The sequence below is a fragment of the Salmo salar genome, unplaced genomic scaffold, assembly GCF_965601325.2.
Source record: "Salmo salar unplaced genomic scaffold, fSalSal1 ptg000432l, whole genome shotgun sequence".
Taxonomy (NCBI): Eukaryota; Metazoa; Chordata; class Actinopteri; order Salmoniformes; family Salmonidae; genus Salmo; species Salmo salar.
In genome coordinates this window covers 2,111,712-2,183,800 of record NW_027675387.1, presented here as the reverse complement: position 1 = coordinate 2,183,800, position 72,089 = coordinate 2,111,712, and the positions used below count along the sequence as shown (strand labels likewise).

Sequence of the window (72,089 nt, the reverse complement as noted above, 5' to 3'; positions counted from 1 at the left end):
AATATCCCACCATGTCGAACGAACAAATTAAAAACTGTTGATAAAAACGTGGTTAATGTAGTTAATTACGACATTTCTGCGCTGAACTAGGTTGAATATTTGGTTAATGAAAACTACAACTCCCTTCAGCCCAGTGTCCCACATAGTTCTTGACTTGATTTCTCTCGTGAATGATTTGATTTCTCTCTGGAGAAACGGCGCGTTGGGATCACAGAAATAACGAACTAAATGGAATTCAAGTCATTGAACCCACATCGGTCAATTAGTTGTTGAATAACCGGAGAAAAAAATACGAAATTTCGGTTAATCGCTCAGCACTTGCCCTCTCTCCAGTGCTTAATTTTAGCCGGATCCTACTGGAACAGGATCTGGCACCTCTCCGTCTTGGAACAGTTTCGTTTTGTCCGGATCCGGTACCTCTTCTGGCATGAAAAATAATTGTCACTTTTTGCAATGTAAAGATTCTAATAAATGTGATCAAAGTTCTTTGGAGTTGCCTCTTCTTTAATCCCCCCCCCCATCTCTCACTACAATGAGATTCACTTTCTATTATCTCTCTGTCCCGCTCTCTACTCCGATAGACATGAGCCTGCAACTCTCATCTCTCCAGCATTGCAATTCATAATGTCCTTATAGAGCCGCGCAAAGGGTTGAAATACATTTGACAAAGTTATGGTTACTGCTGTCTGTTGAGAAATAAATTAAATAGGCCTAGGCTATTGATGGATTCAATGTCGTTTTCATTGATCTCAGATTCTCAGTTTGTCCGTGTCTAAATTGCCTGTCATTTCGATCATTTTGTGCTTTCAAGACAACTTGGAACTCGAAAAAAAATAAGCCGAATCATGATGTCAGTGATCGTCAGGTCGGAAAGTCGGAGCTCTAGAAGAGGCCAGAGTTCCCCATGTGGAATTTCAAATTGGATGACCATCCAAAACAATTTTTTCCAGTCTGAGCTCGTTATTTCCCCAATTTCGCAGTTGTCTTGAACGCACGGAAGTCTGAAGTCGTAGATTGCCCAACTCCGAGTTCCCAGTTGTTTTGAACGCAGCATTAAAAAAGATCGTGCCAAAATCTCCAATCGTAAAATGACGTAGAATTGCATTAAATGCGTTTATAAAAAGGCCAAACATTTTCTGGACACTAGGCCACAAACCTTTTTTCCCCATGTGGGCAACTTCTGTAAATGCCTCTACTTACTGCTCTATGCCACTACGCAAATGTGATGATATGCATGCAATGCAGGTCACCCCCCTCTCGTGCTCACTTGTTCCGGCAACTCCTGATTTACAAATTAGGCACTGTCTAGCTCTTTTTTTCTCCCTCAGTCAGTCTTTTTCCAGTAACTCCACAGTCAACAACTCCACAGTCAACAACGTCTAGCCTAGGGGTGTCAAATTCGATTCACAAGTGTCTGCGGGTTTTTGGTTTTTCCTTTCAATAAAGACCTAGACAACCAGGTGAGGGGAGTTCCTAACTAATTAGTGACCTTAATTAATCTATCAAGTACAAGGGTGGAGGGATAACCTGCAGACTCTTGGCCCTCTGTGGAATGAGTTTGACACGTGACTAACCCTTACCTAGCTCTCTCTCTCTCTCTCTCTGTGGCTTGTATTCTTTCCCCTGGCTTCCTTGTTTGGGCACTCTCTCCCTCCCCTACTCGCTCTCTCCTCTTCCCCCTTTCTCTCCTTTCTCCCCCTCTCTACTCTGTTCCTCTCTCAATCTTCCACCCCTGGCAGTGCACTCTTAATCCCCCCGCCAGAGTCCATGCCCTTGTAGAGCAGAGAGCATACGCTGGCGACCGTCAGCCCAGCTCCAGTTGATGAGGTAGCAGCATATCGCTTAGGGGCCCTGGCATGGGTCACATCCTGCCACGGCCCTGCCGCAGCCTTCAGGGAGGCACCATCCTAGTCAACTCCCCCCTCCACTATCACTGCACTTCATGTGTAAGCACTGAGCATTCATGGCTGCTTCACCCAATCATAATAACTTATCACAATAAAATAACAACAGCTTGCAGTCAACGGTAGATCCACCTAGCCAGGTAAACACTTCTTTAATCACTAGATTGTAATACTGGGGTGGTGAACTATTAATGACTTACCACATAATTGTTAACAATATATAAATGAACGTCATATAAATGCACACACTCAATCTCATAGCAATATAACAAGGTCATTCTTCTTTCCGATTTGGATAATCTGGCAACGTCAAAGCATTCCCCCTAGCATGTCCATGTTTGTCTTGTCTTATAATGCATTTGTATGGTATGGAGTCCACATACCTACAAATCCAGAAGGCTAAATTAAAATGGCGTGCTGACTGTTAATGGAGTGGGACAAACATATGACTTCACTGTCTGTTGTGGCTTCAAGCTCATGTAATGAATAATACAACAGTCTCCACCTGTATCAGTGCAGTCAATGGGCCTGACAGTTGCTATTTATATGTATATTTTCAGCACAGTGTCTTCCCTCCACGATCACACTCAGTCAACTTGTCCTTGAATTACACAGACAAGATAGCAAAACAATACCCAGAGAAAAGACAGTTTATTATCCTCTTTTAAAAGCTAATCAGCATGTAGTGACATAGCCTGATGCAAAATAGAAATTCCAGGAGAAAAACTCTCCATGTAACTAAATTATGCTCTGAATGAAAGTAAGCTCACCCATGCGGTTAATTTGACTAATTTTCTGAAATGACTTTTGTTTCTCATGAGGCGATGTAGCTAGCTAATGAGTTTGTCGGTCCACTCCAGCTGAATAATATGTATAGAGATCCTATTAAATAACTATTCTAGTATTCTAATTCATAATTCTATGGTCATATGACCCACAATGAGAGACAACTGGGGAATGCAGCTGATCGGTAGATTACTACGCTGACATCACAATGTCAGACCTGGGAAGCACTGCTCCCATTGCCTTCCCATGCCCTCCGCCCATTTTCTCGGTCAGTCACAGCACCCCACCCACCCTTTTCCCCACCCCCTCCCACTTAATGACCCCATACCTCATTATGATCTGCAAAGTCCCTTGGTGTCCTCTCACCATATTTATTTTTAATTGAACCTTTATTTAACTAGGTAAGTCAGTTGAGAGCAAATTCTTATTTACAATGACGGCCTACCAAAAGGCAAAAGGCCTCCTGCAGAGACGTGGGCCTGGGATTAAAAATAAAAAATAAAAACAATATAAATATAGGACAAAACACACATCAAAACAAGAGAGACAACACAACATATGGTCCCCCACAGCACACCCTATCTCTTTAAAGGTACGGCACTCTGGTAAGAATGTACTGTATTTTCAACCACATGGCTGTCAGGTAGAGTCATAGCATCTGTACTGAGAGTGGTGTTATTGATATTTTTGCTACGAGTGCTTTACTATGTAGATTCTCCTCTTGTCATTTGTGAATTATTCCATCCTGTCTCAGAAGCACTCTGATGTAGCCAATGGTAATGTGCAGTTTGAACCATAACAACGTTTTAGTAAAGGGATGAAGGATGGCACTGGAGAAATGAAACCACTTTCAAAATTATAGACAGAGTTATGAATGCAAGGACTGACCTTCCACGGTATCAAAGTTATAGTTTTAACCATGTTTTGAGGCTATACAGTGTTTGTTTACATTCACATTGTTTACAAACAATGGAGTTAAACAAGATTATATTTTGCATTCTGATGGGGTACAACAGTTAAACTAAGGTCATAAATAGATGTATTGAAAAGTTGTTGACAAGCAGCCAGCAGCCAGTCCTCCAGACTGCTGCCTGAGCACCTTTGTCTGCTCACACAAGCTGTGCTCTGCTTTGATACCAACACAGAAATATATAGAAAGTCACTGATTTAATATTTCATATTTGTAACGAACATCTAACAACAGATGTCTGTTTGTATGTGGTCTGACAGAGGTTTGAGGACAGTGAAGGTCAAATGCGTAAGCATCATAAATGATTGCACTCTGAAGCAACAAATCTATAAATTAAACTGTTGACAGGATTATATCTTTGCCCCTTGGTGGAGTCAATCAAACTAAAAGACGTCAAGAAAAGTCAAGAAAGTCCACAGCCCACTTGCCTGACTCCTGCTATTCAGAAGAGTACAATTTTTTATTAAGGGTCTGGAAAAATACACAACACTATTTACATAGATAGAGAGGCTCCTCAATGGGAGCAGCACTTGTGAATACAATGAATTCAACTGAAATACAATGAACTCTTATGACTCAGAGCAATGGATTTGAAATATTCTTTCAAAATAAAATATCAAAGAAATGAATGACGTCCAGAGTTACAAAATTCCTGTAGTTGTCATTCAAGACTATGTGATAACTTGTTGATCTCAGGAGGTTTTGAATGTTATATGATCACATATGACTCAGGCATTTGAGTCACCTGGTTCAAAGGGACAGTTCACCATCCTCTGATTGGCAATCAGTGTGTGGTGTAAACCTTTGTTGATTCCGTATTGAATAGCAGTGATTGAATCAACGTGAATAGCTTGAAACATTCCTGACTAAGACCTTTGTATAGACAGACATAGCTATCCTGATTTGTGCTGCAGCGAAAATAGAGAGGATGCATAGTACAGTAATGCATAGTACAGCAACGTGAAAGTGCAACCATACAGCTGAAGAGTAAAGGCTGGTAACAGTGCACCAACTCGTCTCTTTCTCCTGCTTTAAAAACCTTTTACTGCAGAGGACTACATCAGTGTCACACAGAGTGTTTCTTGGTAGTCAAACAAATCTACTTTGAAACAAAAGTACTCCACTCGTAGGAGTGGTTTGTTCATAACCATCCTCCTTTTTGAGGCCACTAGGTCATTTGACTGCAGGAAAGGGCTACAGCTGGAATCCTTAATTGGTGAAACTGCCACATCCGTTTGGGATTACAACAACAAAGAAGTTACTGCATACAAACCAACACTGTTTTTCCCTCTGACATTATTGCATGCGTGATAGAACAGCACAATATGTACTGCAATTTTCTGACGTCGCTGCCGGAGTCTCCTCTCCTCTGTTTCAACAACAAAACAAAAACAATAACAAAGAAGACACACACACACACACACACACACACACACACACACACACACACACACTCACACACACACACACACACACACACACACACACACACACACACACACACACACACACACACACACACACACACACACACACACACACACACACACACACACACACACACACACACGTGAAATGCTAAATGTAATGTAATGGCTGCTGGCAGATGGGTGTTTTTATCTGTACACGTACCTGTACATCATGTCCTGTCCTGTAGTGTGATACCCAACACAACACACAGGTTCCAGTCTGGAATCACAAGCACTAAGGACAATCAGTGGTTGTGACAGGGTGACATAGAGCCACAATGACGTTACCAGTCTTATGTAACATCAGGCACTAAGAGCATGACAGTTCAGAGACATCAACAGCATTACAGTGCCAGGCAATCCATCCCTCTGTCCTTGCATCAGTCATTGCGTTATGCCAGCCCGCCCACTTGTTTCAGAAACATGAATGAATGATACCGATGAGACCATCTGAGAGACAATCTGCTAACTCGTTAGCCCTGACACAGTTCCTATTAACAATGGCTGTTGTATATGCTTTAATTACACTGATGAGGTACATGATACTGTTCAGCCAGTATCAATCCCTAGATCTACAGCAATATAAGTACACGACAACATACTGTACGTTGTACGCTCACCTCTTTGCTACAAAGCACTGCAGCTTTTTTTCTGTTTGTCAATGAAAGCCTCTCATTTTACATTTAATCGATACTATAGCAAAATAATTTTGCACGGACAAAAAGGAGGATGGCTATGAACAAACTACTCCACTCCAACGAGTGGCCATAAGAATGAGATCGCACACTGATGCATGTCAGAAGGTGCTTTCAACTGGGATGTGGTAGTAGCCCTGTCCTGCAGTCAAATTATCTAGTGGCCTCACGGGTGGAGTGATATTCTTATTTTTCATAATTTAATCATTTATAAACATTATTCGATTTTTTTTAATGCAGAAAATCCGGTGTTTCTATGTCTAACAGTTTTGTTATATTCAGTATTCTATGACGTATATAAAGTGTAATATTGGGATGCAAACTCAGAATTGAATACATCAGATAATGACCAGATCTCCCAGTGGAAGAAAGTCACATAATACTACAATTTCTTTCCCCAACACCAGCAAATTCTTTAGTTGCAAGGCTGGACTTTTCCTAATGTTGTTGAGAGACAAGAAGCATGGCAAAGGGACAGACTAATAGTTTACTCAACTTTACACTACTAGGCTACCTGTTCTCTCTCCCTCTGTCAACAGCCAAGTGGAATTCACATGATTTCACAAAGCTGGAACTCAGTCAGCTGTATAAGGAAATAAGCAAACAGGAAACCGCTCACCCAGAGGCGGCGCTCCTAGTGGCCGGAGACTTTAATGCAGGGAAACTTAAATCAGTTCTACCAAATTTATATCAACATGTTAAATGTGCATCCAGAGGGAAAAAAATTCTAGATCACCTGTACTCCACAGACAGAGACGCATACAAAGCTCTCCCTTGCCCTCCATTTGGTAAATCCGACCATAATTCTATCCTCCTGATTCCTGCTTACAAGCAAAAATTAAAGCAGGAAGCACCAGTGACTCGGTCAATAAAAAAGTGGTCAGATGAAGCAGATGCTAAACTACAGGACTGTTTTGCTATCACAGACTGGAACATGTTCCGGGATTCTAACGATGGCATTGAGGAGTACACCACATCAGTCACTGGCTTTATCAATAAGTGCATCAAGGACGTCGTCCCCACAGTAACTGTATGTACATACCCCAACCAGAAGCCATGGATTACAGGCAACATTCGCACTGAGCTAAAGGGTAGAGCTGCCGCTTTCAAGGTGCGGGACTCTAACCCGGAAGCCCATAAGAAATCCTGCTATGCCCTGTGACAAACCATCAAACAGGCAAAGTGTCAATACAGGGCTAAGATTGAATCATATTACACTGGCTCCGATGCTCGTCTTATGTGGCAGGGCTTGCAAACTATTACAGACTACAAAGGGAAGCACAGCCGCGAGCTGCCCAGTGACACGAGCCTACCAGATGAGCTAAATCACTTCTATGCTCACTTCGAGGCAAGCAACACTGAGGCATGCATGAGAGCATCAGCTGTTCCGGACGACTGTGTGATCATGCTCTCCGTAGCCGACGTGAGTAAGACCTTTAAACAGGTCAACATACACAAGGCTAGCCTCCCGGGTGGCGCAGTGGTCTAAGGTGCTAGCTGTGCCACCAGAGATTCGAGGTTTGAGCCTAGGCTCTGTCGCAGCCGGCAGCGACCGGGAGGCCCATGGGGCAGTGCACAATTGGCCCAGCATCGTCCGGGTTAGGGAGGGTTTGGCCGGCAGGGATATCCTTGTCTCATCGCGCACTAGCGACTCCTGTGGCGGGCCGGGCGCAGTGCACACTGACCAGGTCGCCAGGTGTACGGTGTTTCCTCCGACACATTGGTGCTGCTGGCTTCCGGGTTGGATGGGCATTGTGTCAAGAAGCAGCGCGTCTAGGTTGGGTTGTGTTTTGGAGGACGCATGGCTCTCGACCTTCGCCTCTCCAGAGTCCGTACGGGAGTTGCAGCAAAGAGACAAGACTGTCACTACTACCAATTGGATACCATGAAATTGGGAAGAAAAAAAAGGGGTAAAAAATAATAAAAAATAACATACACAAGGCTGCGGGGCCAGATGGATTACCAGGATGTGTGCTCCTGGCATGTGCTGACCAACTGGCAGGTGTCTTCACTGACATTTTCAACATGTCCCTGATTGAGTCTGTAATACCAACAACTTTCAAAAAGACCACCATAGTCCCAGTGCCCAAGAACACAAAGGCAACCTGTCTAAATGACTCACGCACTCACGTCTGTAGCTGTGAAGTGCTTTGAAAGGTTGGTAATGGCTCACATCAACACCATTATCCCAGAAATCCTAGACCCACTCCAATTTGCATACCGCCCAAACAGATCCACAGATGATGCAATCTCTATTGCACTCCACACTGCCCTTTCCCACCTGGATAAAAGGAACACTTATGTGAGAATGCTGTTCATTGACTACAGCTCAGCGTTCAACACCATAGTACCCTCAAAGTTCATCACTAAGCTAAGGATCCTGGGACTAAACACCTCCCTCTGCAACTGGATCCTGGACTTCCTGACAGGCCAGGTGGTGAGGGTAGGTAGCAACACATCTGCCACGCTGGTCCTCAACACTGGAGCTCCCCAGGGGTGTGTGCTCAGTCCCCTCCTGTACTCCTTGTTCACCCATGACTGCATGGCCAGGCACGACTCCAACCTAATCATTAACCTGTTAGGGCTAGGGGGCAGTATTGACACGGCTGGATAAAAAACATACCCGATTTAATCTGGTTACCACTCCTACCCAGTAACTAGAATATGCATATACTTATTACATATGGATATAAAACACCCTAAAGTTTCTAAAACTGTTTGAATGGTGTCTGTGAGTATAACAGAACTCAAATGGCAGGTCAAAACCTGAGAGATTCCTTTACAGGAAGTGGCCTGTCTGACCATTTCTTGAACTTCTTTTCCATCTCTATCTTTTACTAAGGATCTCTGCTCTAACGTGACACTTCCTACGTCGTCCATAGGCGCTTAGAGCCCGGGAAAAAACAGAATGTCGTCATCCCAGCCCCAGGCTGAAACACATTATCGCCTTTCTCAAGTGGCCGATCAAGGGACTCTGGGCTTAGGCGCGTGACCCGACCGCCCCCGCCTTTGTGATTTTTTTCCTCTGTTTGCCGAAAAGGAGATTCCCTGTCGGAATATTATCGCTTTTCTGCGAGAAAAATGGCGTAAAAATTGATTTTAAACAGCGGTTGACATGCTTCGAAGTACGGTAATGGAATATTTAGAATTTTTTTGTCACGAATTGCGCCATGCGCACGACCCTTCTTTACCATTTCGGATAGTGTCTGGAACGCACGAACAAAACGCCGCTATTCGGATATAACGATGGATTATTTTGGACCAAACCAACATTTGTTATTGAAGTAGCAGTCCTGGGAGTGCATTCTGACGAAGACAACAAAAGGTAATCAAACTTTTATAATAGTAAATATGATTATGGTGAGTGCTAAACTTGCCGGGTGTCTAAATAGCTAGCCCGTGATGCCTGGGCTATGTACTTAGAATATTGCAAAATGTGCTTTCACCAAAAAGCTATTTTAAAATCGGACATATCGAGTGCATAGAGGAGGTCTGTATCTATAATTCTTAAAATAATTGTTATGCTTTTTGTGAACGTTTATCGTGAGTAATTTAGTAAAATGTTAGCGAATTCCCCGGAAGTTTGCGGGGGGTATGCTAGTTCTGAACGTCACATGCTAATGTAAAAAGCTGGTTTTTGATATAAATATGAACTTGATTGAACAAAACATGCATGTATTGTATAACATAATGTCCTAGGGTTGTCATCTGATGAAGATCATCGAAGGTGAGTGCTGCATTTAGCTGTCTTCTGGGTTTTGGTGACATTATATGCTAGCTTGAAAAATGGGTGTCTGATTATTTCTGGCTTGGTACTCTGCTGACATAATCTAATGTTTTGCTTTCGTTGTAAAGCCTTTTTGAAATCGGACAGTGTGGTTAGATTAACGAGAGTCTTGTCTTTAAATAGCTGTAAAATAGTCATATGTTTGAGAAATTGAAGTAATAGGATTTTTAAGGTTTTGAAAATCGCGCCACAGGCTTCAAGTGGCTGTTACGTAGGTGGGACGAATTCGTCCCGCCTAGCCCATAGAGGTTAAGTTTGCAGTCGACACAACAGTGGTAGGCCTGATCACCGACAACGACGAGACAGCCTATAGGGAGGAGGTCAGAGACCTAGCCAGGTGGTGCCAGAATAACAACCTATCCCTCAACGTAACCAAGACTAAGGAGATGATTGTGGACCACAGGAAAAGGAGGACCGAGCACGCCCCCATTCTCATCAACGGGGCTGTAGTGGAGCAGGTTGAGAGCTTCAAGTTCCTTGGTGTCCACATCAACAACAAACTAGAATGATCCAAACACACCATGACAGTCGTGAAGAGGGCACGACAAAGCCTATTCCCCCTCAGGAAACTAAAAAGATTTGATATGGGTCCTGAGATTCTCAAAAGGTTCTACAGCTGCAACATCGATAGCATCCTGACTGGTTGCATCACTGCCTGGTATGGCAACTACTCGGCCTCTGACCGCAAGGCACTACAGAGGGTAGTGCATACGGCCCAGTACATCACTGGGGCTAAGCTGCCTGCCATCCAGGACCTCTACACCAGGCAATGTCAGAGGAAGGGCCTAAAAATTGTCAAAGACCCCAGCAACCCCAGTCATAGACTGTTCTCTCTACTACCGCATGGCAAGCGGTACCGGAGTGCCAAGTCTAGGACAAAAAGGCTTCTCAACAGTTTTTACCCCCAAGCCATAAGACTCCTGAACAGGTAATCAAATGGCTACCCGGACTATCTGCATTGTGTCCCACCCACCACCCGCCAACCCCTCTTTTACGCTACTGCTACTCTCTGTTCATCATATATGCATAGTCACTTTAACCATATCTACATGTACATACTACCTCAATCAGCCTGACTAACCGGTGTCTGTATGTAGCCTCGCTACTTTTATAGCCTCGCTACTGTATATAGCCTGTCTTTTTACTGTTGTTTTATTTCTTTACTTACCTGTTGCTCACCTAATACCTTTTATGCACTATTGGTTAGAGCCTGTAAGTAAGCATTTCACTGTAAGGTCTACACCTGCTGTATTCAGCGCACATGACAAATCAACTTTGGTGAAAATTTCCTAGAGATGAACGTACTTTGGTGCAAAAAGTGCAAATCAATCCCAGAACAACGCAAAGGACCTTGTGAAGATGGTGGAGGAAACAGGTACAAAAGTATCTATATCCACAGTAAAACGAGTCCTATATCAACATAAGGCCACTCAGAAAGGAAGAAGCCACTGCTCCAAAACCACCATAAAAAAAGCCAGACTACAGTTTGCAACTGCACATGGGGACAATGTCCTCTGATCTGATGAAACAAAAATAGAACTGTTGGCCATAATGACCATCGTTCTGTTTGGAGGAAAAAGGGGGAGGCTTGCAAGCCGAAGAATACCATCCCAACTGTGAAGCACGGGGGTGGCAGCATCATGTTGTGGGGGTGCTTTGCTGCAGGAGGGACTGGTGCACTTCACAAAATAGATGGCATCATGAGGTAGGAAAATTATGTGGACATATTGAAGCAACATCTCAAGACATCAGTCAGGAAGTTAAAGCTTGGTCTCAAATGGGTCTTCCAAATGGACAATGACCCCAAACATACTTCCAATGTTGTGGCAAAATGGCTTAAGGACAAACAAAGTTAATGTATTGGAGTGGCGATCACAAAGCCCTGACCTCAATCCTATAGAAAATGTGTGGGCAGAACTGAAAAAGTGTGTGCGAGCAAGGTCTACAAACCTGACTCAGTTACACCAACTCTGTCAGGAGGAATGGGGCAAAATTCACCCAACTTATTGTGGGAAGCTTGAGGAAGGCTACCCAAAACCTTTGACCCAAGTTAAACAATTTAAAGGCAATGCTACCAAATACTAATTGAGTGTATGTAAACTTCTGACCCACTGGGAATGCGATGAAAGAAATAAAAGCTGAAATAAATTATTCTCCCTACTATCTTTCTGACATTTCACAGTCTTAACATAAAGTGGTGATCCTAACTGACCTAAGACAGGGAACTTTTACTAGAATTAAATGTCAGGAATTGTGAAAAACTGAGTTTAAATGTATTTGGGTAAGGTGTATGTAAACCTCCGACTTCAACGGTATATCTCCCTGACTAACTTCAAGCATCAGCTATCTGAGCAGCTTACCGATCATTGCAGCTGTACATAGCCCATCTGTAAATAGCCCATCCAACTACCTACAAATCAAATCAAATCAAATGTATTTATATAGCCCTTCGTACATCAGCTGAAATCTCAAAGTGCTGTACAGAAACCCAGCCTAAAACCCCAAACAGCAAGCAATGCATGTGAAAGAAGCACGGTGGCTAGGAAAAACTCCCTAGGAAAAACTCCCTAGAAAGGCCAAAAACCTAGGAAGAAACCTAGAGAGGAACCAGAATATGAGGGGTGGCCAGTCCTCTTCTGGCTGTGCCGGGTGGATATTATAACAGAACATGGTCAAGATGTTAAAATGTTAATAAATGACCAGCATGGTCAGATAATAATAATCATTGTAGTTGTCGAGGGTGCAACAAGTACGTCCGGTGAACAGGTCAGGGTTCCGTAGCCGCAGGCAGAACAGTTGAAACTGGAGCAGCAGCATGGCCAGGTGGACTGGGGACAGCAAGGAGTCATCATGCCAGGTAGTCCTGAGGCATGGTCCTAGGGCTCAGGTCCTCCGAGAGAAAGAAAGAAAGAGAGAAAGAGAGAATTAGAGAGAGCATATTTACATTCACACAGGACACCGGATAAGACAAGAGAAATACTCCAGATGTAACAGACTGACCCTAGCCCCCCGACACATAAACTACTGCAGCATAAATACTGGAGGCTGAGACAGGAGGGATCAGAAGACACTGTGGCCCCATCCGATGATGCCCCCGGACAGGGCCAAACAGGCAGGATATAACCCCACCCACTTTGCCAAAGCACAGCCCCCACACCACTAGAGGGATGTCTACAACCACCAACTCACCGAAGACAAGGCCGAGTATAGCCCACAAAGATCTCCGCCATGGCACAACCCAAGGGGGGGGGCGCCAACCCATCCCCATATTGTTTTATTTACTTTTTTTGTTCTTTTGCACACCAGTATTTCTACTTGCACATCATCATCTGCACATCTATCACTCCAGTGTTAATAACACTGGATTTTTTTATTGTGTTATTGACTGTACTTCTGTTTATTCCATGTGTAACTCTGTGTTGTTGTTTGTGTCGAACTGCTTTGCTTTATCTTGGCCAGGTCGCAGTTGTAAATGAGAACTTGTTCTCAACTAGCCTACCTGGTTAAATAAAGGACTTGTTCTCAACTGGCCTACCTGGTTAAATAAAGGACTTGTTCTCAACTGGCCTACCTGGTTAAATAAAGGACTTGTTCTCAACTGGCCCACCTGGTTAAATAAAGGACTTGTTCTCAACTGGCCTACCTGGTTAAATAAAGGACTTGTTCTCAACTGGCCTACCTGGTTAAATAAAGGACTTGTTCTCAACTGGCCCACCTGGTTAAATAAAGGACTTGTTCTCAACTGGCCTACCTGGTTAAATAAAGGACTTGTTCTCAACTGGCCCACCTGGTTAAATAAAGGACTTGTTCTCAACTGGCCTACCTGGTTAAATAAAGGACTTGTTCTCAACTGGCCCACCTGGTTAAATAAAGGACTTGTTCTCAACTGGCCTACCTGGTTAAATAAAGGACTTGTTCTCAACTGGCCCACCTGGTTAAATAAAGGACTTGTTCTCAACTGGCCTACCTGGTTAAATAAAGGACTTGTTCTCAACTGGCCCACCTGGTTAAATAAAGGACTTGTTCTCAACTGGCCACCTGGTTAAATAAAGGTGAAATAAATGTTTTTGTTTATAAAAAAAAAATGTCTGACATCAATGTGTGAGCAACTACAATAATTGAATATGGTCAATTTCAAACATTTGTATATAACATAAACATACTGTTGACATGTAGGCTATGGTGTAATGGAATGGTTTGCCTTGTGTGGTAGGTTTTGTGGGTTTTGACACTCTTATGTAGGTGTTATAACCAGCCATAAAATAACTCAATATATGTCACAACAGGTCCAAATATGTGTCATAACAGTGTTATGACCATATTATAACAGGCTATGACAAGTTATGTCAGCTGTTATGACATATTATGACATGGTTATGACTGTGTCATAATGTTTTATGACGCTGGATGTCAAGTACAGTGTTACCAAAGTGAGTCGTAAACAGCAAATGTGAGTCAACAACAAACAACAACAACTATGACGGTATCACATTTTTTAAATAACACACTCTGATGCGGCATTTATATGCACCTCATTTACTTTCAATAAACCAAATTGACGCACAAATTATAGATGTGCTGTGTCCTGTTCTGATTTCATAATTCATACCCTATGAAATGATTTATCCCTCAGATGGTCTTCTCTGATACTAGTTGGCTGTGGCTGAGCTCCAGATGGGGTCAGGGTTAGGGTTTGGACACGATTCCAATAATGGGTTGGCATGAACAGAGATTTTGCAATCTCTCCGATTTTCGGGAATCAGAACTGAAGCTGTGTCCAGCAAAATTCCCAGCGGTGGGCAGACAGGGGGTGAGTTCTCTCCTCAGCAGATATAAGGCCTTGGTCCTATAACTTCTCACGGAGTACATCGTCTTTACAGAGGAGACACAGCTCAACATACAAACTGATAAACAGATATTTCCATCAAAATGTGGTATGTTATACTTTTCATATTCTTTCTTCAACAAAACCCTAGTCGCCTGGCAATTGTTGTCATTGCAGTACCAATCCAAATGAATCTCTGAAATGTCTTTGGACAATGGATCTTTGTAAAATGGCACGGAAACACAGCTACTTAAATCTTTCAAAAAACATTCAAATTGCTCTAGCTAGAGACCTTTTCTAAATATAGGTTAACAAGCAAGCCCAGAGACTTCCTAAGTAAAGGAACCGTTAGTTGTGGTACTAGTGAGTGTTTGGGCGCTGTCTGTCAGTTGGCTCTGTGTGTGTGTACTGTACTTATGTGTTCCTTCTGTCCGCAGGTCATCCCTGGTAGTGCTCCTCGCGGCCTCCTGTGTCTGTCTGGAACAGGACAAAATCAAAATCAAAATCAAAATCAAAACCAAATCAATTGATGAGATGTCAGACAATTCAGGTAGCTATCTGTCTAACTGACACATAACCAACTCCCTGCCTTATGCCAATACGGGCTTACTTTTTCTGATTTAGATTGAAATGTCAACAAAGTGAGAGGGATGAAACGTTTTCAAACAAAAACATGTACATTTTAAAGATCATTGACAACCTTTCTTGTCCCATGTCTATGTTAAGGTGGGTGTTAGTGACACCATTGATGCAGAATATCGCCCAAAAATATTGGACTTACACATTACACGTGTGTTTTCACACGTGCAATTTGTCTATTTCCGAAACATATTATATTTGCTGGCCCATTGTGACTGGTTCGTGTAAGGATATCACTCACATTTCAATTACACTGTCACTCTCATCGGATGTTCTGAAGCCAATCTTCACTATGGATCCCCTCACGCAACTCTGAGCTGAGCAGACACAAGCTGTTCCTATTCAGCCTGTTGGAGAATACAGTAGCTGTGGCCAAAATGAGGATGTCACCATCACTTTCAAGTGAGAACCTTGTTAAGTCTCACGGCTCACAGCTATTATCCCGATTATCTTAAAAATCGATTCAGCAGCGACACACATGAGATGACAGGGATCAAAGAGAAGGCAAGCAGGGAGGAAAGGAAGGAGAGATCCTCAGTCTCAGCTTCCTCCAAGCTGGATGGTAAAATATGTCATTAGGAAAATCTACAGAGCATGAAAGCCTTGAAAAGTAAAATTCCTCAAAATCCACCTCTCATCAAACGTTTCAGGAAAATGTTTGAGAAGAGAAATGACACTAATTCCATCCTCATCTAGGTTTCTGCGTATTGTGACCTCCAAGGTAATTCTGTGAAAGCTAGCCTTGTCTGGCTCAAGTCATGACAACACTTATTTTTTTTAGATAATAGTAGATGATTAATGAATTTACTGAACTTTTGTCAGGTCAAAGCTAAAAGGTTCCAGAAAGCTACTACCAAATGCTATGTGTATTCAAGTGAATAGTGTTGATTTTAGCAAACTCAAACTCAAACTAAAACCAAGGCTGGAATTGTATTGAGGCACATTTCATTTTTCTGCAATAATCTTTTATGGTTGTGTTTGAGTTGCACAGCAGTAAGTGCTAGGTGGTGCTGAGTTGGGGATGTTTTAACCATATAGAGATTGTATAGAAATAATGTTGTTGTGTTTCTTGCCCAGACCTGCGCTTCAGGCGTATGGTTGGGGGCACCCTGGCCCCTCATGTCCCCTGGCAGGCCATGGTCTATCTGAGTAAAAACGTCATGAACGGGGGCTTCGCTGGGGGAGCTCTAATCTCTGACCGCTGGGTCCTGACCGCTGGCAGGAACTTGTTTGTCAGGAAGAGTAGGCAGGACACCCAGGGGAAAGAACCAATCATCCCCAAGGTGTACCTAGGCATCACGCGATACTCCCAAGCCAATGACTCCAAAGAAGTTGCTGTAGAAAAGGTGAGCTAGTATACCCATTACCATCTCTTTCAAACAATATACAGACAATTCAGTATTTACAGCAAGCAGAACTGCACTGGGCTCTCTCACCTACATCATCATTTTCAGTCTTATAGGTAGTTAGAGCACAAATACAGTAGATCGTCAAAAAAAAGGTCCTATGAATTATTCCCTTCCCCTTCTAGGTGGTTCTGCACCCAGGCTTCCAGAGCGTGTCAGACTGGGACAACAACCTGGCTCTGATTCAGCTGAAGGAGCCATTCACCTTGAGCGAGGCTGTGATGCCCATCCCTCTGCCTGAGAGGGGTGAGGACCTGGCTGAGGCAGCCCAGGAGAAAGGCATCATCACAGGCTGGGGTTGGGGGGTCCACTTCACCCCCGCTGAGTCACTGAAACACCTGGTATTGCCTGTGGCATCGCATAGCTTCTGTAAGGCAGAGTACAACCGTGGTGGCAGCACTCCAACCATAGACGACAACATGTTCTGTACTGGAGCCAGCAAGTACCAGGAGAATGTGTGCTTTGGGGATGCAGGCGGTGCCCTGGCAGTCCAGGACCCCAAAGACGGCAGAGTGTATGCTGCAGGGATCCTGTCCTTCGATAAGGCCTGTGCCGTGAGGAAATACGCTGTCTACATGAAGCTCTCTGCCTACATGCCTTGGATCAACAGTGTCCTCAGGGGTGACAGTGAGAAATCAGCCAGTCTCCGCTCCAGTGTAATGTCTGAGATGTTTTCGAGGCAGTTGTAGCCTCCACTCAGCACAGTTTCAGATATGAGAGCCGGGGCTCATAATCTCCATTATGCCTTTGCTAACAAAGTAATTTTCTGACTTGATCTTGTAAAACTCTCTCAAGTTTCGACTTTCATTGAGTGTGTGCCCCCGCCTGATTGAGTGTGTCTTCCGATGTTGATTTCAAAGGATTTTCAATAAATTAATCTCTCCTAAGAAGTTTGGTTTCCGATGTTTCACCTTATAACTTTTATTCACATTTTCTTCAACTCATTTTAGAATGCTGGGAAACATGTTTTAGATCATCTCTACAAGCTGGAACCTTAGAGCATGTTAGAGCCATTAAAACAAGTAGCCTACAGCTAGGACATGAGACGATTTTGAAGTTCATTTAAGTAATGGAATTATTAAGGAAAATTGTTATCTGGCCAAGGAGGATATTGTGTTGAGACCAGCAAGGGTTTTTTAGTAGATTTGTCATGAAAATCATTCAAGAAGGAAATAACTTGTTCTAAAATAGAGCTACATAAACGAGGGTCTAGAATCCCTCCCAGCAGGGGAATGGAGGTCATGTCACTCCTGGTTAGTGACTAATTTAAATACAGAAGACAAAAGGCTTGTCATCACAGCTCAACACTAGTTAACCTGTTGGGTCTAGGGGGCAGCATTTGCACGTCTGGATAAAAAAAATCTACCCGATTTAATCTGGTTACTAATCCTACCCAGTAACTAGAATATGCATATACTTATTATATATGGATAGAAAACACTCTAAAGTTTCCAAAACTGTTTGAATGGTGTCTGTGAGTATAACAGAACTCATTTGGCAGGCAAAACCCTGAGACATTTTCTGACAGGAAGTGGATACCTGATGTGTTGTATTGAGTTTAAACCTATCCCATTGAAAAACACAGGGGTTTAGGAATATTTTGGCACTTCCTATTGCTTCCACTAGATGTCACCAGCCTTTACAAAGTGTTTTGAGTCTTCTGGAGGGAGATCTGACCGAACAAGAGCCATGGAACGGTGATGTCCCATTAGACACCTGGCGCGCTACTTCATGTTGGGTACCCTCGTTCCAATACGTTATAAAAGGCTATGCATTCGTCCACCTTGAATATTATTCATGTTCTGGTTAAAAAAGGCCCTAATGATTTATGCTATACAACGTTTGACATGTTTGAACGAACGGAAATATATTTTTTCCCCTCGTTCATGACGAGAAGTCCGGCTGGCTTACATCATGTGCTAACGAGACGGAGATTTTTGGACATAAATGATGAGCTTTTTTGAACAAAACTACATTCGTTATGGACCTGTGATACCTGGAAGTGACATCTGATGAAGAGAATCAAAGGTAATGGATTATTTACATAGTATTTTCGATTTTAGATCTCCCCAACATGACGTCTAGTCTGTATCGCAACGCGTATTTTTCTGGGCACAGTGCTCAGATTATTGCAAAGTGTGATTTCCCAGTAAGGTTATTTTTAAATCTGGCAAGTTGATTGCGTTCAAAAGATGTAAATCTATAATTCTTTAAATGACAATATAATATTTTACCAATGTTTTCTAATTTTAATTATTTAATTTGTGACGCTGACTTGACTGCCGGTTATTGGAGGGAAACGATTTCCTCAACATCAATGCCATAGTAAAACGCTGTTTTTGTATATAAATATGAACTTGATAGAACTAAAAATGCATGCATTGTCTAACATAATGTCCTAGGAGTGTCATCTGATGGAGATTGTAAAAGGTTAGTGTATCATTTTAGCTGGTTTTATGGTTTTGGTGACCCTGTCTTTGACTTGACAAAACATTACACACAACTCTTGTAAATGTACTGTCCTAACATACTCTAAATTTATGCTTTCGCCGTAAAACCTTTTTGAAATCGTAAAACGTGGTTAGATTAAGGAGATGTTTATCTTTCAAATGGTGTAACATAGTTGTATTTTTGAAAAATTTGAATTTTGACATTTATTTGGATTCAAATTTGCCGCTCTTGAAATGCACCTGCTGTTGATGGAGTGCACCACGGGTGGCACGCTAGCGTCCCACCTAGCCCCAAGAGGTTAATAGCTCTCTTGCTTTGGAGCAGCCTGCTGTACCACAATTTGTTCAGTTTCAACAAGAGATATCTCAGAAATGGTGCCGAAGAGTATGGCTGATGTTTTACATGCCCGTAATCAATTGTGCTATTTTGTTAATTTTTTTGTGTTGTTTGTAACTTATTTTTTAACTTATTTTGTACATAATGTTGCTGCTACCGTCTCTTACGACCGAAAATAACTTCTGGACATCAGAACTGGGATTACTCACCACGGACTGGTAGAAGATTTTTCCTTTAATCTCTATGTACTAGGGGCTATGTGGGACGCATGCGTCCCACCCCTGGTACACCCTATCAACAACAGGTGAAATATCAAGAGTGCCAAATTTGAAAACAATTAAATGTCATAATTCAAATTTCTCAAAAATACAACTATCTTACACCCTTTGAAAGATAAACATCTCCTTAATCTAACCACGTTGTCCGATTTCAAAAAGGCTTTACGGCGAAAGCATAAAGTTAGATTATGTTAGGAGAGTACATTGACAATAGCTGTGTGTAATGTTTTGTCAATTCAAAGACAGGCATCACCAAAAGCAGAAAACCAGCTAAAATTATGCACTAACCTTTGACAATCTCCATCAGATGACACTCCTAGGACATTATGTTAGACAATACATGCATTTTTAGTTCTATCAAGTTCATATTTATATCCAAAAACAGCGTTTTACTATGGCGTTGATGTTGAGGAAATCGTTTCCCTCCAATAACCGCCAGTCAAATCAGCACGACAAATTAAATAATTACTATTCGAAAACATTGGTAAAATATTATATTGTCATTCAAAGAATTATAGATTTACATCTCTTGAACGCAACCGGATTGCCAGATTTAAAAATAACCTTACTGGGAAATCACACTTTGCAATAATCTGAGCACTGCGCCCATAAAAATACGCTTTGCGATACAGACTAACCGCCATGTTGGAGAGATCTAAAATCGAAAATACTATGTAAATAATCCATTACCTTTGATTCTCTTCATCAGATGTCACTTCCAGGAATCCCAGGTCCATAACAAATGTAGTTTTGTTCGAAAAAGCTAATAATTTATGTCCAAAAAGCTCTGTGTTGTTAGCACATGATCTATGCCAGCCGAACTTCTCATCATGAACGAGGGGAAAAAAAATATTTATGTTCGTTCAAACATGTCAAACGTTGTATAGCATAAATCATTAGTGCCTTTTTCAACCAGAACATGAATAATATTCAAGGCGGACATTTGCATTCTCTTTTCAAACGTTTCGGAACGAGAGTACCCAACATGAACTCGCGCGCCAGAGTCTAATCGGCCACCACCGTTCCAAGGCTCTTGTTCGTTCAGTTCTCACAGTATAAGACTCAAACCACTTTCTAAAGACTGGTGACATCTAGTGGAAGCCATAGGAAGTGCTCAACAATTAATAAGCCCCTGTGTGTTTCAATGGCATAGGCTTAAAGGTAATTCAACACATCAGGTATCCACTTCCTGTCAGAATTTGTCTCAGGGTTTTGACTGCCATATGAGTTCTGTTATCCTTACAGACACCATTCAAACAGTTTTAGAAAATTCAGAGTGTTTTCTATCCAAACCTGAACAATAATATGCATATTCTAGCTTCTGAGTTGGTGTAGGAGGCAGTTAAAAATGGGCACATATTTTTTTCAAAATTCTCAATACTGCCCCCTAGCCCCAAGAGGTTGTTCCTTTTTCCCCCACGCTGTTTGTGGGGTGTTGCCTCTTTGTGTTTTGAGCAGTTAACGTATCTGCATTTTCTTGGTTTTGTGTACGTGTTTATTTCAGTGTGAAGAATAAACATGTGTTCGCTCCCAGCTGCGCTTTGGTCCTCTTCCTCATCACCCGACGACGATCGTTACACAGAGATGTTAAAAATCTGTTTAAAAAATCGTCAAAGAGTAATTATTTTAACCTAAAGCATTTAATAAAGACACTTATAGTACAATATTATGGGGAATAGGAATGAGAGGGCTACGTACACCATTTTAGGAAGGGATCACAGCAGTGATTGAATGAGGGTATGAGGCATGAGTTGAGGTGTTCAGAGGCTTGACCAGTGCAGGACAGGATTTGACTGGGAAGACAATAACACAAAAACACTACACAGTGAGACAAAAGAGCTAAGAATGAGTCATAGATGTGTAATAATGTGATTGTGTTTGTGATTGACTCTACACAAAGTAATGAGAGAAAATTGACAGGGGTTTCCTCACAGTGCTTGGAGAGGAAACATTCAATGTGCCAGTGGATGAGTGGGCCACATGAGACATGGCTTCCAGTTCATGTGAGGAGGTAGTTGACAATGGTAGTGGAGTGGTCATCGCTTGTTAAATCATGGAACAGGAGGGAATTCAGTTGGAAATACAAATAGCAGATACGTTCCCTTGAAGCTGAGCCATCGTAGGTTTGAACAACAAGTTTGTCCATGAAGATAAACACGGAATTCAAATCTCACCCACTTGGCAAATCAAAGTAGCCCAAGAAACTTTTTCTGTATAAAGCCCTGATCATCCACATACAGTACCTGACGATAACTGAGAACGGCAAGCAGACTGGTGGCAACCATAGGTCCCAGAGTGGGGGGGGGGGGGCAATTTTTTTGCCCTGGGACCCAGAGTTTATCCTTATCTGTTGACCTAACCAGGAAAACTCTGGACCCTATGAGGTATGACAATGATGAATCAGTTGTAAAAGGTTTTGTAAGGGCTCTGATGGAACCAGTTTTAACTAAATCAGGGCACATGGTTTTAATAGCTCTTAGGGCTCGCGGACCGCTACCGGGACACCTACGACAACATCCGGTGAAATTGCAGAGCACCAAATTCAAAATAGAAATATCGTAATATTAAACATTCATGAAAATACAAGTGTCATACATCATTTAAAAGCTTAGAATCTTGGCAATCGAACTGCGTTGTCAGATTTCAAAAAGGCTTTACGGTGAAAGCATAGCATTCGATTATCTGAGGACAGCACCCCACAATAACATATTTTCCAAACAAGCACAGGCGTCACAGAATCCCAAATAGCGATAAAATAAATCACTTACCTTTGAAGATCTTCCTCTGTTTGCAATCCCGAGGGTCCCAGCTACACAATGAATGGTCGAGTCCTTCTTTATATCCCAAATCAGTCTGTTTAGCAGGCGCCATGACTTCAGAAATCCACTCCTTCAACATGCAGACACCAGCACACCACTGAAGCCATTAAGAACTATATTCAAAAACACACCTGGTAAACTGTTCAATCACCAGGCACACGACTCAACATAGTTCAATGACAGAGACTGTGGACTTAGAATAAAAAATAAAAATTGTGAAAATTAATAAAATAAAGTTGCAGCTGTCTTTGATATGCTCAAAATTAACTAACTGCTATCTTGAAATGTAGAGAAAGTGTTTTAAAATAGGCATCCAATCATTTGAAAATTAGTCGAAAGGCTAAGTGATTCTCTTCCTGAGAAGAAGCTGACAGCCTTCAAACAGAGCAAAAAAAGTGGTCCCAAAAAATATGTCAAAATGAATTTAAAAAATGATACAGCTGTCTTTAATAAGATCAAACTGAACTAACTGCTATCTTGAAATGTTGAAAAAGTGTTTTTAAATAGGCATCCTATCATTTGAAAATTAGTTGAAAGGCTAAGTGATTCTCCTCCTGAGAAGAAGTTGACAGCCTTCAAACATAGTGCAAAAAAAGTGGGCGTGAACATAGAATATTTTTGGGTCCAAAAAAATAATATACAGCTGTCTTTAATAAGATCAAACTGAACTAACTGCTATCTAGAAATGTTGAAAAAGTGTTTTTAAATAGCTCAGTCATATCACTCAATATGAGTCAAAATCTGTCACATCCAGGAGTGCTCATTATGTCAAAAATGAAAAAAATAACAACTCACAGCTGTGTTAATAGACCCAACTCAAACATCTGCTATCTTGAAATGTCCAAAAAAGGTATTTAAATGGGTCTACCAGACATCTTCTGGAGAGAAGAAGGCTCGATCTTTTCTCAAGAAGAACAATCTTCATACCATAAGACAGTTCTTCTTGAGAGAAGATAAGGTCAGGGACTCCTGTCTTACTCTCCGTCATGTTGAAATAGGTTCTCCTGTCTTACTTTCTGTCATGTTGAGATGGGTTTCCCTGTCTTACTTTCTGTCATGTTGAGATGGGTTAGTTCTTCTTGAGAGAACTAACCCAAAATTTGTCTAACTAACCCAAAATTAGTTAGGTGTGTCCATCCAGGGGAACGTCCCTGGTGGTGTGTCCTTCCAGGGGAACGTCCCCGGAGGTGTGTCCTTCCAGGGGAACGTCCCCGGTGGTGTGTCCTTCCAGGGGAACGTCCCCGGTGGTGTGTCCTTCCAGTTGAATCAGTGCCAGTAGCTCTTCTTTAAAGTAATTTCCATGAAAATAACAGACATAAACACACATCTGTGCTACATGGGTGTTGTCAGTTCTCTCATCAATAGCCAGGGGAAAATGCTCAGCCTGACTGAGCCCCTCCAGAACAATCCTATACACGTCATCCGCCAGAGCACAGACACGGCGTCCGGCTGATGTCACAGACAGGGGCACCTGTTTGACAGACGCAATTAGGCTATCCATAGACTTGTCTGTAGCCAATTCCTCCAAAACTGTCACCATGCATTTTTTAAACAGCTCTGCGTCTGTGAAGGGCATGTTGTGTTTGGTTAGAACCCAGGATGCTTTTAGGAAAGCACTTGTGACCTTCTGTTGTTGGATCAGGCCATGAAGGAGGATTCTACTGCCGTGTTTGTAGCTTGTAGTTAATGCTTCAGTGATTCTGCTTCAGGCCTCTGTCTGGGGCGGGAAGGCTACTTTGAAAGTACCATGTTTAGATTCATAATGCCGTCTGAGATTGAATTCTTTGCAAACAAGACACACTCTGGCTTGGCATTGGAGAAATATGGTAAGATGAATGGATCTCTCTGTCCGTTCTTCCCTGAAACTTTGATTTTCATTATCCACCTTTCTTTTGTTACTTTTTGAGAGCGACATGTTCTCTTGCTATCAAGCTCATTGTTCTGAATGAATGTTGACATTAATAAAGTAGTGTAGACTACAGTAGGCTACGTAGACCTGTTTTTCCCCACCAATCAACGCACAGAGAAATAAACAAAAAGTTATAATTGAATAGAGATATTGGTGATTTTATGATTTTATCAGATCTAAATTATTTTATTGTCACTGAATGTACTATGTACTAATCAAATGTGTTAAACATGTTGTTAAATTTGTAGTGTAGGCCTATTAATTGTGCTAATATTATACGCTAATTATGTTCTGGCCCGCCCACTTTAACTCAGAAAAAAATTCTCCCGATGTCACGTCCTGACCATAGAAAGCTGTTATTTTCTATGGGAGAGTAGGTCAGGGCGTGACAGGGGGGTTTTCTAGTTTAGTTTTTCTATGTTGTTTTCTAGTTTTGTATTTCTATGTTGGGTTTTGTTTGGGATGATCTCCAATTAGAGGCAGCTGGTCATCGTTGTCTCTAATTGGAGATCATACTTAAGTAGGTGTTTTTCCCACCTTTGTTTGTGGGAGATTGTTTTTGAGTAGTGTATGTTTCACCTCTACATCACTTTTTTTTTGTTGTTCTTTAGTTTATGTGTATGTATTGAATAGTTTCACAGTTCAATAAAATATGTGGAACGATAATCACGCTGCACTTTGGTCCGCTCCTCTCCATGACAACCGTGACACCCGAAGCCAAATCTAGTTGACAAACCCTGTTTTATAGTATGTCATGGCCTTTACTGGCCAACTGCTGTTATGTTTATGATATACTATGGTGTTGTGTCACTAGACTTTGACCAGATATTATCGCATCCAAAGATCAACTGTACCTAGAACATAGATACAGAGCCACTTGTTATCAGGAAGGTGCTCTCTCAGAACAACGGAAAATATCTCAATGACTTGACATGTTCTGGTTGTGAATTCAGGCTACAAGGTAAGAATCTTCCCAGGGATTATTGTAAAGTGTGTAGAGAAATTAAATGTATGGTGTTATTTTAGTATAGTGACTGACAGTAAAACACTCAGATCTAAAAGTCCATTTCACCTGGGACAGTTATGTGACAGTTCAATCATACAAAATGGCGCTAACTGGGCGTAGGCAAGTCAAATTCAATAACATATTGTTCATATATTCGTTTATTGTGGTTATTTTATAATTTGTATATTTTTATGTATAAGTTGTAAATCGTCTTTCAAAATATCGTAAAATTTGTTTTCTAAACTATAATGAGCTCCTCTTTCCTGTGTAATTTGGTTTGAAACCACTGAACATACTTTTCTTAACATTGTTATTATGAACTGAATTCAGTAACAGCATAATAATATCATACCTGTTGAACAAAGCAACACACTAGAATGAGAGATATTATTAAAAGAGAAAGTGACACATTATTATTATTATTATTATTATTAATATTATTGTTGTTAAATTGTTTTATTATTATTAGTTCCACTACATGGAGAAAGGGTGAAAAATATTAAATCACCTGACTGTTTGGATGTGTCTTTCTATGTCTGTTAGTAAATGTTTTATTTCTAAGAGATAATGAATAAAAGAGAACAATTGACCTTCAATAATTAGTTGGCCCTGTGTTAACCACAACCAACATGCTGGATCTCTGTTTAGTTGTTACTGTGTTAACCACAACCAACATGCTGGATCTCTGTTTAGTTGTTACTGTGTTAACCACAACCAACATGCTGGATCTCTGTTTAGTTGTCACTGTGTTAACCACAACCAACATGCTGGATCTCTGTTTAGTTGTTACTGTGTTAACCACAACCAACATGCTGGATCTCTGTTTAGTTGTCACTGTGTTAACCACAACCAACATGCTGGATCTCTGTTTACAGGGGTCAGTGCTCTAAAATGAGTCTCTCTGTGGAGAGAGAGGAGGGGGGCCCTGCCTCTAAAATTAGTCTCTCTGGGGAGAGAGAGGAGGGGGGCCCTGCCTCTAAAATTAGTCTCTCTGGGGAACATGACAACAAAGCTAAGAGGTAAGATGACTATGTTGTTTAAGGACTGTTTCTAAAACATTATTTCCACCATTTTTTCACATTTGTTATTTTTCATGGGATATGATTGCTTACGGGAACCGTCATGTGTCTGTAAAATATTGTTGTTGTAAGATTTTAATTCAGAGATTTTTGTGTATTAATTTTTGTTTTGCAAAACGCAATATAGCTGGAATGAAATGTTTGTATCCTGTATATCTTTACCAGTATACACACTCATCTCTATAGAATTTTAGCATGACACAATCATTTAGCCTACTCTTAATTATTGCCTAATATGTTGGCAGGCATAACTTTATTGTTCTTACTAATTCTGATCGGTGTTACAAGCTGAATTTGGACAATATATCCGTTATATCAACCCAGTCTTCACTCCTGTTTAAACCAAAAAGGGTTCTATCTTTCTTAATATACGGAACCACTAAAGTTCTACATAGAACCCTTTATAGGAGGTTAGCCTGTCTGAGTATACAGTATATATAGAATATATATATATAACCCTTTATAGGAGGTTAGGAAGTGTCTGAGTATACAGTATATATAGAATATATATATAACCCTTTATAGGAGGTTAGCCTGTCTGAGTATACAGTATATATAGAACCCTTTATAGGAGGTTAGCCTGTCTGAGTATACAGTATATATAGAATATATATAGAACCCTTTATAGGAGGTTAGGAAGTGTCTGGGTATACAGTATATATAATATATATAGAACCCTTTATAGGAGGTTAGGAAGTGTCTGAGTATACAGTATATATAATATATATATAGAACCCTTTATAGGAGGTTAGCCTGTCTGAGTATACAGTATATATAGAATATATAGAACTATATAGGGCTCTTTGATCAGAACTCTAGAGGTTCTTCTTCGCTGAATTGATCTTCATTATATCCAAACACACTGGTGGTCAGGGAGGCTTCTCTTTGTTTGAACGATGGCCCACGTCAACTCTGGCTGACTTTTTTACAATATGATATATTACAACACTTTACAATACAATACATTATAATACAATACATTATAATACAATACATTATAATACAATACATTATAATACAATACATTATAATACAATACATTATAATTAAATACATTATAATACAATACATTATAATACAATACATTATAATACAATACAATACATTACAATACAATACAATATATTATAATTAAATACATTATAATACAATACATTATAATACAATACATTATAATACAATACATTATAATACAATAAAGACAGACAACAACTGACTTTTTTACATTACTATACATTACTATACAATACTATACATTACTATACAATACTATACAATACTATACATTACTATACAATACTATACAATACATACATTACTATACATTACTATACAATACTATACAATACTATACATTACTATACATTACTATACAATACTATACAATACTATACATTGCTATACAATACTATACAATACTATACATTACTATACATTACTAAACAATACTATACAACACTATACATTACTATACATTACTATACAATACTATACATTACTACACAATACTATACAATACTATACAATACTATACAATACTATACATTACTATACAATACAATACATTACTACACAATACTATACAATACTATACAATACTGTACATTACTATACATTACTATACAATACTATACAATACTATACTTTACTATACAATACTATACATTACTATACATTACTATACAATACTATACATTACTATACAATACTATACATTACTATACATTACTATACATTACTATACATTACTATACAATACTATGCAATACTATACAATACTATACAATACTATACATTACTATACAATACTACACAATACAATACAATACATTACAATATATTACAATACAATACAATACTATACATTACTATACAATACTATACAATACTATACACTACTATACAATACTATACTATACAATACTATACAATACTATACAATACTATACAAAACTATACATTACTATACAATACTATACATTACTATACATTACTATACAATACTATACAATACTATACAATACTACACATCACTATACATTACTATACATTACTATACAATACTATACATTGCTACACAATACTATGCAATACTATTCATTACTACACAATACTACACATTACTATACAATACTATACAATACTATACGATTCTATACATTACTACACAATACTATACAATACTATACATTACTATACAATACATTGCTATACAATACTATACATTACTACACAATACTACACATTACTATACAAGACTATACAATACTATACAATACTATACGTTACTATACATCACTATACAATACTATACATCACTACACAATACTATACAATACTATACATTACTACACAATACTACACATTACTATACAATTCTATACAATACTATACACTACTATACATTACTATACAATACTATACATTACTACACAATACTATACAATGTTATACAATACTATGCAATACTATACATTACTATACAATACTATACATTACTACACAATACTATACAATACGATACAATACTATACAATACTATACATTACTATACATTACTATACAATACTATACAATACTATACAATACAATACATTACAATATATTACAATACAATACAATACTATACATTACTATACATTACTATACAATACTATACATTACTATACAATACTATACAATACAATAGAATACAATACAATACATTACATTATATTACAACACAATACAATACAATACATTACAATATATTACAACACAATACAATACAATATATTACAACACAATACAATACAATACATTACAAAACATTGCAATACCACTTTGTCCCCCCCATATACCTATAAGAGTAAATTGTCTTCATTGTCAGCACCTCTAAAACCAATCTCAAAATATTGTTTTAAAAAATGAATAATTTAGTTTTTCATAATAATAATAAAAAATGAATATTACTAATGTAACCCACTGCAAAGACTGGGTTTAGTTGATTGTGTGGCACTGCTCATGTCCGCGTTCTGGAACTGTCCCCGTCCCTGTACAAAACTGCCCGCGTCCACGTCCGGTGCGGTGCCAAGCATATTGTCCCGGTTACGCGCAGAGTGGCTGAGGTGATCTTGGATACCAACGATGGAGTTCGCTACAGTGTTGAGATGTCAAAGTTTATTGTTCAATTTGCTTTCTGCTTTACGGTCAGGGACAGTATGAGTGTCGCCAGATCCTTTTCACTCTCTGTCCTTGTTTCATTTTGTGGTTCACCGGATTCGTCATCATCATCGAGACGAGGTTACAGACGAACGACCTGCTAGCTAGCCAAGCTAGTCGGTACAGCTAGGAAAGCTAGCTAGCTACTCTATCAGCAGCATCCTAGTTATCCTGGCTAGTCGATAAAGCTCGGTAAGCTAGCTAGCTACTCTACCAGCAGCATCCTAGTTATCCTAGCTAGTCGGTACAGCTAGGTAAGCTAGCTAGCTACTCTACCAGCAGCATCCTAGTTATCCTAGCTAGTCGGTACAGCTAGGTAAGCTAGCTAGCTACTCTACCAGCAGCATCCTAGTTATCCTAGCTAGTCGGTACAGCTAGGTAAGCTAGCTAGCTACTCTACCAGCAGCATCCTAGTTATCCTAGCTAGTCGCTACAGCTAGGTAAGCTAGCTAGCTACTCTACCAGCAGCATCCTAGTTATCCTAGCTAGTCGCTACAGCTAGGTAAGCTAGCTAGCTACTCTACCAGCAGCATCTTAGTTATCCTAGCTAACACTACATCATCACCGGCTGCCTGCATTTCTTGTGGACCGATGGAGCTCCCCGGTTGTTTCTTCCACCTGTTAAATCCCGTGGAGGGCTTCTCCCTTTCTCATTGATGGATGCTGTAATGCGTTGCGTGCTGGTGGCAGGGAAGTCAGGCGCAGGAGAATGAACTTGGTAAAAATGGAGCTGTTTAATAAACATCAAAACCTCAGAAAACCAAAGTATACAAAATAACAAATAGAGGGTGCGAAACCCGTCCCACACCAGAATAACAATAAACACCTACATACAACAAACAATCTCCGACAGGGACATGAGGGGAAACAGAGGGTTAAATACACAACATGTCATTGATGGGATTGGAACCAGGTGTGATGGAAGACAAGACAAAACCAATGGAAAATGAAAAGTGGATCAATGATGGCTAGAAGGTCGGTAGTGTCGACCGCCGAACACCGCCGAACAAGGAGAGGGACCGACTTCGGCAGAAGTTACCTCTGTCCGATTCTCCTCTCTTCACTAGATGGACTGTAACTTTAGTGTTTAACCCCTCTATGTCCAAGGACCGAACTTTTGAATATTATTTTCGGGCGCCTCAAGTAGGCTGGACACATGACATTTTTAACAATGTTTTTTTTCTGATGAAAACTAGTTCATTGCATCCTCCATGGAGCTCAGTTTCATAATATTACGTTATGTTATGAAGTAATCGCTAAAAAACAGACCTTATTTTAGGTCATTTTTCAGCTTTTCTAGTTGAATTGAGCACCGTGACGCCAACTCACATTCTGAACATTCTATTCCCAGCTCATTGTTCTGCGTTAAAATGGCAGCTTCTCTATTGTTATCAATGAGACCTGTCGGCAATAACCGTGAACGCCGACCTCGGGTAAATTACTATTAACCTTGTAGGCTGACCTCAATTATTATTATTATTATTATTATTATTATCAGGTAACTTATTATTATTAACAGGGTTCTGGCTACTTTGTGAGTGCTATCCCTGTTCGCTTGGGTACATATTGTACCACAGTCCTAAACGTTAACCATTTTCTGGTCATGGTTAACCATATTTGTTTTCAGAAAAAGGTATACCACCTAAACAAAACGCATGTCCCTGTCCTCTTTTTCAGATGTGGCCGATTTTAAACATCCAGAATACATTTTTTAATTAAGAAATAACACTTTTTTTGATGACTTGTTGTTTCTAAATGGCTGCTGGGTAATTGGATATGCATTGAAATCGTTGCATCGCAGGTTCACAGAGTTGCGTAGGTTCACAGAGTTGCAAACCAAATGGATAGGTCTAGCTCATTGATTTGTAGATCTGACGTAGTTGCTACCTCAGATTATGAGCCTAGTTCAAAGATGAAAAAATAAAAACATGGAGTCTCCTCGTGCATGCGCCCCCAGTCTCATTGTTCTCAGATCGACCACTATCCAAATGCGCTACTGTTTTTCAGCCATGGCCTGCAAAGTCATCATTCAAAGTTCTGGCGCCTTCTGAGAGCCCATGGGAGCGTTAGAAAATGTCACGTTATGCCAGAGATCCCCTGTTTTGGATAGAGATGATCAAGAAGGCCAAGAAATGGTCAGACAGGGTACTTCCTGTACAGAATCTTCTCAGGTTTTGGCCTGCCAAATGAGTTCTGTTATACTCACAGAACCATTCAAACAGTTTTAGAAACGTTGGAGTGTTTTCTATCCAAAGCTAATAATTATATGCATATTCTAGTTTCTGGGCAGGAGTAATAATCAGATTAAATCGGGTACGTTTTTTATCCGGCCGTGAAAATACTGCCCCCTATCCATAACAAGTTAACCATAAACATCACACATTTAGTTAATTATATATATAAAACTATTTATTTAGATGGGTGACATTATCTGCCAAAATAACATGTAGATGCAAAATGCAAAAACATGTACATGCAAAATAATGTAGACCAAAAAGAGCTCTCCAGCAGGTATCAAAACATTAAAAGGCCATTTTCTCAAAAGTGAGGTTACAAGTATATCATCTTCCAAAGCAGAAACACTTTTCCACTGTTCCTCAACTGTAGTGATATACCATGTTCTAGCTCTGAGGCTCTACTATTATCAAATGTGAAAAACACAATTTCAAATTTTGCTACATAAGACCGAGCCGTTCATTTGAGAGAAAGGCAGATATATAACATTTTGCAAAAAAACATTGTCTCTCTGAAATGAAACCATCAAGTGATAGATTTTAAACAAATACATGTCTGTCGTTGAACAATCCGATGCCATGATTAGATAGTGAAAAAACACACTTAAACAATAAAATCTAATTTATGAACATTTCTGAAAATGAGTAGATGAGAGATGTAATGTTTGTCTCTGTTGTGTTGAAGTCCAATCAAGCAGGAGAGACCAGCCTCCCCTGTACCCAGCTGTGTGTCCATGAAGAGTGACTGGTCTATGGGTCCTCCTATACTGTTTAGAGAGGGAGACTTTTCTACTGAACAAAGGTAAGAAGAACTCATGGGTCATGGTCAGTGAGTTAAACAACACTGTCTCTAGTCATTTCTCCTCTCCCATTTTCACATTTCTTTTTGTTGTTTTCATAATCCATAGGCTAATCCTTTTAGTCCATTTATCATATTCCTAAAACAATATTAAACAAACACAACATTCCCTCCCTGTTGTGTGTGTGTGTGTGTGTGTGTGTGTGTGTGTGTGTGTGTGTGTGTGTGTGTGTGTGTGTGTGTGTGTGTGTGTGTGTGTGTGTGTGTGTGTGCACTCCCTGGATGAAGAGATATAATCTCTATCCTGATAGCCTAGTCACTTTTACCCCTACCTACATGTACATATTACCTCAACTTTCCTCAACTACCTGGTACCCCTGCACATTGACTCAGTACTGGTACTCCTTATAGTCTCATTATTACCTCAACTACCTGGTACCCCTGCACATTGACTCAGTACTGGTACTCCTTATAGTCTCATTATTACCTCAACTACCTGGTACCCCTGCACATTGACTCAGTACTGGTACTCCTTATAGTCTCATTATTACCTCAACTACCTGGTACCCCTGCACATTGACTCAGTACTGGTACTCCGTATAGTCTCATTATTACCTCAACTACCTGGTACCCCTGCACATTGACTCAGTACTGGTGCTCCTTATAGCCTCATTATTACCTCAACTACCTGGTACCCCTGCACATTGACTCAGTACTGGTACTCCTTATAGTCTCATTATTACCTCAACTACCTGGTACCCCTGCACATTGACTCAGTACTGGTACTCCTTATAGTCTCATTATTACCCCAACTACCTGGTACCCCTGCACATTGACTCAGTACTGGTACTCCTTATAGTCTCATTATTACCTCAACTACCTGGTACCCCTGCACATTGACTCAGTACTGGTACTCCTTATAGTCTCATTATTACCTCAACTACCTGGTACCCCTGCACATTGACTCAGTACTGGTACTCCTTATAGTCTCATTATTACCTCAACTACCTGGTACCCCTGCACATTGACTCAGTACTGGTACTCCGTATAGCCTGATCTCTGAGAGTGAGACAGAAATATACTCTTACTGTGTTAAACCTAGCAGTTCTACTGATTTCTCTGAGAGGCAGATATATATTATTACTGTGTTAAACCTAGCAGTACTACTGATTTCTCTGAGAATGAGGCAGATATATATTATTACTGTGTTAAACCTAGCAGTACTACTGATTTCTCTGAGAGTGAGGCAGATATATATTATTACTGTGTTAAACCTAGCAGTACTACTGATTTCTCTGAGAGTGAGGGAGATATATATTATTACTGTGTTAAACCTAGCAGTACTACTGATTTCTCTGAGAGGCAGATATATATTATTACTGTGTTAAACCTAGCAGTACTACTGATTTCTCTGAGAGTGAGACAGATATATATTAGTACTGTGTTAAACCTAGCAGTACTACTGATTTCTCTGAGAGGCAGATATATATTATTACTGTATTAAACCTAGCAGTACTACTGATTTCTCTGAGAGGCAGAAATATATTATTACTGTGTTAAACCTAGCAGTACTACTGATTTCTCTGAGAGTGAGGCAGATATATATTATTACTGTGTAAAACCTAGCAGTACTACTGATTTCTCTGAGAGTGAGGCAGATATACGTAAAGCATTTTGAAAATAAAAACATTTGACTCTGAAATGAAAACATCAAATGATACATTATAAACATGTACATGTCGGTCATTGAAAAATTGCATGCCATGATTAGGGAGTTAAAAAACACCTATCTCATTTATAATTTCTTTAAACAATAAAAGTTAACATATGAATGTTTCTGAAAGTGATATATAGCGTTTTGTAATGAAACTCTTCTTATGTTTCCCATCTGAGATCAGAGTAGAGGAGAGATGTAATGTTTGTCTCTGTTGTGTTGAAGTCCAATCAAGCAGGAGACACCAGCCTCCCCTGTACCCAGCTGTGTGTCCATGAAGAGTGACAAGTCTATGGGTCTACCTATACTGTTTAGAGAGGGAGACTTTTCTACTGAACAAAGGTAAGAAGAACTCATGGGTCATGGTCAGTGAGTTAAACAACACTGTCTCTAGTCATTTCTCCTCTCCCATTTTACCATTTATTGTTGTTGTTTTCATAATCCATAGGCTAATCCTTTAGTCCATTTTCATAGTCCTAAAACAATATTAAACAAACACAACGTTCCCTCCCTGTGTGTGTGTGTGTGTGTGTGTGTGTGTGTGTGTGTGTGTGTGTGTGTGTGTGGTGTGTGTGTGTGTGTGTGTGTGCTCTCCCTGGATGAGGAGATATAATCTCTATCCTGATTGCCTAGTCACTTTTATCCTTACCTACATGTACATATTACATCAACTTTCCTCAACTACCTGGTACCCCTGCACATTGACTCAGTACTGGTACTCCTTATAGTCTCATTATTATCTCAACTACCTGGTACCCCTGCACATTGACTCAGTACTGGTACTCCTTATAGTCTCATTATTACCTCAACTACCTGGTACCCCTGCATATTGACTCAGTACTGGTAGTCCTTATAGTCTCATTATTACCTCAACTACCTGGTACCCCTGCACATTGACTCTGTACTGGTACTCCTTATAGTCTCATTATTACCTCAACTACCTGGTACCCCTGCACATTGACTCAGTACTGGTACTCCTTATAGTCTCATTATTACCTCAACTACCTGGTACCCCTGCACATTGACTCAGTACTGGTACTCCTTATAGTCTCATTATTACCTCAACTACCTGGTACCCCTGCACATTGACTCAGTACTGGTACTCCTTATAGTCTCATTATTACCTCAACTACCTGGTACCCCTGCACATTGACTCAGTACTGGTACTCCTTATAGTCTCATTATTAGCTCAACTACCTGGTACCCCTGCACATTGACTCAGTACTGGTACTCCTTATAGTCTCATTATTACCTCAACTACCTGGTACCCCTGCACATTGACTCAGTACTGGTACTCCTTATAGTCTCATTATTACCTCAACTACCTGGTACCCCTGCACATTGACTCAGTACTGGTAGTCCTTATAGCCTCATTATTACCTCAACTACCTGGTACCCCTGCACATTGACTCAGTACTGGTACTCCTTATAGTCTCATTATTACCTCAACTACCTGGTACCCCTGCACATTGACTCAGTACTGGTACTCCTTATAGCCTCATTATTACCTCAACTACCTGGTACCCCTGCACATTGACTCAGTACTGGTACTCCTTATAGCCTCATTATTACCTCAACTACCTGGTACCCCTGCACATTGACTCAGTACTGGTAATCCTTATAGCCTCATTATTACCTCAACTACCTGGTACCCCTGCACATTGACTCAGTACTGGTACTCCTTATAGCCTCATTATTACCTCAACTACCTGGTACCCCTGCACATTGAATCAGTACTGGTACTCCTTATAGTCTCATTATTACCTCAACTACCTGGCACCCCTGCACATTGACTCAGTACTGGTACTCCTTATAGTCTCATTATTACCTCAACTACCTGGTACCCCTGCACATTGACTCAGTACTGGTAATCCTTATAGCCTCATTATTACCTCAACTACCTGGTACCCCTGCACATTGACTCAGTACTGGTACTCCTTATAGTCTCATTATTACCTCAACTACCTGGTACCCCTGCACATTGACTCAGTACTGGTACTCCTTATAGTCTCATTATTAGCTCAACTACCTGGTACCCCTGGACATTGACTCAGTACTGGTACTCCTTATAGTCTCATTATTACCTCAACTACCTGGTACCCCTGCACATTGACTCAGTACTGGTACTCCTTATAGTCTCATTATTACCTCAACTACCTGGTACCCCTGCACATTGACTCAGTACTGGTACTCCTTATAGCCTCATTATTACCTCAACTACCTGGTACCCCTGCACATTGACTCAGTACTGGTACTCCTTATAGCCTCATTATTACCTCAACTACCTGGTACCCCTGCACATTGACTCAGTACTGGTAATCCTTATAGCCTCATTATTACCTCAACTACCTGGTACCCCTGCACATTGACTCAGTACTGGTACTCCTTATAGCCTCATTATTACCTCAACTACCTGGTACCCCTGCACATTGAATCAGTACTGGTACTCCTTATAGTCTCATTATTACCTCAACTACCTGGTACCCCTGCACATTGACTCAGTACTGGTACTCTTTATAGTCTCATTATTACCTCAACTACCTGGTACCCCTGCACATTGACTCAGTACTGGTAATCCTTATAGCCTCATTATTACCTCAACTACCTGGTACCCCTGCACATTGACTCAGTACTGGTACTCCTTATAGTCTCATTATTACCTCAACTACCTGGTACCCCTGCACATTGACTCAGTACTGGTACTCCTTATAGTCTCATTATTACCTCAACTACCTGGTACCCCTGCACATTGACTCAGTACTGGTACTCCTTATAGTCTCATTATTACCTCAACTACCTGGTACCCCTGCACATTGACTCAGTACTGGTACTCCTTATAGCCTCATTATTACCTCAACTACCTGGTACCCCTGCACATTGACTCAGTACTGGTACTCCTTATAGTCTCATTATTACCTCAACTACCTGGTACCCCTGCACATTGACTCAGTACTGGTACTCCTTATAGTCTCATTATTACCTCAACTACCTGGTACCCCTGCACATTGACTCAGTACTGGTACTCCTTATAGCCTCATTATTGCCTCAACTACCTGGTACCCCTGCACATTGACTCAGTACTGGTACTCCTTATAGCGTAATTATTGTTATTTTGTGTTACTATTTCCTTTTTTTTATTTACAAGGTATAAGGTCAACGTATCATGTCTGGTGAACAGGGCAGAGCTCCATACCCGCAGTCAGACCAGCAGAAACTGGATCAGCAGCACTACAAGGTATCACGTCTGGTGAACAGGTCAGAGTTCATATCCTCAGGCAGACTAGCAGGAACTGGATCAGCAGCACTACAAGGTATCACGTCTGGTGGACAGGTCAGAGTTCATATCCTCAGGCAGACCAGTAGAAACTGGATCAGCAGCACTACAAGGTATCACGTCTGGTGGACAGGTCAGAGTTCATATCCTCAGGCAGACCAGTAGAAACTGGATCAGCAGCACTACAAGGTATCACGTCTGGTGGACAGGTCAGAGTTCATATCCTCAGGCAGACCAGTAGAAACTGGATCAGCAGCACTACAAGGTATCACGTCTGGTGGACAGGTCAGAGTTCATATCCTCAGTCAGACCAGTAGAATCTGGATCAGCAGCACTACAAGGTATCACGTCTGGTGGAGCATGTATCAATACTGTTAGGATGGAAAGAAAGGGAGCGCTGCTCTCGGATCAGTTTTCTCCATTCAGATATTTCCTTAACATTATAGTTATGTCACAATACTGACCCAGGATCAGCTTCTATTAGCACCTATGGCTGCAAGTATTGGGGAGGCTTAGTCTAATGCTTACCCAATAAAAACGCACTAAATCACAGATTTGGCACATCATTGTGTTCATGTTTGGATACACATCATGAAATATATTGAGACATATTTCAGACAGTAGCCTACAAGTATCAAAATATTACTCAATATATTGAACAATATGATTGAAATAGGCCTAAAGACTACTGTTCATATTTTAATGTAGTCATCTCGGTTTTCATTTGAAGAATAATTTTATGCGTCGCTTGTTTTTATCAAATGCAAAGACATTGGCAACTTCGTATTTGTAGTCAACTTTGTTCTGAAATCATCTGCTGACACAGAGAGATGGATAAACTATATGATTCTATGTTTAGCAGAGATCTTCTGTGTATAAAGTCAAGTGGAAGGGCAAAAAAAGCATCTAATGACGCACTCAGCTGTTCTAGTGGTCTGAGGGAGGAGGTAGATTACTCAGCTGTTCTAGTGGTCTGAGACAGGAGGTAGATTACTCAGCTGTTCTAGTGGTCTGAGACAGGAGGTAGATTACTCAGCTGTTCTAGTGGTCTGAGACAGGAGGTAGATCACTCAGCTGTTCTAGTGGTCTGAGACAGGAGGTAGATTACTCAGCTGTTCTAGTGGTCTGATACAGGAGGTAGATTACTCAGCTGTTCTAGTGGTCTGAGACAGGAGGTAGATTACTCAGCTGTTCTAGTGGTCTGAGACAGGAGGTAGATTACTCAGCTGTTCTAGTGGTCTGAGACAGGAGGTAGATTACTCAGCTGTTCTAGTGGTCTGAGGGAGGAGGTAGATTACTCAGCTGTTCTAGTGGTCTGAGACAGGAGGTAGATTACTCAGCTGTTCTAGTGGTCTGATACAGGAGGTAGATTACTCAGCTGTTCTAGTGGTCTGAGGGAGGAGGTAGATTACTCAGCTGTTCTAGTGGTCTGAGGCAGGAGGTAGATTACTCAGCTGTTCTAGTGGTCTGAGGGAGGAGGTAGATTACTCAGCTGTTCTAGTGGACTGAGACAGGAGGTAGGTTACTCAGCTGTTCTAGTGGTCTGAGACAGGAGGTAGATTACTCAGCTGTTCTAGTGGTCTGAGACAGGAGGTAGATTACTCAGCTGTTCTAGTGGACTGAGACAGGAGGTAGATTACTCAGCTGTTCTAGTGGTCTGAGACAGGAGGTAGATTACTCAGCTGTTCTAGTGGTCTGAGACAGGAGGTAGATTACTCAGCTGTTCTAGTGGTCTGAGACAGGAGGTAGATTACTCAGCTGTTCTAGTGGTCTGAGACAGGAGGTAGATTACTCAGCTGTTCTAGTGGTCTGAGACAGGAGGTAGATTACTCAGCTGTTCTAGTGGTCTGAGACAGGAGGTAGATTACTCAGCTGTTCTAGTGGACTGAGACAGGAGGTAGATTACTCAGCTGTTATAGTGGTCTGAGACAGGAGGTAGATTACTCAGCTGTTCTAGTGGTCTGAGGGAGGAGGTAGATTACTCAGCTGTTCTAGTGGTCTGAGACAGGAGGTAGATTACTCAGCAGTTCTAGTGGTCTGAGACAGGAGGTACATTACTCAGCTGTTCTAGTGGTCTGAGACAGGAGGTAGATTACTCAGCTGTTCTAGTGGTCTGAGACAGGAGGTAGATTAATCCGCTGTTCTAGTGGTCTGAGACAGGAGGTAGATTACTCAGCTGTTCTAGTGGTCTGAGGGAGGAGGTAGATTACTCAGCTGTTCTAGTGGTCTGAGACAGGAGGTAGATTACTCAGCTGTTCTAGTGGTCTGAGACAGGAGGTAGATTACTCAGCTGTTCTAGTGGTCTGAGGGAGGAGGTAGATTACTCAGCTGTTCTAGTGGTCTGAGACAGGAGGTAGATCACTCAGCTGTTCTAGTGGTCTGAGACAGGAGTAAGATTACTCAGCTGTTCTAGTGGTCTGATACAGGAGGTAGATTACTCAGCTGTTCTAGTGGTCTGAGACAGGAGGTAGATTACTCAGCTGTTCTAGTGGTCTGAGACAGGAGGTAGATTACTCAGCTGTTCTAGTGGTCTGAGGCAGGAGGTAGATTACTCAGCTGTTCTAGTGGTCTGAGACAGGAGGTAGATTACTCAGCTGTTCTAGTGGTCTGAGACAGGAGGTAGATTACTCAGCTGTTCTAGTGGTCTGAGGGAGGAGGTAGATTACTCAGCTGTTCTAGTGGTCTGAGACAGGAGGTAGAATACTCAGCTGTTCTAGTGGTCTGAGACAGGAGGTAGATTACTCAGCTGTTCTAGTGGTCTGAGACAGGAGGTAGATTACTCAGCTGTTATAGTGGTCTGAGACAGGAGGTAGATTACTCAGCTGTTCTAGTGGTCTGAGACAGGAGGTAGATTACTCAGCTGTTCTAGTGGTCTGAGACAGGAGGTAGATTACTCAGCTGTTCTAGTGGTCTGAGACAGGAGGTAGATTACTCAGCTGTTCTAGTGGTCTGAGACAGGAGGTAGATTACTCAGCTGTTCTAGTGGACTGAGACAGGAGGTAGATTACTCAGCTGTTATAGTGGTCTGAGACAGGAGGTAGATTACTCAGCTGTTCTAGTGGTCTGAGGGAGGAGGTAGATTACTCAGCTGTTCTAGTGGTCTGAGACAGGAGGTAGATTACTCAGCAGTTCTAGTGGTCTGAGACAGGAGGTAGATTACTCAGCTGTTCTAGTGGTCTGAGACAGGAGGTAGATTACTCAGCTGTTCTAGTGGTCTGAGACAGGAGGTAGATTACTCCGCTGTTCTAGTAGTCTGAGACAGGAGTTAGATTACTCAGCTGTTCTAGTGGTCTGAGACAGGAGGTAGATTACTCAGCTGTTCTAGTGGTCTGAGACAGGAGGTAGATTACTCAGCTGTTCTAGTGGTCTGAGACAGGAGGTAGATTACTCAGCTGTTCTAGTGGACTGAGACAGGAGGTAGATTACTCAGCTGTTATAGTGGTCAGAGACAGGAGGTAGATTACTCAGCTGTTCTAGTGGTCTGAGGGAGGAGGTAGATTACTCAGCTGTTCTAGTGGTCTGAGACAGGAGGTAGATTACTCAGCTGTTCTAGTGGTCTGAGACAGGAGGTAGATTACTCAGCTGTTCTAGTGGTCTGAGACAGGAGGTAGATTACTCAGCTGTTCTAGTGGTCTGAGACAGGAGGTAGATTACTCCGCTGTTCTAGTGGTCTGAGGGAGGAGGTAGATCACTCAGCTGTTCTAGTGGTCTGATACAGGAGGTAGATTACTCAGCTGTTCTAGTGGTCTGAGGGAGGAGGTAGATTACTCAGCTGTTCTAGTGGTCTGAGGCAGGAGGTAGATTACTCAGCTGTTCTAGTGGTCTGAGACAGGAGGTAGATTACTCAGCTGTTCTAGTGGTCTGGGCAGGAGGTAGATTACTCAGCTGTTCTAGTGGTCTGAGACAGGAGGTAGATTACTCAGCTGTTCTAGTGGTCTGAGACAGGAGGTAGATTACTCAGCTGTTCTAGTGGTCTGAGGGAGGAGGTAGATTACTCAGCTGTTCTAGTGGTCTGAGACAGGAGGTAGATTACTCAGCTATTCTAGTGGTCTGAGACAGGAGGTAGATTACTCAGCTGTTCTAGTGGTCTGAGGCAGGAGGTAGATCACTCAGCTGTTCTAGTGGTCTGAGACAGGAGGTAGATCACTCAGCTGTTCTAGTGGTCTAAGACAGGAGGTAGATCACAAGCATTTTCCAAGTGTAATGTTATTGATGGTTTCGGGAAACAGCTCTTTTACGAAATCCATGCGGGTTACTGTTATCAGCTCCTCACAACCCCAAGCTGAACATCCCCCACAACCAGAGCCTGATCGTCAAGGGGGAACCATAAACCTGCCTCTCCAACTCTCCCTGACCTGAGTGTTTTAACTCCTGAGTGTCTAGGGGGGAACCATAAACCTGCCTCTCCATCTCTCCCTGACCTGAGTGTTTTAACTCCTGAGAGTCTAGGGGGGGGGGGGGGGGGGGGACCATAAACCTACCTCTCCAACTCTCCCTGACCTGAGTGTTTTAACTCCTGAGAGTCTAGGGGGGGGGGAACCATAAACCTGCCTCTCCAACTCTCCCTGACCTGAGTGTGTTAACTCCTGAGAGTCTAGGGGGGGAACCATAAACCTGCCTCTCCAACTCTCCCTGACCTGAGTGTTTTTACTCCTGAGAGTCTAGGGGGGAACCACAAACCTGCCTCTCCAACTCTCCCTGACCTGAGTGTGTTAACTCCTGAGAGTCTAGGGGGGAACCATAAACCTGCCTCTCCATCTCTCCCTGACCTGAGTGTGTTAACTCCTGAGAGTCTAGGGGGGGGGAACCATAAACCTGCCTCTCCATCTCTCCCTGACCTGAGTGTGTTAACTCCTGAGAGTCTAGAGGGCGAACCATAAACCTGCCTCTCCATCTCTCCCTGACCTGAGTGTGTTAACTCCTGAGAGTCTAGGGGGGAACCATAAACCTGCCTCTCCAACTCTCCCTGACCTGAGTGTGTTAACTCCTGAGTGTCTAGGGGGAACCATAAACCTGCCTCTCCAACTCTCCCTGACCTGAGTGTGTTAACTCCTGAGAGTCTAGGGGGGAACCATAAACCTGCCTCTCCATCTCTCCCTGACCTGAGTGTTTTAACTCCTGAGTGTCTAGGGGGAACCATAAACCTGCCTCTCCATCTCTCCCTGACCTGAGTGTGTTAACTCCTGAGTGTCTAGGGGGAACCATAAACCTGCCTCTCCAACTCTCCCTGACCTGAGTGTGTTAACTCCTGAGTGTCTAGGGGGGAACTATAAACCTGCCTCTCCAACTCTCCCTGACCTGAGTGTGTTAACTCCTGGGCTACTTTATTCCCCTCTGGCTGGGGGTGGAGTCAGTGAGTCACAAACCAGTAAAATAGGTAGAGACGGGTCGCTCTCTTTCAAGCTCTGAGATTTAACGATGTTCCTATGAAGGTTCTAACAATTAATTTAGCCTTCAGATGCTTTTGGGAAACCAGGCCCTGGATAAGAACATCTGCTAAAAAAAGTGTTAAATGTAAAAAATTTACAAACAGATCACATATACATTTCTTGAATATTTTAAAAAATATATATATATATTGATGTCACAAATGTATCATTTGTACATATCTTTATTAAAAATGTAGTAATTTGTTATATTTGACTGTATGATTTCTCTGAGAGTGAGGCAGATATATATTATTACTGTATTAAACCTAGCAGTACTACTGATTTCTCTGAGAGTGAGGCAGATATATATTATTACTGTGTTAAACCTAGCAGTACTACTGATTTCTCTGAGAGGCAGATATATATTATTACTGTGTTAAACCTAGCAGTACTACTGATTTCTCTGAGAGGCAGATATATATTATTACTGTATTAAACCTAGCAGTACTACTGATTTCTCTGACAGTGAGACAGATATATATTATTACTGTATTAAACCTAGCAGTACTACTGATTTCTCTGAGAGTGAGGCAGATATATATTATTACTGTGTAAAACCTAGCAGTACTACTGATTTCTCTGAGAGGCAGATATATATTATTACTGTGTAAAACCTAGCAGTACTACTGATTTCTCTGAGAGGCAGATATATATTATTACTGTGTTAAACCTAGCAGTACTACTGATTTCTCTGAGAGTGAGGCAGATATATATTATTACTGTGTTAAACCTAGCAGTACTACTGATTTCTCTGAGAGTGAGGCAGATATATATTATTACTGTATTAAACCTAGCAGTAGTACTGATTTCTCTGAGAGTGAGGCAGATATATTGCATTTAGCAAAAAACATTATTTGTCTCTGAAATGAAACCATCAAGTGATAGATTTTAAACAAATACATGTCTGTCATTGAACTACCCCATGTAATGATTAGATAGTGAAAAAACACACCAATCTCTTTACTAATTTCTTTAAACAATAAAGACTAATTTACGAACATTTCTGTAAAGTGAAATGTTGCGTTTTGTAATGAAACTCTTCTTATGTTTCCCCATCTGAGCTCAGAGTAGATGAGAGATGTAATGTTTGTCTCTGTTGTGTTGAAGACTAATCAAGCAGGAGAGACCAGCCTCCCCTGTACCCAGCTGTGTGTCCATGAAGAGTGACAAGTCTATGGATCAACCTATAAAGTTTAGAGAGGGAGACTTTTCTACTGAACAAAGGTAAGAAGAACTCATGGGTCATGGTCAGTGAGTTAAACAACACTGTCTCTAGTCATTTCTCCTCTCCCATTTTCACATTTCTTTTGGTTGTTTTCATAATCCATAGGCTAATTCTTTAGTTCATTTTCATAGTCCTAAAACAATATTAAACAAACACAACGTTCCCTCCCTTTGTGTGTGTGTGTGTGTGTGTGTGTGTGTGTGTGTGTGTGTGTGTGTGTGTGTGTGTGTGTGTGTGTGTGTGTGTGTGTGTGTGTGTGTGTGTGTGTGTGTGTGTGTGCGTGTGTGTGTGTGTGTGTGTGTGTGTGTGTGTACTCCCTGGATGAGGAGATGTAATCTCATGTTTTGTGCACAGAAACCAACAGGAGAGATCAGAGTCAGAGATTCTCAGTGGTCAGTCTTCCCAGAGTCATCAAACAGACCTGGCCTCCATATTCAGTGTATGTGGTCCTGTTATGAACATTTGTTTTTGTTGACCTCAAGTAAAGTTGATCTGTCAATCATTCATTAATGTGTTAATGAGAAAGCCTTTCTTCTCTTGCTTAACTTATTTACTTGATTTATTTCAGTTGCTTGAAGAGAAAATGATGACATTTGTGAAGAACGAGCTGAAGATGTTCAAGACGATTCTTAGTCCAGAACTCCCAGAAGGCTTTGAGAGTCAGAAGCAGGATGAGGAAGTGGTGGATGCTGAAGATGAGAAGCAGGAGAGCAGTGCCAGAGAGGGGGCTCTGAAGATCACACTGCACGTCCTGAGGAAAATGAACCAGAAGGAGCTTGCTGACACACTGGAGAAATGTAAGATCTGTCTGCCTCATGTTGAATGATGTTTTATAACATTTAAAAGCTGTAGCTAAAGTACAGCTAAAGTAGCTGAGTAACTCAATGATATTGTCGCAGCCTTAACACAACACCTAGTGACCTCATCACGTAGCAGCAGAGAGAGAGAGAGACAACATTAATAATACCATCAATAATACCAAAAATAATGTAATCAGTCACACCAGTCTGTAATGCATTATGAAAACATTTACACATTTATACAGTCAGTTAAGAGAATAAATGATTATAATTTAACTTTATAACAGTCCTACAATACTGTAGGCATTAAAACAAATGTAATATTAATATCATCCTTGTTATTTCTTCATTCAGATGAACTTGCTGTGATTTGCCAACGTGAACTCAAATCTAATCTAAAGAAGAAGTTTCAATATGTATTTGAGGGGATCGCTAAACAAGGAAACCCAACACTTCTCAATAAGATCTACACAGAGCTCTACATCACAGAGGGTGGAACAGGAGAGGTCAATAATGAACATGAGCTGAGACAGATTGAGACAACAACCAGGAAACAAGCAAGACCAGAGACTGCAATCAAATGTAACGACATCTTCAAACCCTTAACTGGACAAGACAAACTCATCAGAACTGTGCTGACAAAGGGAGTCGCTGGCATTGGAAAAACAGTCTCTGTGCAGAAGTTCATTCTGGACTGGGCTGAAGGAAAAGCAAATCAGGATGTTCAATTTGTGTTTTCATTCCCTTTCCGGGAGCTGAATTTGATGAAAGGGGACAAACACACTTTCATTGAACTTGTCAATCACTTCTCAATGGAAACCAAACAATCAAGAATCTCCAATTACAACAAGTACAAAGTTCTGTTCATCTTTGATGGTCTGGATGAGTGCCGACTGCCCCTAGACTTCCAGAAGAACAAGATCTGTTGGGACGTCACAGAGTCAACCTCAGTGGATGTTCTGCTGACAAATCTCATCAAGGGAAATCTGCTTCCCTCTGCTCTCCTCTGGATAACTACCCGACCTGCAGCAGCCAATAAGATCCCTTCAGGGTGTGTTGACCAGGTGACAGAGGTACGAGGGTTCAATGACCCACAGAAGGAGGAGTACTTCAGAAAGAGATTCATTGATGAGGACCTGGCCAGCAGAATCATCTCACACATAAAGACATCAAGGAGCCTCCACATCATGTGCCACATTCCAGTCTTCTGTTGGATTTCTGCAACAGTCCTCGAACACATGCTGAAACATAAGAGAGAAGAGATGCCCAAGACTCTGACTGAGATGTACACACACCTTGTGGTGTTTCATACCAAACAGAAGAATGAAAAGTATCTTGGGAAAGAAGAGACAGATCCACACTTGAGTAACGAGAGCATTCTGTCACTGGGAAAACTGGCTTTTCAACAGCTTGTGAATGGCAATCTGATTTTCTATGAAGAAGACCTGAAAGAGGCTGGCATTGATGTCAATGAAGCCTCAGTGTACTCAGGATTGTGCACACAGATCTTTAAAGAGGAATGTGTGCTGCACCAGATGAAGGTGTACTGCTTCGTGCATCTGAGCATTCAGGAGTTTCTGGCTGCTGTGTATGTGTTCCTCTCATTCATCAACAACAATGATAATCTAATGGACAAACAGCAAACAAAGTCCAGTATATTTTCTTTGCTGTACAGAGACGAGCCTGAAGTTACTGTCTACAAGAGTGCTGTGGATAAAGCCTTACAAAGTGAGACAGGAAACCTGGACCTTTTCCTCCGCTTCCTTCTGGGCCTCTCACTGGAGTCCAATCAGAAGCACTTACGAGGTCTACTGACAAAGACAAGAATCAGCTCACAGAGCCATGAAGAAACAGTCAAGTACATCAAGGAGAAGATCAGGGAGAATACCTCTCCAGAGAGGAGCATCAATCTGTTCCACTGTCTGAATGAACTGAATGACCATTCTCTAGTGGAGGAAATCCAAAGCTACCTGAAATCAGGAAGTCTCTCAAAACCCAACCTGTCACCTGCACAGTGGTCAGCTCTGGTCTTTGTGTTGCTGACTTCAGAAAAGGAGCTGGATGTGTTTGACCTGAAGAAATACTCCAGATCAGAGGAAGGTCTTCTGAGGCTGCTGCCAGTGGTCAAAGCCTCCAGAGCTGCTCTGTGAGTAAATAAAATGACATATAAGAAGTAATCATCAGGAAGAAAGAAATATTATGTTTAGAGAAAAATGTGTATTATAATATGTATATAATATTAAATTGAATAACATATTGAATCAGATATTCAATCTAGTATTACAATATGACCATACAATTCTAGGAGACGGAAGATGAATCTATATGTTGTTTGAGAGAATAAACCAAATGCATCTACCGTTGTCCTTCTACACTACTGGTGTTAAATTAACAGTGTGTTTGTGAAGTCATGATGATCTCGTTGCAGGCTGTCAGGCTGTGGAGTCACAGAGGAAGGCTGTGCTTCTCTGGTCTCAGTTCTCAGTTCAAACCCCTCACACCTGAGAGAGCTGGACCTGAGTAACAATGACCTGAAGGATTCAGGAGTGAAGCTGGTCTCTGCTGGACTGGGGAATCCCCACTGTAAACTGGAGACTCTGAGGTCAGTATTCCTGTAGTTGGTCAACAAGTGATAACTGTTCACCAGATCCACATGTGTTTACCAGACACACATAGTCCACACCAAATGTGTTTGGACAGTGAAGCTTACAGTTGTACATTTGGTTGTGTTTTAGATTGTAGCCTCTGTTATTGGTAATGGTGAGAGGTTAGTATGTTTTGTTGTATCCTCTGTTATTGGTAATGGTGAGAGGTTAGCATGTTTTGTTGAAGCCTCTGTTATTAGTAATGATGAGAGGTTAGCATGTTTTGTTGTAGCCTCTGTTATTGGTAATGGTGAGAGGTTAGCATGTTTTGTTGTAGCCTCTGTTATTGGTAATGGTGAGAGGTTAGCATGTTTTGTTGTAGCCTCTGTTATTGGTAATGGTGAGAGGTTAGCATGTTTTGTTGTAGCCTCTGTTAATGGTAATGGTGAGAGGTTAGCATGTTTTGTTGTAGCCTCTGTTATTGGTAATGGTTAGTATGTTTTGTTGTAGCCACTGTTTTTGGTAATGGTGAGAGGTTAGCATGTTTTGTTGTGTCCTTTGTTATTGGTAATGGTGAGAGGTTAGCAGGTTTTGTTGTATCCTCTGTTATTGGTAATGGTGAGAGGTTAGCATGTTTGTTGTAGCCTCTGTTATTGGTAATGGTGAGAGGTTAGCATGTTTTGCTGTAGCCTCTGTTATTAGTAATGGTGAGAGGTTAGCATGTTTTGTTGTATCCTCTGTTAGTGGTAATGGTGAGAGGTTAGCATGTTTTGTTGTAGCCTCTGTTATTGGTAATGGTGAGAGGTTAGCATGTTTTGTTGTAGCCTCTGTTAATGGTAATGGTGAGAGGTTAGCATGTTTTGTTGTAGCCTCTGTTATTGGTAATGGTGAGAGGTTAGCATGTTTTGTTGTAGCTTCTGTAACTTTTCTCACTCATTATTATTAAAATAACTGCAAATGCGTCAATGTCACCTCTTATGAAACATTTGATCTGAAATCCAAAATGCTGGAGTGTAGGGCCACATTTAAATGTTTTGCTTCACTATCAAAATAGATATGGTGTGGACTGTATACTCAATACAATCTAAATCTGATACCTCACTGTCTGTCTTTTGACTGATACTGCTTTTAAACTGGTCTGGTCAGTCTACTCAAATATTTGTACTATACATGTTTCTATCTGCAGGAAAAACTTTGATAATTTGTCATTTTTAATGACGATATATTAATTTACAAATAGATATGGAAGGTTTCATATGTTGAAAAAATATACCGCCACTATTTTCACCACCAAAGAATAGCAGTGTGATTTTAATATGATTTGACTCTTTGCAGGCTGTCAGCCTGTGGAGTCACAGAGGAAGGCTGTGCTTCTCTGGTCTCAGTTCTGTGATCAAACCCAACACATTATTTGTAAACGGGTAACAGTGTAAACAGGGAAAGCTAAGCGTATCATTTTAATACAAAATGTCTGTCATTGTATTTCTTCTGTGTTGGCAGACTCACTGGCTGTAAACTCACAGACACATCCTGTAAAGTGTTGGCCTCAGTTCTCAGTTCAAACCCCTCACACCTGAGAGAGCTGGACCTGAGTAACAATGACCTGAAGGATTCAGGAGTGGAGCTGCTCTCTGCTGGACTGGAGGATCCACACTGTAAACTGGAGACTCTGAGGTCAGTATTCCTGTAGTTGGTCAACAAGTGATAACTGTTCACCAGATCCACATGTGTTTACCAGACACACATAGTCCACACCATATGTGTTTGGACAGTGAAGTTTACAGTTTTAAATGTGGTGCTATGCTCCAGCATTTTGGATTTGAGATGTTTCATATTAGGTGACAGTACAGAATGTCACCTTTTATTTAAACGTATTCATACATATACAGTCGTGGCCAAAAGTTTTGAGAATGACACAAATATTAATTTCCACAAAGTTTGCTGCTTCAGTGTCTTTAGATATTTTTGTCAGATGTTACTGTGGAATACTGAATTATAATTACAAGCATTTCATAAGTGTCAAAGGCTTTTATTGACAATTACATGAAGTTGAAGCAATGAATCAATATTTACATTTAAAAATTATTAATTATTTGGACAAATGTATTTAGTCAAAAGTTGAATGTTTTGTCCCATATTCATGCCTGCAGTGATTACATCAAGCTTGTGATTCTACTAAATTGTTGAATTAATTTGCTGTTTGTCCTAGTTGTGTTTTAGATAATATTTTTCCTAATAGTAACTTAATGGTGAATAATGTCCTGTAATTTTGGAGTCACTTCACTTGTATTGTCAGTAAGAATAGAAGATGTTTCTGAACACTTCTACATTCATGTGGATGCTACCATGATTATGAATAATCAGGAATGAATCGTGAATAATGATAAATGAGCCTCTGTTATTGGTAATGGTGAGAGGTTAGCATGTGTTGTTGTAGTCTCTGTTATTGGTAATGGTGAGAGGTTAGCATGTTTTGTTGTAGCCTCTGTTATTGGTAATGGTGAGAGGTTAGCATGTTTTGTTGTAGCCTCTGTTATTGGTAATGGAGAGAGGTTAGCATGTTTTGTTGAAGTCTCTGTTATTGGTAATGGTGAGAGGTTAGCATGTTTTTTTGCAGCCTCTGTTATTGGTAATGGTGAGAGGTTAGCATGTTTTGTTGTAGCCTCTGTTATTGGTAATGGAGAGAGGTTAGCATGTTTTGTTGTAGCCTCTGTTATTGGTAATGGTGAGAGGTTAGCATGTTTTGTTGTAGTCTCTGTTATTGGTAATGGTGAGAGGTTAGCATGTTTTGTTGCACCCTCTGTTATTGTTAATGGTGAGAGGTTAGCATGTTTTGTTGTATCCTCTGTTATTGGTAATGGTGAGAGGTTAGCATGTTTTGTTGTAGACTCTGTTATTGGTAATGGTGAGAGGTTAGCATGTTTTGTTGTAGCCTCTGTCATTGGTGATGCTGAGAGGTTAGCATGTTTTGTTGTAGCCTCTGTTATTGGTAATGGTGAGAGGTTAGCATGTTTTGTTGTAGTCTCTGTTATTGGTAATGGTGAGAGGTTAGCATGTTTTGTTGTAGCCTCTGTTATTGGTAATGGTGAGAGGTTAGCATGTTTTGTTGTATCCTCTGTTTTAGGTAATGGTGAGAGGTTAGTATGTTTTGTTGTAGCCTCTGTTATTGTTAATGGTGAGAGGTTAGCATGTTTTGTTGTATCCTCTGTTATTGGGAGTGTTGAGAGGTTAGCATGTTTTGTTGTAGCCTCTGTTATTGGTAATGGTGAGAGGTTAGCATGTTTTGTTGTAGTCTCTGTTATTGGTAATGGTGAGAGGTTAGCATGTTTTGTTGTAGCCTCTGTTATTGGTAATGGTGAGAGGTTAGCATGTTTTGTTGTAGCCTCTGTTATTGGTAATGGTGAGAGGTTAGCATGTTTTGTTGTATCCTCTGTTATTGGTAATGGTGAGAGGTTAGCATGTCTTGTTGTAGCCTCTGTTATTGGTAATGGTGAGAGGTTAGCATGTTTTGTTGTATCCTCTGTTATTCGTAATGGTGAGAGGTTAGCATGTCTTGTTGTAGCCTCTGTAACTTTCTCACTCATTATTATTCATGATTCATTCATGATTTGTAGTAATCATGGCATAATCAGGATTCATTTAGTAGTGTTTAGAAACATGTTATCTACTCACTTAGACAGAAAATTATCCAGTCATCATCCACCATTTTATTATTGGGCAAAACACAACCAAAACAAACTGCAAATGCAACCAACTAGTTTACAACGAAACACTAATCTATTGACTACTTTAATACACTATAAATGAATTGGTCAGAATACTTATGACTTCTTCAAATGGGGGGACTAGATACATAAACTGCTTTCATTTCTAAATGGTGAATCAGATATGTATGAAAATATCCTCAAATAAAAGGTGACATTATATACTGTTACCTCATATGAAACATTTGATCTGAAATCCAAAATGTTGGAGTTTAGAGCCACATTTAAAATATTAGCTTGGATCATCATTGGATCATCATTGCAGGCTCCGTGCCTTGGATCACCACTGGAGGCTCCGGGCCATGGATCATCACTGGAGTCTTCGTGCCATGGATCATCACTGGAGGCTCCGGGCCATGGATCATCCCAACAGCCTTCTTGCCATGGATTATCACTGGAGACTCCAGGCCATGGATCATCACTGGAGGCTTCGTGCCATGGATCATCACTGGAGGCTTCGTGCCATGGATCATTATTGGAGGCTTCGTGCCATGGATCATCACTGGAGTCTTCGTGCCATGGATCATCATTGGAGGCTTCGGACCATGGATCATCACTGGAGGCTTTTTACATGGAGCCGGAACAGGTCTCACCGGACTGGGGAACGTCGCTGGAGGCTCCGGACTGGGGGACGTTGCCGGAAGCTCTGGACTGGGAAGGCGTACTGGAGGCCTGATGCGTGGGGCTGGCACAGGTGGCGCCAGACTGGTAACACACACCTCAGGGCAAGGAGCAGGAACAAGACACACCGGACTGGGCAGGCGCACTAGAGACCTGATGCGTGGGGCTGGAACAGGTGGCGCCCGACTGGTGACACGCACCTCAGGGCAAGTGCGAGGAGCAGGAACAGGGCGTACCAGGCTGGATAGACTCACTGGAGGCCTGGTACGTGGGGCAGGCACAGAGCTCACCGGGCTGTGAATGCGCACTGGCGACACAGTGCGCATCACCGCATAACACGGTGCTTGCTCAGTCACTCGCTCCCCACGGTAAGCATGAGGAGCTGGCTCAGGTCTCCAACCTGACTGTGCCAATCTCCCTAATTTTTTGGGGGGGTGTGTCTGCCTCTCGTGCTTCCCTTGTTGCCGCGCTCTCGCTGCCTCCACCTGTTCTCGTGGGAGGTGCTTTTCTCCTGCCCCTAATTCCTCCAAAGCCCTGGATATACTCCTCCTAACCTCCGCAATAGTCCACAGGTCCATATCACGTTGGAATGACAAGTGGACTACACGTCTCGAATGTTCAGAAAGTTAAGCTTACGTTGCAAAAATCTTATTGACTAAAATTACAAATGATGCAGTACTGCTGGCTGGTGAAGTAGGCTAGCTAGCAGTGGCTGCGTTGTTGACTTTGCCATACTTGTTGTAGTCAACACCATCAGCCTCATTCATCTATTCCTCCATCAATATCACCATCGTTGTTGTAGTCATCACCCTCAGCCTCATTCATCTATTCCTGTCAAAATAGATATGGTGTGGACTGTATACTCAATACAATCTAAATCTGATACCTCAATGTCTGTCTTTTGACTGATACTGCTTTTAAACTGGTCTGGTCAGTCTACTCAAATATTTGTATTATATATTTTTCTCTCTACAAGATGATTTTACTCGTTGCAGGCTGTCAGGCTGTCTAGTCACAGAGGAAGGCTGTGCTTCTCTGGTCTCAGCTCTGTGGTCAAACCCAACACATTATTTGTAAACGGGTAACAGCGTAAACATGGAAAGCTAAGAATATAATTTTAATACAACCTGTCTGTCATTGTATTTCTTCTGTGTTGGCAGACTCACTGGCTGTAAACTCACAGACACATCCTGTAAAGTGTTGGCCTCAGTTCTCAGTTCAAACCCCTCACACCTGAGAGAGCTGGACCTGAGTAACAATGACCTGAAGGATTCAGGAGTGAAGCTGCTCTCTGCTGGACTGGAGGATCCACACTGCAGACTGGAGACTCTGAGGTCAGTATTCCTGTAGTTGGTCCACAAGTGTTTTGTTGTAGTCTCTGTTATTGGTAATGGTGAGAGGTTAGCATGTTTTGTTGTAGCCTCTGTTATTGGTAATGGTGAGAGGTTAGCATGTTTTGTTGTAGCCTCTGTTATTGGTAATGGTGAGAGGTTAGCATGTTTTGTTGTAGCCTCTGTTATTGGTAATGGTGAGAGGTTAGCATGTTTTGTTGTAGTCTCTGTTATTGGTAATGGTGAGAGGTTAGCATGTTTTGTTGTAGCCTCTGTTATTGGTAATGGTGAGAGGTTAGCATGTTTTGTTGTAGCCTCTGTTATTGGTAATGGTGAGAGGTTAGCATGTTTTGTTGTAGCCTCTGTTATTGGTAATGATGAGAGGTGTCGTGTCTTTGGGGGTACCATTAAACGGAAGATATGTTTATCAATTAGCTCCCTGTAATTATTATCACGCGATTAAACTGATTAATCATTTAATTGTAATTAACTAGGAGGTCGGGGCACCAAGGAGAATATTCAGATTACAAAGCTATAATTTTCCTAATATAACTTTCCTGTACTATAATATTATATTCTATTATAATATAGGTCGATTATCTTCTAAGTTTAAATGGTGTATTTACCTCTAGTCCAGTCTCATTCCAAAACGTCATAAATTGTTGTATCTGCACGAACCCAGTCTTTACTAAAATCATCCATACATCAATTGTCTTAAAATCATTTATTTACTACACTAAGTAATTAACAGAAAAACATACAAACAGTAATTATCGTCACAAAGGATTGGTAGAGGAATGTGCCCTTGTGGGCTAAACAGGCAGGTCGGCCTGTTGAACAATGGGTCATAAACGGTCCGCTGAGAAGTTACACAGAGTTCATTAATATTAACAATTGACAATTGAAGGCTCACTCATTCGGGAACAATTGCAATCAATATATATTTACGCTCAGTGTGTCGTCGTTCTTTGTTGGAGAGTTCGGTTCTGTTGGAGAGTCTCTCTCTCGGTTAGAATGGATCTTTCAAAGCAACATTCATTAATGTCGTCATAGAATGGTGGTTTCGTTGGTCTTCGCGTTCGATGATATAATTTACTTAGCTGCAGACTAATAATTAATATCAAAGACTTGTTCTTATTCTGTCGGTATCAATAGTCTAAAAGTTAACCACGTGGTATGGTTCACTTTCAGTAGAGGAATTGGAAGGTAGAACCTATGTGCCAACGGAGTGTAGGCCTGGTCTGGAGAAATGTAAATCAGGGAGTGTTTTATAGTGCCCATAGAACAGCTTGTCAAATGAAGCCTGGTCCTGTATGGGTGTTGGTACAAAGGGGAGGGGGGTCAACTGTCCTTCCTGTACCCAAAGAGGCCAACGTCATGACAGAGGTTAGCATGTTTTGTTGTGGCCTCTGTAACTTTTTCACTCATTATTTTTCATGATCCTTCTCAATCATGGCAGTCACAGGCTTGATGTCGTCATTGCAGTCAAAGAATATGGGACCAAATACTAAACTTTTGACTATTTTAACACACTATGATTTAATTGGTCAGAAAACATATGACTTATTTAAATAGGGGGACTAGATACATGAAGTGCTTTCATTTTACTAAATGGTGAAACAGATATGTATGAAAATATCCTCAAATAAAAGGTGACATTATATACTGTCACCTCATATGAAACATTTGATCTCAAATCCAAAATGTTGGAGTTTAGAGCCACATTTAAAATGTTATCTTCACTGTCAAAATAGATATGGTGTGGACTGTATACTCAATACAATCTAAATCTGATACCTCACTGTCTGTCTTTTGACTGATACTGCTTTTAAACTGGTCTGGTCAGTCTACTCAAATATTTGTACTATACATGTTTCTATCTGCAGGCAAAACGTTGATAATTTGTAATTCATAATATGATACATTAATTTATGAGTAGATATGGAAGGTTTCAGGACACTGATATATCTGAATATGTTTAAGAAATATACTGCCACTATTTTCACCACCAAAGACTAGCAGTGTGATTTTAATATGATTTTACTCTTTGCAGGCTGTCAGGCTGTCTAGTCACAGAGGAAGGCTGTGCTTCTCTGGTCTCAGCTCTGAGGTCAAACCCCTCACACCTGAGAGAGCTGGACCTGAGCTACAATCACCCAGGAGACTCAGGAGTCAGACTGCTGACTGCTGGACTGGAGGATCCACACTGCAGACTGGAGAAACTCAAGTATGTAGAGGGTTTATGTCAATGTTCATATCAGACATGTTTGACTTTTCAGGCTAGTTAAGACAAACATTCTGACCACCACTTGGACAAAATTATATGCTGTGTGTGTGTGTGTGTGTGTGTGTGTGTGTGTGTGTGTGTGTGTGTGTGTGTGTGTGTGTGTGTGTGTGTGTGTGTGTGTGTGTGTGTGTGTGTGTGTGTGTGTGTGTGAGTTCAGGTGTATCCCTCAATGACTGTCTGTTTTTCTGCTTACCGCTACAGTGTGGAACATGGTGAAGAGATCAGAATGAAACCTGGGCTTAGAAAATGTGAGTGTTGACTGCTGTGAAGAATATGACTAAGAATAAGTCTTAATTCAAGTTAAGTCAAAGTCAAAGACCACCATCATTACTGACTTGGTCATATTAAATATCAGCTGGAGTTCTACAGAAGCAGAAATCAGGGACACCAAAGTTTACAAAGAGTTGATGTGTGTGTGTGTGTGTGTGTGTGTGTGTGTGTGTGTGTGTGTGTGTGTGTGTGTGTGTGTGTGTGTGTGTGTGTGTGTGTGTGTGTGTGTGTGTGTGTGTGTGTGTGTAATTAATGTGAATAAGTGTGTATTATATTACCATACAGTATAACATATGATCATTCAACAAGTCTCAAGTTACCTTAACTTCTCCTTTTGATACCTAGAAACATCTACATTAAATGAATTAGTGAAAAGTGAGTTAACATTCTAATGTGAATGATGATGATTTCTAATATTGTGTCTGGTTTCATCCATCAGATGTCTGTGATCTCACACTGGACCTAAACACAGTAAACAGACTCCTCTCTCTGTCTGAGGAGAACAGAAATGTGACATGGAGGAGAGAGAAGCAGCTGTATCCTGATCACCCAGAGAGATTTGAGGACTGTAGACAGGTGCTGTGTAGAGAGGGTCTGACTGGGCGCTGTTACTGGGAGGTAGAGTGGAATGGGGGGGCTGATATAGGAGTGACATATAAAGGAATCAGCAGGAGAGGAGGGGTTAAGGACTGTTGTCTTGGATACAATGACAAGTCCTGGTGTCTGTTCTGCTCTGACAACAGATACACTGCCTGTCACAATAATAATCCCACTACCATAGACGTCCCCTCCTCCAGCCCCCACAGAGTAGGAGTGTATCTGGACTGGCCAGCCGGCACTCTGTCCTTCTATAGAGCCTCCTCTGACACACTGACCCACCTGATCACATTCACCTCCACATTCCCTGAGCCCCTCTATCCAGGGTTTAGGGTTTGTGATGTTGACTCCTCAGTGTCCCTGAAATAATAACTGGACACACACACACACACACACACACACACACACACACACACACACACACACACACACACACACACACACACACACACACACACACTGGACACACACACTGGACACAGACACACACTGAACACACACACACACTGGACACACACTCACTGGACACACACACACACACTCACTGGACACACACACACGCTTGACACACACGCTTGACACACACACGCTTGACACACACATGCTTGACAAACACACTGGATACACACACACACACTCTGGGGACACACACACAAACACTGACACACACACACACACACACTGACACACATAAACACAGACACACACACACACACTGAACACACACACACACAAACCCACTGGACACACACACACACACACACACACACACACACACACACACACACACACACACCTGGACACAGACACACACACTGAACACACACACACACTGGACACACACTCACTGGACACACACACACACTCACTGGACACACACACACACGCTTGACACACACACGCTTGACACACACATGCTTGACAAACACACTGGATACACACACACACACTCTGGGGACACACACACAAACACTGACACACACACACACACACACTGACACACATAAACACAGACACACACACACACACTGAACACACACACACACACACACACACACACACACACACACACACACACACACACACACACACACACACACACACACACACACACACACACACACACACTGGACACAGACACACACACTGAACACACACACACACTGGACACACACTCACTGGACACACACACACACTCACTGGACACACACACACACGCTTGACACACACACGCTTGACACACACATGCTTGACAAACACACTGGATACACACACACACACACTCTGGACACACACACACAAACACTGACACACACACACACACTGACACACATAAACACAGACACACACACACACACACACACACTGAACACACACACACAAACCCACTGGACACACACACACACACTCACTGGACACACACACACACACACACACACACACACACACAATGAACACACACACACTGAACACACACAATGGACAAACACACACTGGACACTCACACATGACAGGCTTGTAATATTTTCTGATCTTTTTCCACTTTGCCTTTTTTATGATATATTTTACTGTTTGTGTTTGTACCACAGGAGGTTGGTGGGACCTTATTTAGGGAGGACAGGCTTGTAATGGCTGGAGTGGAATAAGTGGAATGGTATTGTCATGACGTTGGCCTGTGGGTAAGGTTTATGACCCCCCCCCCATAAATACCTTTCTCCCTTCCCCTCTCTGACCCTACTGAAGGACTTGAATAGCCTGTGTTAAATATAGAGAGTCTGGGAACATCAAACAAATGGGGAAAGGAACCATATTTTGGTAATAAAACCAGTTGGAAATATGCTTGGGAACGTAATGAGTATGCATGTAAGGTTCGGTTGTCATCTGAGACATTATGACTGATGACAGGACGACATAAACTGTACCTGAGAAAGTATACACCCTCTAGTTATCAGAGTAACATGGAATTGTTATGCAATTGAAATGTTTGATATTGGAATTGTTTGTTAGGAGATTAAATGTAATTTTAGCTTCCAAATGAGAGAATTGGGTTTTCATAAGGAAAGTGCCCTGCTTGATCAGTGGCCCACCCCTGTGAAGAGGAGGGGTTATAAACGATGAAACACATCCTTCCCCCCTCTCCACTATATAAGCCTTTGACGAAAAGATAATCACGTTGTTCCAGTACGGGAGGTCTTCAGCCTCTACGTTAGAAGGACACACATGTCAAGTACAGAACTAAGCCAACCTCGGCGTGAGCTTTGGTGGCGAATGGTATGAACTTTGAGCTTATTCACTACAGAAGTGATACTTCCTAGCCGTTGAGTTAGCAGCGGCCGCTGTAGACGTGGGCTAGGAAAGGACGGACGACGGATCCAGTCTAACAACCAGATGAAGATACCACCACGTATCCAATTGACCACCATTGACATTCTTCCAAAAACAGGAAGATCTGTTGGCCAACCCGGCCAGCATCTACGACCAATCTACTGAAGCGCAGCTCAGAGTAAATATTTATTGCATTTTCCTTTTCCAAATGGGCGGTAATTTAGAATGCATAAGATAATGTATTTACGATAGCATAGCTGCTGTTTCTGTGTTCCTAAATCTTCCCGCTCTTTCATTCAAGCCCAACCCCCTTTCCTTTGTGTAACCAGCCGTCATACAGGTTCCGTCCACCGGGACGTTTTCTGTATGACATCATCTGTATTCTGTGTATTTGTAATTCTGTGTGCTTAGTTTATTTAGTAAATAAATAATTAAACCCAATTTTGTATTGCTGATTCAACTTGTTAGCCAGGGTTCATGAAAATAGCCAAGAACTTAAAACTTTCATTATGAGACTGAAAATAAAACAAGGGTTAATATTGACTGCTATCGATGTAAAATATTACAAAGTATTTTAAGAGTTTATTCGGAAGATAACGGCTCTATAAACGTTCTTCCGTGGTGCCCCGACTTTCTAGTTAATTACTTTTACATGATTAGCTTAATCAGGTAATATTAATTACAGAGAAATCATTTTATAAGTTAGCATGTCATATCACTTAATCCGGCATAGCCAAAGACACGACAGTATTTACCAACGTTTCAGCATCACTGTGCCTTCTTCAGGGTGATGTCATCAATACTTGAACCAGGTTATGTAAACGAACAGTGCAATTAATGCAACCAATGACAATAGAGAGGGGTGTGACATAATGATTAAGTTAATTACAATGAATTAATGAAACTGTTAAAAAAAAACAGTTTATGGCATATTAAATATTAAAAAATAGTAGGGTATTGTGGCAAAGAAGGGGGTCGAGTGATAAATGGCAGATATGTGAGGGCAGAACTAATAAACGGGCTCTGCCCGATCACTAAAATGGCCACCCCGATCAGAACTACAGATCACAAAATGGCCGACTGCCAAAACTACAATTCCCAGAAGCAAGGGGAACCCTCAGAAGGTGGAGCCGACCCACAGATAAAAGGTCAAGAAAAACCAGGAAGAGAGAGAGAGGGCGGGAAGGATCTATGAACCATAGAGAAAGAGACAATCTACATTGGCTGGATTTACCGTGTACGAGCTGGACTGTTTTGGACTTACCTGTTGCCGTTTAGACCTGGACCTACCGAGAACCAGATTTGTGTACCGAACCCTGCTATCCTTGACCTTACCTGCGGCCTGGGTGGACCAGGACAGCGAAACAAACACACAGGTACTGTCATGTTCGAAAGAACTTTCATTCTGGGCTGACTTTGGTGACAGTTTCCCACTTAATTTGTGACAAACGCTCCTAACTTTGAAGAGGTTTGCCACAGTATATTATATATATCCGGCTCTCAATGTAATCTGATTCATTATGATGTAGGATCAGGTCCCCCCTCTCCATGTAATCTGATTCATTATGATCTAGGATCAGGTCCCCCCTCTCCATGTAATCTGATTCATTATGATCTAGGATCAGGTCCCCCCTCTCAATGTATTCTGATTCATTATGATCTAGGATCAGGTCCCCCCTCTCCATGTAATCTGATTCATTATGATATAGGATCTTTTTATTTGTATTATTTCACCTTTATTTAACAAGGTGGCTAGTTCTCATTTACAACTGCGACCTGGCCAAGATAAAGCAAAGCAGTGCGACAGAAACAACAACACAGAGTTACATGGAATAAACAAGCGTACAGTCAACACAAAAGAAAAAAGAAAGTCTATATACAGTGTGTGCAAATGGCGTGAGGAGGTATGGCAATAAATAGTCCGTAGTAGCAAAGTAATCAGAATTTAGCAGATTAACACTGGAGTGATAGATGAGCAGATGATGATGTGTAAGTAGTGATACTGGAGTACAAAAGAGCAGCAAAGTAAATAAAAACAATATGGGGATGAGGTAGGTAGATTGGGTGGGCTATTTACAGATGGGCTATGTACAGCTGCAGCAATCGGTTAGCTGCTCAGATAGCTGATGTGTAAAGTTGGTGAGGGAGATATGAGTCTCCAACCAGTGATTTTTGCAATTCGTTCCATTCACTGGCAGCAGAGAACTGGAAGGAAAGGCGGCCAAAGGAGGTGTTGGCTTTGGGGATGACCAGTGAGATGTACCTGCTGGAGCACGTGCTACGGGTGGGTGTTGTTATCGTGACCAGGGAGCTGAGATAAGGCGGAGCTTTACCTAGCATAGACTTGTAGATGACCTGGAGCCAGTGGGTCTGGCGACGAATATGTAGCGAGGGCCAGCCGACTAAAATGACCTGGGTTGCAATCATGAAAAAAAACTACCCAGCCTTCATCGTTTGACATTGAGAACATTGGGAGAGATGAGAGCTGACGTTTTAGTAAATGTGCAGATTACGTATCTCAGTCACAGACAAGAAGCTCAATTAAGACATTATCTTCACCACTGGGACTGGGGGCAACAGGACCACAGGCCAAATAATACAGCTCAACACTTCCACACTACCACAGTGAGTAGAATCAGGCTTCTGAAAACAGAAAACTTGCAGAATTATTAATGATGAATTGTATTACACGTTATTAGACATGTCTGTTGTTGAGGAGGATGGGAGACCCACAGTATAGGAGCAGAACGCACAGAGATGTCAAAAATGTGTTTCAAAAATCGTCAAAGAGTAATTATTTTAACCTAAAGCATTTAATAAAGACACTTATAATACAATATTATGGGGAATAGGAATGAGAGGGCTACTTACACCATTTTGGGAAGGGATCACAGCAGTGATTGAATGAGGGTATGAGGCATGAGTTGAGGTGTTCAGAGGCTTGACCAGTGCAGGGCAGGGTTTGACTGGGAAGACAACACAAAAACACTACACAGTGAGACAAAAGAGCTAAGAATGAGTTAGTCCAAGCAAGGAGTCAAATCATAGATGTGTAATAATGTGATTGTGTTTGTGATTGACTCTACATAAAGTAATGAGAGAAAAATTGACAGGGGTTCCCTCACCGTGCTTGGAGAGGAAACATTCAATGTGCCAGTGGATGAGTGGGCCACATGAGACGTGGCTTCCAGTTCATATGAGGAGTGGTAGTGGAGTGGTCATCGCTTGTTAACTTCTTTGGGCTAGGGGGCAGTATTTTCACATCCGGATAAAAAAAACGTACCCGATTTAATCTGGTTACGACTCCTGCCCAGTAACTAGAATATGCATATAATTATGGGCTTTGGATAGAAAACACCCTAAAGTTTCTAAAACTGTTTGAATGGTGTCTGTGAGTATAACAGAACTCCTATGGCAGGCAAAAACCTGAGAAGGTTTCATGCAGGAAGTGGCCTGTCTGACAAGGTGTTGTTGTTCTTGCTTCTGTGTATTGAAGAGTCAGGATCTTAGCTGTAACGTGACATTTACTAGGGCTCCAATAGGCTCTCAGAGCCCGGGAAAAACCTGAACGATGACGAGGCAGCGTCAGGCTGAAACACATTATCGCCTTTTCCAAGTGGCCCATCAGAGGACAATGGAATTAGGCGCGTGCCCGATTCGACCCCTTGCAGTATTTTCCTTGGGCTGTTTAGCTAATTGCAGATTCCCGGTCGGAATATTATCGCTTTTTTACAAGAATAATGGCATAAAAATTGATTTTAAACAGCGGTTGACATGCTTCGAAGTACGGTAATGGAATATTTAGAATTTTTTTGTCACGAAATGCGCCATGCGTGCGACCGTTATTTACCATTTCGGATAGTGTCTAGAACTCACGAACAAAACGACGCTGTTTGGATATAACAATGGATTATTTGGGACCAAACCAACATTTGTTATTGAAGTAGAAGTCCTGGGAGTGCATTCTGACGAAGAACAGGAAAGGTAAGACCATTTTTGTTATAGTAAATGGGATTTTGGTGAAGGCTAAACTTGCCGGGTGTCTAAATAGCTAGCCCTGTGATGCCGGGCTAACTACTCAGAATATTGCAAAATGTGCTTCATCCGAAAAACTATTTTAAAATCGGACATATCGAGTGCATAGAGGAGTAATGTATCTATAATTCTTAAAATAATTGTTATGCTTTTTGTGAACGTTTATCGTGAGTAATTTAGTAAATTTAACCTCTCTACGTAACAGCCAGTTGAATCCTGTGGCGCGATTTTCAAAACCTTTGAAATGCTATTACTTCAATTTCTCAAACATATGACTATTTTACAGCCATTTAAAGACAAGACTCTCGTTAACCTCTATGGGACCGGCGGGACGAATTCGTCCCACCTACGTAACAGCCACTGCCATCCTGTGGCGCGATTTTCAAAATCTTCAAAATCATATTACTTCAATTTCTCAAACATATGACTATTTTACAGCCATTTAAAGATAAGACTCTCGTTAATCTAACCACACTGTCCGATTTCAAAAAGGCTTTACAACGAAAGCAAAACATTAGATTATGTCAGCAGAGTACCAAGCCAGAAATAATCAGACACCCATTTTTCAAGCCAGCATATAATGTCACCAAAACCCAGAAGACAGCTAAATGCAGCACTCACCTTTGATGATCTTCATCAGATGACAACCCTAGGACATTATGTTATACAATACATGCATGTTTTGTTCAATCAAGTTCATATTTAGATCAAAAACCAGCTTTTTACATTAGCATGTGACGTTCAGAACTAGCATACCCCCCGCAAACTTACGGGGAATTCGCTAACATTTTACTAAATTACTCACGATAAACGTTCACAAAAAGCATAACAATTATTTTAAGAATTATAGATACAGACCTCCTCTATGCACTCGATATGTCCGATTTTAAAATAGCTTTTTGGTGAAAGCACATTTTGCAATATTCTAAGTACATAACCCAGGCATCACGGGCTCGCTATTTAGACACCCGGCAAGTTTAGCACTCACCATAATCATATTTACTATTATAAAAATGTCATTACCTTTTGTTGTCTTCGTCAGAATGCACACCCAGGACGTCTACTTCAATAACAAATGTTGGTTTGGTCCAAAATAATCCATCGTTATATCCGAATAGCGGCGTTTTGTTCGTGCGTTCCAGACACTATCCGAAATAGTAAAGAAGTGTCGCGCGCTTGGCGCAATTCCTGACAATAAAATTCAAAGTATTCAATTGCCGTACGTCGAAGCATGTCAACCGCTGTTTAAAATCAATTTTTACGTCATTTTTCTCGTAGAAAAGCGATAAAATTCCGACAGGGAATCTCCTTTTCGGCAAACAGAGGAAAAAATCCCAAAGGCGGGGGCGGTCGGGGTCACGCGCATAAGCTAGTGTCTCTTGATGGGCCACTTGAGAAAGGCGATAATGTGTTTCAGCCTGGGGCTGGAATGACGACATTCTCTTTTTTCCCGGGCTCTGAGAGCCTATGGACGACGTGGGAAGTGTCACGTTAGAGCAGAGATCCTTAGTAAATGATAGAGATGGCAAAGAAGTTCCAGAAATGGTCAGACAGGCCACTTCCTGTAAAGGAATCTCTCAGGTTTTGACCTGCCATTTGAGTTCTGTTATACTCACAGACACCATTCAAACAGTTTTAGAAAATTTAGGGTGTTTTCTATCCATATGTAATAAGTATATGCATATTCTAGTTACTGAGTAGGAGTGGTAACCAGATTAAATCGGGTATGTTTTTTATCCAGCCGTGTCAATGCTGCCCCCTAGCCCTAACAGGTTAATCTAACCACACTGTCCGATTTCAAAAAGGCTTTACAACGAAAGCAAAACATTAGATTATGTCAGCAGAGTACCAAGCCAGAAATAATCAGACACCCATTTTTCAAGCTAGCATATAATGTCACAAAAACCCAGAAGACAGCTAAATGCAGCACTAACCTTTGATGATCTTCATCAGATGACAACCCTAGGACATTATGTTTTACAATACATGCATGTTTTGTTCAATCAAGTTCATATTTATATCAAAAAACAGCTTTTTACATTAGCATGTGACGTTCAGAACTAGCATACCCCCCGCAAACTTCCGGCGAATTCACTAACAATTTACTAAATTACTCACGATAAACGTTCACAAAAAGCATAACAATTATTTTAAGAATTATAGATACAGAACTCCTCTATGCACTCGATATGTCTGATTTTAAAATAGCTTTTTGGTGAAAGCACATTTTGCAATATTCTAAGTACATAGCCCAACCATCACGAGCTAGCTATTTAGACACCCGGCAAGTTTAGCACTCACCAATATCAGATTTACTATTATAAAAGTTTGATTACCTTTTGTTGTCTTCGTCAGAATGCACTCCCAGGACTGCTACTTCAATAACAAATGTTGGTTTGGTCCAAAATAATCCATCGTTATATCCGAATAGCGGCGTTTTGTTCGTGCGTACCAGACACTATCCGAAATGGTAAATCAGGGTCGTGCGCATGGTGCAATTCGTGACCAAAAAAAATCTAAATATTCCATTACCGTACTTCGAAGCATGTCAACCGCTGTTTAAAATCCATTTTTATGCCATTTTTCTCGTAAAAAAGCAATAATATTCCGACCGGGAATGTCCATTTAGCTAAACAGAGGAAAGAAAACAAAGCTTTCGGTCGACGCGGGCACGAGCCTGAGTCTCACAGTACTGTAACCAGCCACTACCCAAACGCGCTACTTTGTTTCAGCCAGAGCCTGCAAAGCCACGATTCAGCGTTTTGCCGCCTTCTGAGAACCTATGGCAGTCGTTGGAAGTGTCACGGGACAGCTAAGATCCTCACTCTTCAATAAACAGAGACAAGAAGAACGACACCTTGTCAGACAGGCCACTTCCTGCATGAAATCTTCTCAGGTTTTTGCCTGACATATGAGTTCTGTTATACTCACAGACACCATTCAAACAGTTTTAGAAACTTTAGGGTGTTTTCTATCCAAAGCCAATAATTATATGCATATTCTAGTTACTGGGCAGGAGTAGAAACCAGATTAAATCGGGTAAGTTTTTTATCCAGCCGTGTCAATACTGCCCCCTAGCCCTAACAGGTTAAGAATTATAGATACAGAACTCCTCTATGCACTCGATATGTCCGATTTTAAAATAGCTTTTCGGTGAAAGCACATTTTGCAATATTCTCAGTAGATAGCCCGGCATCACAGGGCTAGCTATTTAGACACCCAGCAAGTTTAGCCTTCACCAAAATCAGATTTACTATTAGAAAAGTTTGATTACCTTTCCTGTTCTTCATCAGAATGCACTCCCAGGACTTCTACTTCAATAACAAATGTTGGTTTGGTCCAAAATAATCCATAGTTATGTTCCAACAGCGGCGTTTTGTTCGTGCGTTCTAGACACTATCCGAAATGGTAAATAAGGGTCACGCGCACGGCGCATTTCGTGACAAAAGATTTCTAAATATTTCATTACCGTACTTCGAAGCATGTCAACCGCTGTTTAAAATCAATTTTTATGCCATTTTTCTCGTAAAAAAGCGATAATATTCCGACTGGGAATCTGCAATTAGGTAAACAGACGAAAGAAAATATATCACTGGGTCGAGTCGGGCACGCACCTAATTCCTTTGTCCTCTGATCGGCCACTTGGCAAAGGCGATAATGTGTTTCAGCCAGGGGCTGCCTCAATATCGTTCAGCTTTTTCCCAGGCTCTGAGAGCCTATGGGAGCCGTAGGAAGTGTCACGTTACAGCTAAGATCCTGACTCTTCAATAAACAGAGACAAGAAGAACGACCACTTGTCAGACAGGCCACTTCCTGCATGAAACCTTCTCAGGTTTTTGCCTGCCATAGGAGTTCTGTTATACTCACAGACACCATTCAAACAGTTTTAGAAACTTTAGGGTGTTTTCTATCCAAAGCTAATAATTATATGCATATTCTAGTTACTGGGCAGGAGTAGTAACCAGATTAAATCGGATACGTTTTTTATCCGGCCGTGTCAATACTGCCCCCTAGCCCTAACAGGTTAATCATATTATTTCCATTACAATCCACCCTATTGGCTAAATATTTCACATACACATTAACACATCTATTTTTATTGGATTCAGAAATGTCACACAAAATCAAACTAGATCAAAGAAAACGAATACATGTATTTTCATTACATACTTATCAATGACTGTTCTAAGCCTATGTCCAGTCAGGATTAGGATTTTTGCTATGACCTTCATTTAGAGAAACAGTCTTCCTAAACATGGGCTCCTCGTAATTGAATGAATCCTGCACCAGGCTCGGCGGTAGGTATTTGTCATCCCACTGGTCTGAACTTGGAATCGGTCTGTATCTCACCATCTGCTCCATCATCGATCTCTCCAGAGCCCTGGAAATGAGACCTCTCGCACAAGGGACCAAACAACAACCACATAATATCAACACAGTCATACAGGTGAAAGCAGCCCACAACACAGTGATTACAACCTTTTTCCATTTTCCGAACGTACTATCAAACATCCCGTGAGTGCCGTGTCCACCCTGGAATTTTCTGCTAACTCCTGAACTAAATTGTTTAGACCGACCAGGGCCTTGGTCAATAATCCATCTGGAGCAGTGTTCTCAGGGATGAAAGTACAGCATTCAGATCCGAACATCACACACACACCACCCTTTTCAGCCAGAAGCATATCCAAAGCTATTCTATTCTGCAATACCATCAAAGTGGTCGCAGCTGTCTGTTCTGCTAACCCTTGAATTGCCTCTCTGGTATAGTTGATGAAACGCTGTTGGTTATAATAAATGTAATTTATCCAATCCACATTTTTATTGAGAGTTGACCACCAAAAAGACTTGATTCCAATCCAGCCCATATCTGATTCCTAGCTTTAAACTCATCAGGCACCCCCCTTGGAACCCCAATGCTATCAATATAAATTCTATCCTCAAAGGACCCTGACGGAGCACTCCTCCCCTCTCTTTCACCTGGCACTAGGTCTTTGTGTTGTATAAGGGTGAAGGGCATGCCTAACTGTACCAATGCACAAATACCAGTCCAATTTGCAGGCAGGTTTGGCCACAGCTTCATACCTCCACAAAACCACCAGACATCCGCTCTCGGCCTTTTTATCTTACTAAAGTCCTCGGAACTCAACCACCCAGTCAGGTCCCTCATTGTCTCGTCCGTTGTAACATTCTCTGTCCTATTGCATGTTCTTACTTCCCCTACGTTCCATCCGTGTGTGTTGTGTCGAGCCACGCAATAATAGTCTCCTCCTGCGACTATGAAAGGGGGAAGTCTGGATCTAATGGGCACATAGGATACAGATAATGCAGATCAGTGCAACTGTCTGGCTTCCTTGCCTTCATGAACAGCTTTACCATACAGGCCATTCCCCTTGGTAAATTAATTCCATCGAGTAGAAAGGGGATGGTTGTCAACTGAAGTTTGGCTGTTGCGCAGGCATAACCTTCTTCTTTAGCTACTGATCTAGCTGTATACTGAATCCATTCCAGCCATAGGTTGGAATCCCCAAACCAAGTCTCCACCTCAATCACTTCCTTAAGATCTTTCGTCTGAACTATCCTCACCGGTCCTTGGCTCTGGATGACTACACGGGTAATGTCCGTTTTATCAGGGGTACTACTGGTATTCTGGCTGGCAGTAGAACCATCTCCTGTCCTAACCTCTACTACTCGGAATGGTACCGCAGTGTCGACAATGGTCTGGTCAAGGCCAACATACCATAACCCTAAATCCTCTTTATTTATGCTTTTAATGGTCATTCCTATCTTCAAGCAATACTTCCCTTGCTCTGGATTGCAGTCAAAAACCCTGGCCTTCACTATACTCCATCTGTTTCTATATTGGGTGTGTGGATTGACATAGCCTTCTCTCTCTGTGTGAGCTATGATTCCATGAGTTACACCGGGATCTTCACATATCTTCCCCATGAAGTCCGAGTCCTAGACTGCCAGGAGGTTAGGGACCCCATTTGGTCTGCATAGAACTCTATTGAGACATCCTTCCCTAACTCTACTCTCACTTCCTTTTTATCCAGATCGAGTGACCTTTTGTACCTAGGCCATAAAAACTCCTCATCTTCTACACTATGGGTCAAGTTACCACTTTCTGACTTCTCGAGTGGTTCCTGGTGTATTAGGAATATGGCTCCCACAATCAGACAGCTCAGACTGACCAGTACCCCTGTAAAGCCCCACCCCCTCCTGGAGAATGTATCACTGGCTAGAGGCCAACCCACACTTTCACTTCTATGAACGCACACAGTGAGGATCGGGCGGGTTAGGGAATCTTCGTTAGAGAGGTAACCCCCGAACCTTATTGGTATTCGGTTCTTCTCCTAACTCTGTGATTGTTCGACAGTGTCAGTGTGTCTTACCCTCCCGCAATGTGTGATATGAACCCAGGTAGCTCTTTCAGCTATTCTCACCGCGAAGGCTATTACCAGGAACACTTGGTATGGGCCCCCCCACCGTGGCTGCTTCCAGTTCTTTTCTCCTCAGGGACTGGATCCACACCCAGTCTCCTGGTTGGATTGAGTGAATCGTCTTCTCCTGTAATTCACCTGTTGGACACAAAGTCTCGGACATACGGGTTTGGTTAACCATGTGTTCTGTTAGTATATCTTCAACTTTTATGTCTACCTGTTCTGGCCTCCCTAACTCTGGCATTCTATATGGTTTACCTGATCAGCTAAAATGTAATCCATTATTTAAAGAGATAGATCCTAGTAAACCAACTACCCTAATCGTGTCCACCCAGTATGTTGGGACCGCTTCTTCCCATTTAATATACTTATCTATTATAAAAAATGTTTTTTTAAGTAGTTTGTTATCCAATAGGCCACAAAGGGTTTCCGAACCTGCTCTACTATCCCCCTGTTGACACATGGCTCTGCCCATGTGTCAATCTTGCCGCATCTCTAAAGAATGACTTAGGTAGTATTGGTAACTTATCATGATACCAAATACCGTCCTTATTAAAATTGCTCCTAACTTCTCCCATTTCAAAATCCCTTTCACTGGTGCTCTAGACTGACAATTTTAATATAGCTTTGTCTATGTTTACTTCCTCTTTTAAGAACTGCTGTGTCGACGGCTGCAGTTTAACCTCTTGTCGTTCGTCTAGGATAGGCGGCGCTACAGCGATTTTTGAAAAAAAAATTGCCCATTTTAAACGGCCTCCTACTCAAACTCAGAAGCTAGGATATGCATATAATTAATACTTGTGGATAGAACAGACCCTAAAGTTTCTAAAACTGTTTGAATGGTGTCTGTGAGTAAAACAGAACTTATATGGCAGTCAAAACCCCGAGACCGATCGTAACAGGAAGTGGAATTCTGAATTGCGGACTCAACTTCATCAGTTTGACTGTAAATCACACAGTGAGCAATGGTTCATTGAGCAGTTCCTATTGCTTCCACAGATGTCCCCAGTCTTTACAAAGTGATTTGAGCCTTCTACTGTTAGCCTTCCCTGGCTACCCTCCCCTTTCGAAACGTTTTGAAACACAATGCAATCGTCCCCCTTGAATCTTATTGGAGCTCTGGTTGAAAAAGGCCCTAAAGATTTATGTTATACAACGTTTGACATGTTTGAACGAACCTAAATAAAAAAAATGCATTTTTTCGAAAGTGGAGTCCCGCGCACGACGGAACTTTTGGTGCAGCCTTCAGAACGCGCTAACATTTACATTTACATTACATTTAAGTCATTTAGCAGACGCTCTTATCCAGAGCGACTTACAAATTGGTGCATTCACCTTATGATATCCAGTGGAACAACCACTTTACAATAGTGCATCTAAATCTTTTAGGGGGGGGTAGAAGGATTACTTTATCCTATCCCAGGTATTCCTTAAAGAGGTGGGGTTTCAGGTGTCTCCGGAAGGTGGTAATTGACTCCGCTGTCCTGGCGTCGTGAGGGAGCTTGTTCCACCATTGGGGTGCCAGAGCAGCGAACAGTTTTGACTGGGCTGAGCGGGAACTGTGCTTCCTCAGAGGTAGGGAGGCGAGCAGGCCAGAGGTGGATGAACGCAGTGCCCTTGGTTGGGTGTAGGGCCTGATCAGAGCCTGAAGGTACGGAGGTGCCGTTCCCCTGACAGCTCCGTAGGCAAGCACCATGGTCTTGTAGCGGATGCGAGCTTCAACTGGAAGCCAGTGGAGAGAGCGGAGGAGCGGGGTGACGTGAGAGAACTTGGGAAGGTTGAACACCAGATGGGCTGCGTCGTTCTGGATGAGTTGTAGGGGTTTAATGGCACAGGCAGGAAGCCCAGCCAACAGCGAGTTGCAGTAATCCAGACGGAAGATGACAAGTGCCTGGATTAGGACCTGCGCCGCTTCCAGTGTGAGGCAGGGTCGTACTCTGCGAATGTTGTAGAGCATGAACCTACAAGATCGGGTCACCGCCTTGATGTTAGTGGAGAACGACAGGGTGTTGTCCAGGGTCACGCCAAGGTTCTTAGCACTCTGGGAGGAGGACACAAGGGAGTTGTCAACCGTGATTGCGAGATCATGGAACGGGCAGTCCTTCGCCGCGAGGAAGAGCAGCTCCGTCTTGCCGAGGTTCAGCTTGAGGTGGTGATCCGTCATCCACACTGATATGTCTGCCAGACATGAAGAGATGCGATTCGCCACCTGGTTATCAGAAGGGGGAAAGGAGAAGATTAATTGTGTGTCGTCTGCATAGCAATGATAGGAGAGACCATGTGAGGATATGACAGAGCCAAGTGACTTGGTGTATAGCGAGAATAGGAGAGGGCCTAGAACAGAGCCCTGGGGGACACCAGTTGTGAGAGCACGTGGTGCGGAGACAGATTCTCGCCACGCCACCTTGTAGGAGCGACCTGTCAGGTAGGACGCAATCCAAGCATGGGCCGTGCCGAAAATGCCCAACTCGGAGAGGGTGGAGAGGAGGATCTGGTGGTTCACAGTATCAAAGGCAGCAGATCGGTCTAGAAGGATGAGAGCAGAGGAGAGAGAGTTAGCTTTAGCAGTGCGGAGAGCCTCCGTGAGACAGAGAAGAGCAGTCTCAGTTGAATGACCAGTCTTGAAACCTGACTGATTTGGATCAAGAAGGGCATTCTGAGAGAGATAGCAGGAGAGCTGGCCAAGGACGGCACGTTCAAGAGTTTTGGAGAGAAAAGAAAGAAGGGATACTGGTCTGTAGTTGTTGACATCGGAGGGATCGAGTGTAGGTTTTTTCAGAAGGGGTGCAACTCTCACTC

General features: G+C 41.6%; 2 protein-coding genes across 5 annotated transcripts; both read left to right on the top strand.

Moving 5' to 3' along the window:
- Nucleotides 1–14,389: 14,389 nt before the first annotated feature.
- LOC123732618 (haptoglobin-like) lies at nucleotides 14,390–17,371 on the top strand. Its single transcript, XM_082971881.1, has 4 exons — nucleotides 14,390–14,545; nucleotides 14,874–14,986; nucleotides 16,153–16,421; nucleotides 16,607–17,371. The coding sequence occupies exons 1-4, from the start codon at nucleotides 14,541–14,543 to the stop codon at nucleotides 17,168–17,170; spliced, it is 951 nt and encodes a 316-aa protein (XP_082828007.1). The 5' UTR covers nucleotides 14,390–14,540; the 3' UTR covers nucleotides 17,171–17,371.
- Nucleotides 17,372–25,138: 7,767 nt separating this feature from the next.
- LOC145876076 (NLR family CARD domain-containing protein 3-like) lies at nucleotides 25,139–59,256 on the top strand. Of its 4 annotated transcripts, XM_082971850.1 has the most exons (14): nucleotides 25,139–25,235; nucleotides 26,156–26,299; nucleotides 32,480–32,596; nucleotides 34,533–34,649; nucleotides 37,453–37,542; nucleotides 44,118–44,234; nucleotides 44,590–44,674; nucleotides 44,804–45,032; nucleotides 45,390–47,637; nucleotides 49,121–49,294; nucleotides 53,166–55,563; nucleotides 55,825–55,871; nucleotides 56,333–56,469; nucleotides 58,080–59,256. In XM_082971850.1, exons 2-9 carry the CDS (start codon nucleotides 26,172–26,174, stop codon nucleotides 47,183–47,185), a joined length of 2,679 nt encoding a protein of 892 aa, XP_082827976.1. In that variant the 5' UTR covers nucleotides 25,139–25,235; nucleotides 26,156–26,171; the 3' UTR covers nucleotides 47,186–47,637; nucleotides 49,121–49,294; nucleotides 53,166–55,563; nucleotides 55,825–55,871; nucleotides 56,333–56,469; nucleotides 58,080–59,256. The 4 variants fall into 4 exon arrangements, with proteins under 4 accessions (XP_082827976.1, XP_082827977.1, XP_082827975.1 ...); XM_082971851.1 differs by lacking the exon at nucleotides 56,333–56,469; XM_082971849.1 differs by having other exon boundaries at nucleotides 56,333–59,256.
- Nucleotides 59,257–72,089: the final 12,833 nt, after the last annotated feature.

Excerpts from the sequence above, each read along its gene's own strand:
- LOC123732618 (XM_082971881.1), top strand. Across the intron at positions 14,987-16,152 it reads TGAGATGTCAGACAATTCAG|ACCTGCGCTTCAGGCGTATG; the intron begins GTAGCTATCTGT and ends TTTCTTGCCCAG. Across the intron at positions 16,422-16,606 it reads AAGAAGTTGCTGTAGAAAAG|GTGGTTCTGCACCCAGGCTT; the intron begins GTGAGCTAGTAT and ends TTCCCCTTCTAG.
- LOC145876076 (XM_082971851.1), top strand. The coding sequence starts at position 26,172 with ATGAGTCTCTCTGTGGAGAGAGAGGAGGGGGGCCCTGCCTCTAAAATT. Across the intron at positions 44,235-44,589 it reads GACTTTTCTACTGAACAAAG|AAACCAACAGGAGAGATCAG; the intron begins GTAAGAAGAACT and ends TTTTGTGCACAG. Across the intron at positions 44,675-44,803 it reads ACCTGGCCTCCATATTCAGT|TTGCTTGAAGAGAAAATGAT; the intron begins GTATGTGGTCCT and ends GATTTATTTCAG.